General features: G+C 52.1%; 5 protein-coding genes across 11 annotated transcripts; 3 read left to right on the forward strand and 2 right to left on the reverse strand.

Annotated features, from left to right (window-relative positions):
* Nucleotides 1-335: 335 nt before the first annotated feature.
* On the reverse strand, nucleotides 336-3,938 carry MAFF (MAF bZIP transcription factor F). 3 transcript variants are annotated; one of them, XM_064702417.1, is made up of 3 exons: nucleotides 3,546-3,938; nucleotides 2,385-2,438; nucleotides 336-2,297 (listed from the first exon to the last, which is right to left on the reverse strand). In XM_064702417.1, the coding sequence occupies exons 2-3, from the start codon at nucleotides 2,418-2,420 to the stop codon at nucleotides 1,884-1,886; spliced, it is 450 nt and encodes a 149-aa protein (XP_064558487.1). In that variant the 5' UTR covers nucleotides 2,421-2,438; nucleotides 3,546-3,938; the 3' UTR covers nucleotides 336-1,883. The 3 variants fall into 3 exon arrangements, with proteins under 3 accessions (XP_064558487.1, XP_064558488.1, XP_064558486.1); XM_064702418.1 differs by having other exon boundaries at nucleotides 2,385-2,490; XM_064702416.1 differs by having other exon boundaries at nucleotides 2,385-2,441; nucleotides 3,546-3,937.
* A 154-nt stretch (nucleotides 3,939-4,092) lies between these two features.
* PLA2G6 (phospholipase A2 group VI) lies at nucleotides 4,093-19,382 on the forward strand. Of its 2 annotated transcripts, XM_064702419.1 has the most exons (16): nucleotides 4,093-4,492; nucleotides 4,998-5,213; nucleotides 6,424-6,604; nucleotides 7,754-7,941; nucleotides 9,135-9,231; nucleotides 10,189-10,371; nucleotides 10,559-10,667; nucleotides 11,257-11,409; nucleotides 12,912-13,002; nucleotides 13,752-13,915; nucleotides 14,409-14,559; nucleotides 14,735-14,871; nucleotides 15,458-15,612; nucleotides 16,359-16,526; nucleotides 17,592-17,665; nucleotides 18,156-19,382. In XM_064702419.1, the coding sequence occupies exons 1-16, from the start codon at nucleotides 4,284-4,286 to the stop codon at nucleotides 18,295-18,297; spliced, it is 2,418 nt and encodes an 805-aa protein (XP_064558489.1). In that variant the 5' UTR covers nucleotides 4,093-4,283; the 3' UTR covers nucleotides 18,298-19,382. The 2 variants fall into 2 exon arrangements, with proteins under 2 accessions (XP_064558489.1, XP_064558490.1); XM_064702420.1 differs by lacking the exon at nucleotides 11,257-11,409.
* Nucleotides 19,383-19,750: 368 nt separating this feature from the next.
* Nucleotides 19,751-31,762, forward strand: BAIAP2L2 (BAR/IMD domain containing adaptor protein 2 like 2). 2 transcript variants are annotated; one of them, XM_064732095.1, is made up of 15 exons: nucleotides 19,751-19,772; nucleotides 20,350-20,498; nucleotides 21,443-21,518; nucleotides 21,794-21,880; nucleotides 22,950-23,011; nucleotides 23,319-23,390; nucleotides 23,991-24,107; nucleotides 24,486-24,632; nucleotides 25,088-25,240; nucleotides 25,678-25,819; nucleotides 26,594-26,822; nucleotides 27,733-27,804; nucleotides 28,126-28,306; nucleotides 30,142-30,182; nucleotides 31,003-31,762. In XM_064732095.1, exons 2-15 carry the CDS (start codon nucleotides 20,460-20,462, stop codon nucleotides 31,076-31,078), a joined length of 1,494 nt encoding a protein of 497 aa, XP_064588165.1. In that variant the 5' UTR covers nucleotides 19,751-19,772; nucleotides 20,350-20,459; the 3' UTR covers nucleotides 31,079-31,762. The 2 variants fall into 2 exon arrangements, with proteins under 2 accessions (XP_064588165.1, XP_064588156.1); XM_064732086.1 differs by lacking the exon at nucleotides 19,751-19,772 and having other exon boundaries at nucleotides 20,251-20,498.
* A 1,186-nt stretch (nucleotides 31,763-32,948) lies between these two features.
* Nucleotides 32,949-41,623, forward strand: SLC16A8 (solute carrier family 16 member 8). The gene is made up of 5 exons (XM_064732109.1): nucleotides 32,949-33,370; nucleotides 36,520-36,756; nucleotides 37,257-37,400; nucleotides 37,936-38,799; nucleotides 40,890-41,623. The coding sequence occupies exons 2-5, from the start codon at nucleotides 36,528-36,530 to the stop codon at nucleotides 41,285-41,287; spliced, it is 1,635 nt and encodes a 544-aa protein (XP_064588179.1). The 5' UTR covers nucleotides 32,949-33,370; nucleotides 36,520-36,527; the 3' UTR covers nucleotides 41,288-41,623.
* Nucleotides 41,624-43,811: 2,188 nt separating this feature from the next.
* Nucleotides 43,812-53,411, reverse strand: PICK1 (protein interacting with PRKCA 1). 3 transcript variants are annotated; one of them, XM_064702423.1, is made up of 13 exons: nucleotides 53,000-53,138; nucleotides 52,433-52,523; nucleotides 51,748-51,859; nucleotides 51,156-51,284; nucleotides 50,966-51,032; nucleotides 49,610-49,699; nucleotides 49,134-49,187; nucleotides 48,972-49,034; nucleotides 48,507-48,640; nucleotides 47,647-47,739; nucleotides 46,761-46,811; nucleotides 45,382-45,526; nucleotides 43,812-45,128 (listed from the first exon to the last, which is right to left on the reverse strand). In XM_064702423.1, exons 2-13 carry the CDS (start codon nucleotides 52,471-52,473, stop codon nucleotides 44,887-44,889), a joined length of 1,221 nt encoding a protein of 406 aa, XP_064558493.1. In that variant the 5' UTR covers nucleotides 52,474-52,523; nucleotides 53,000-53,138; the 3' UTR covers nucleotides 43,812-44,886. The 3 variants fall into 3 exon arrangements, with proteins under 3 accessions (XP_064558493.1, XP_064558491.1, XP_064558492.1); XM_064702421.1 differs by lacking the exon at nucleotides 53,000-53,138 and adding an exon at nucleotides 53,339-53,411 and having other exon boundaries at nucleotides 43,835-45,128; XM_064702422.1 differs by lacking the exon at nucleotides 53,000-53,138 and adding an exon at nucleotides 53,142-53,279 and having other exon boundaries at nucleotides 43,835-45,128.
* Between the last annotated feature and the right edge of the window lie 11,538 nt (nucleotides 53,412-64,949).

Genomic DNA, 64,949 nt, shown 5'->3' on the forward strand with positions numbered 1-64,949 from the left:
AGCCTGGAGGGAATTTTTGTAGTGAAAAGCATTATCTTTCCCGGAAAAGCTGATTCAGCACAGCTGCACAGCTCCTGAAAGGAAGTGCTTTGGGGGGTGTGTTAAGCATGCTTTTTTAGCCCTTTTCTCTCAGAGACTATAAATCTAGTTTTGTCCTTAAAAGCCATGAGCTATCCCCCATCCCATCTTTTTTGGACACGTTCTTGAGCATGTCCTGCAGCAAAGCCAGAGGGAGACAGAAAACCTGGTCTCAGACATGGCTCTGCCCCAAGTGCAAGAAGGACCAAACACACTCCCACTGTGGAAAAAAAAAAAAAAGAACTTGCTTTATTTGTAAAGTCTACAAAATACTGAGGAGTCGGGTAGGACACATACTGTAAGTCAGAAAATAAATAAGTTTTTTTTTGCTCTATATAAGTATAAGATAAAATGTGATTTGCATATATAAAATATAAAGTACGGCTCTGTACCAACATCCTGGCTGTGCCGAGAGGCGGAATGGCAAAGAGGACGTGAAAATAACTTATGTTCGTGCAATAAATAAACCCAAGAGGAGTCGGGGTGGGGGATGCCAACCACAGTGCCCCATCCAGGAGTGGCAGGCACCTCTCTACAGGGAAGAACCGAGGCTGCAGCCGAGGGCGGCTGGCGTGGCAATACCCAGGCAGGGGCAGAACGAGGGGCGGGGGAATCATCCCCAGTAGGCAGCAGATCCCGGGATGCACCTGCCTCCTGCTCCCTCCCCTGTGCTGCCTGCATTTAGAGAACCCAGCTCTTCTCCAGCCTTGCAGCCTGCTCAAGAGCCGGTTGTCCCACACCGGTGTCCAAGCTGGAGGAAAACCAAAGGGAGGAGCCTACCTGCCCGCCAGGCAGCTCCAAGGAGTAGGGATGCTCTCTGCCCCTACTTCCCACCTCCTGCACCTCTACCCCTCTCTCTGCCTCCACATCTCTGACTCAGGGCCGGGAGCACTTTTCCATGAGCCTTGTAGGCAGTGGGGCACCCGGGAGGGCTTGGTGGAGCCATACAAGCTGGCCTGTGCTGAGCAAAACAGTGTTTATCTCTGCTCCAGCTGCCTCTGCTTCCTTCCTGCCGGTGCTGCTGCATTTCAGATGGCCGGCCAGGCCGAGTGTCCCCCCGTCAGCAGGAAGAGGCGTGAAGGATGTGCATGATAAAGATAAAACAGCACCACTCCTTCTCCCCTTTGTGGACAACAGCCTGGGCTGACCCACTCACATCTCCCAGCTCCCCCCTGCCCAATCACTGTCACCCCTCGGTCCCCCAGCACCACAAGCTGCCACAGCACTTTCCCATTCCATTCACCCTTACCAGGCATTAACACACAGCCCCTTTATCTCCCCCTCTGACCTGCTAACCTTCCCTTGCCATCTGCATCCCCAGAGATTTCAGACATGCTGGCACCTCTCCCCCTGCTCCAGCTGCGGCCCAGGTTGTCTGCCCAATGCTGATACCCTTCTATCATACCTTCTTCCCCTACACTGCAAGACCTCTCTCTCCTCTTTTCCCTCTCTAGCACATGCTCCTGGGACTGCCTGGCCCACATTTAACTCTCCCATGCCCTCACAAAAAAGAGGCACCTGGCATTTTCCTACCAGCTTGGAGCTGTGGGATGCTTGCCCACTGTGTGGGTTCACTCTGTCCTGTCTGCACACCCAAGAGGGGAGGGGGCTATGGGGGCAACCAGTGAGGTCCTGTCCTCCATCCAAGCACCCACATAGCAGCAGCCCTCCCTACCTGGGGGAGCTGGAGGTCAAGGGATGGGAGAAAGAGGATTTTGGGCACAGGCTGGGGAAGGGCTGGGAGGCAATTCATAGGTTAGGTACCCCGGGGAGGACTGTGTCCAGCCGGGGGACGGAGGCCAGCACTAGGAGTAGGCGGCCTGGTTGGTGCCGGACTTGACGATGGTGATGACGCTGGCCGTGGCCACCTTGGCGGGGGGCCCGTGAGTGGCCACGGTGCGGGCAAAGCCCTGCAGGGCCTCGTACTTGCCACGCAGGGTGTCGAGCTCCAGGCGCATGGCAGCGTTCTCCCGGGCCAGCTTGTCCACCTCCCACTCCAGCTCCATCTTCTGCTTCTGCAGCTCTTCCTTCTGGCAGACGCGCTTCACACGGCAGCTGGCAGCATAACCCCGGTTCTTCAGCGTCCGACGACGTTGCTTCAGCCTCGCCACCTCCTCCTTGGAGAGGCCCCGCAGGTGGTGGTTGAGTTCCCGCACTGAGAGCCCCATCAGCTCCTCATCCGACAGCAGCGGAGTGTTCTCCCCCAGCTCCCGCTTCACCTGCCGGACAGAGGGATGGTTGGGTTGCCTGAGACCCCCAAAACCAGCCCCCCTGACTCCCACACCTCTGTTCCCACTGGTGCTCACCTTCAAAGCCTTGCTGGAGAGCCCGTCTGCAGCCATCCTTTCCTCACTCCGGCCCTACTGAGCAGCCAGGAGAAAAGCCGGTTACTGCCAGCCCCGTGTTCCTCACCTCGGAAGAGAGAACACCGGCCCTGCTGGTCCCGTGCCCGCTGCCCACATCCCCCCCACCCCGGGCCGTATGACTCACCCACTCCTTTTAAAAAGTACATTGTAATAATATTTATAGCAATGATGACTGCAAGCAATAATAATGATAATGGGGCAAGGATGGACCTCCCACCCTCCTTCATCCCATCACGAGAGGGTTGGGATGCTGCTCTGCCCAGGGGACCCAAAATGCCCCAGCCGCCCGCTGGGAAGCCAAGCCTTCCCCGCGGGGAGGGAACACAAGCGAGATCCGCCCGAGGCTGAAAGGAAAGTAAAAGCAGCAGCCCCACCGAGTGACACCGTGGCGAAGTCACCCAGCCGGGACCCGCGGGGAGGGGCCGCCCCACCGCCCGGCCAGAGCCCCGCGGGTGCCGCCGCGAGGGTCCGGTGTCCCCAGCTGCGGGGGCGGCCGAAGGGTCGCGGTCACGAAGCGCAGGCGGGTGAAGTGGCCGCCCCGTGATTCAGCAGCGCAGGGGTGAAAGTCACGGAAGCGGTGCCTGCCCCTCGCCCATGGCCGGGCCCTCCCCGCCCCGGGGTCGGAGAGTGAGGAGGGGTCCGGGATTCCGGACCGCAGCCCAGCAGCCTCTCCCCACCTCGGGGAACCCCAGTCTCGGTAGGGGAGCCCTCGGAGGTTCGAGGGGAGCCGGGACGGGGCCGAGAGTCCTGCGAGGGGAATGAGGGGCTGGAGGGGGGCGGCGGGAAAGGTGGAGCCGGGCCGGCTGGAAGCTGATGCAATCCGGGCCGGGGATCCGCCGCCGGAGCCGAAGGAGCGGCGGTGGATCCCTCCAGGGCGGTGGCCGGGAATTGGAAAGGAAGAACCGACGGCCCCGAGCGCGGCGGGCCGGCCGGCCCCCCCGTCCCGTTCCCCCCAGCCCTAGTCCCGGTCCCGATCCCCGCCTTCGGCGGCGGCAGAGAGGCCTCCAGCCGGTGCCGGACCCCGCCGCCTCCTTCTCCCCGCCGCTCCGCGAGGGGCGAAGGCAAGCCGGGAGCGGAGGGGCCGCTCCGGCCGGCGCTCACCTGGCGGCTGCGCTGCTCCCGCGGGGCCGCTGCCGGGTCGGGGCGTCGGGCGGCGCCGCCAACCTCGCTCTCCGCGATTACTCACCCGCGGATTCTTTTCATTCATAAAAACACAGTCATGCGGTGACGTCACCCTCACCACACCCCCTCACCGCCGCTGCCGCGCGGGGCGGCCGCTGCCCTTAAAGCGCCCCGCCGTGCCAGCGTACGACGCGCGGTGCCAGCACGCACCGCCAGCCGCGCTGTCAACACGGCCGCGCTCCAAAAGCGCTGGCTTGTACTCGAGCTCAGCGGTGGCGCAGGACCGATGACCGGCCGTGCCGGGAGCAGAACGCCCCACAGAAATGGGCCGCTACCGCTTGAAGAAGGGCGGCCCCACCTCTGTCGCCCCGCCCCTCACAAAGATGGCGCCTTCCGCCCTCCTCCGGCGGTAGGCGGCGGGCGCTGCCTTAATCCCGCCCCCATGGCCCCGCCCCGGAAGCGACGCCGCTGATTGGCCCGTCCTGGGGGGCGGTGCCGGCGATTGGCGGGCGGCGGGGGGCGCGCGGCGGGCGGCGCGCGGGGGGCGCTGGGGGCCCGTCGTGCTTTGCCCGGCGCCATCCCCGGATCCAGCCCGATCCCGTTCCCGCCCCCGCTGTCACCCGGCCGCGCTCCGGCCACGCCGTGCGTGCAAGGGCAGAGCCGGCGGAGCCAGTGGCCGCCTTTCCCTCGGGAGAAGCCGCCTGAGGCTCCGGGAAGATGCAGTTTTTTGGGCGGCTGCTGGACACCTTCAGCAGCGTCTCGCAGATCTTCTCCAACCCGTACCGCGTGAGGGAGGTGCCGGCCGCCGAGTACGCCGGTCACACGTGCCTGCGGGAGGAGGGCAGGCTGGCCCTCTACAAGAACAGCCTCTCTCGCTCCTGGGACTGCTTGCTGGTGAATCCGCAGAGCCCGCAGGTCGCGTTCCGGTGAGTGACAGACCTTTAGCCGTCCCTGCTGACGTGGGAAAACAAAGACCCCACGCTGCCGATGTCGGGGCTGCTTCGAGGCCGTGGGGTGTTATGTTGAAGCAGCAGGTGGGCTGGGAGGGGTGGAAGACAGTGCGTGTGCTGGTGGAGGATTTGCCGCAAAACAGCTCGTGGAATCAAGACGAGGTCCAAACATTGCGACTGCAGGCAGCCGTGGTATGGTTCAGGGCATCCATGTGTCCCTATGCATTTCTGCTGCTCGTTCCTGTTGGTGTTCAGCAACCACAGGATACTTCTGAGCAAAACCTAACATTGTTCAGGAACAGGGATGCTCTCTTCCCGTGAAGTAGTCTCCCTGCTTCCCTTGGAACAAGGATGACACTAGTTGGAGAAGAAGAGGAAAGTTCCCAGCACTGACATTTGGAAAAGAGCTGTTTCCCTCGGATACAGGGGATTGGGGTTATTCCTTTAAGCAGGATGAACCCCATGCTCGCCTTTTCTCCAGGCTCTTCCAGCTGGACAACGAAGCAGACGCCCTGGTGTACTTTGAGCAATATGCCCGGCAGCTGCGCCCTTTCTACGAGAGCTCGTGCCAGCCCTTGTCCCTGGAGGAGCTGCAGCTGCTCAGCGACTGCGTCCGCAGCTACCCCGGCTGGTCCCCGGCACACATCGCCGTGGAGTTCGGCCGCCGCGAGACCTTCCGGCACAACCACATCCTGAGGCAAGGAGCACGCTGTCTGCGGAGGGTCCCTGCTCAGAAGGAGCTTGGGAGGGCAGGCAGGGCTCTATTGGAGTGTCCTTTCTTTGCTGGGGAAGCTGGCTGGTGGGCTTCAGCCTGCTGCTGTAGGGCCTGGTGTTTGAAATAAAGGATTGAGGTGTCCTGCTAGAGACACGGGTTAGGTTATTGCAGTCCTCGTGGAGCAGATTTTTGGAGGAGGTTTTTGCTCACTTTGTAAGCACTGAGAGCGGAGGTATGGTAGGACTGTCTGGAAAGAGATTTTGGACACAAGGACTTGTTTTTTCATGGGGAAGTTCTGCTGTGATTTAACCCCAGCCAGCAGGTGAGCCCCATGCAGCCACTCATCATTCTCCCACAAGAGGAAGTGGGGAGAGAATTGAAAGGGCAAAAGGTAGAAAACCTGGGTTGAGATAAAGAAAGGGAAAGCAAAAGGCATGTACACAAGTAAAGTAAAACAAGGAATTGAATCACTGCTTCCTATGGGCAGGCAGGTGTTCGGCCACCTCCAGGGCTCCATCACATATTGTGGTGACTTGGGAAAACAAACACCATCACTCAAAATGTCCCCTATCCTTCTCCCTATGCTTTATATACTAAACATGGTGTCATATGGGCTGGAAAATCCCTTTGGTCACCCGTCCCAGCTGTGTTTCCTCCAGCCTCCCCTGCACCTCCAGTTTCCTTGCCAGTCGATCAGTATGAAAAGCAGAAAAGGCCTTGGCTCTGTGTAAACCCTGCTTAGCCATAACAAAAACATCTCTATATTCTCAGCTTTGTGTTCAGCATAAATCCAAAACAAAGTTCCACACCAGCCTCTGTGAAGAAAGTTAACTCTACCCAAGCCAAAACCAGTTTACTGAGGATAGGGCAGACTTTTGAGGAGTTAGGGGGCTGGAAGGCAAATAGCAGCACCATTGCCAGGTTGCTGGGTGCAACCTGTCTCCTGCCCTCCTTTGGGCAGAGGGAGCTGATCCCATATGGAGGGCAGGACAAGAAGCAGGATATCAAGGAGAGAGTCCAGGGCGGGGCTGCTTGCTGTCCCTTCCCTGTGCTTCTTCCCTGGCAAGAGGCTGGGCTTTCCTGAGCCTCATGGTCACACCAGATGGGACAGATGGAGGGCACCTCTGTGTCAGCCCCTGGAGCAGCTGCCTGGCCTCCTCTTCCCCGTGCCATTCCGAGCCCTCTCTTGCAGCTGCGTGAACAGCACGGACGGCGAGGACGGCTGCACCCCGCTGCACCTGGCGTGCCGCAAGGGGGACGTGGAGTGCCTGCTGGAGCTGCTGGAGTGCCACGCACGCGTGGACATCACCGACAGGAACGGGGAGACCGTTTTCCACTACGCCGTGCGAGGAAACAACCCCCAGATCATTGAGGTGGGAGCGACTTCTGGTCTGGGAGAAAGCGGGACTAGAATGGGTCTTCTCTGTGCTGTGCTAGAGATGGGAAAACAGCTACACACAGGGGAGGAGAAAGTCAGCTCCCTCGGTTGAGTTATTGCTTGAGCCTGATTTCAGCCTCTAGCATCCCCTCGTTACTGGTGCTGTTTCCCATATTCAGAGTGCAGATTCCACCCAGCACTCAAACAAGGATGTTAAGCAAGTTTTCTCAGAAAGTAATCCTTTGCTGCTATTTGCATCAGGCCTTCATCCTGCTGTTCCTCAGGCCTGTGGCTGTCTGTTCCCTCTCTCCTGTGAGCAGGTGTTTGGTTTTGGGCAGAGTGCTCCTGTAGGGAAGTGTGTGCTGAGGCTGCCATGGGGGATCGTGTGCTGCCCACAGAGTGAATGACAGTTTGGAGCTGTCCTGAGCTACAGGACCTGCTGTTTGAACTGAGTGGCCTTGCATGGGGGACAGTGATCAGAGCCTCGAGGCAGAGACAGTCTGAAGTTGTAGGTGATCTTGATTGCTGAGAAATGCTGGGCAGAGTGACCAGGTTTGTAAGGTGTGGGTGGCCTTGCACATGGTTCCTGAGGTCTGTCAGCTCCCCAGACTTGGTGTGAGCCTGAGACTGACTCTTCCCCAGTGCTGCAACCCTCACATTTGCCCAATACCTGTTGTGACAGCTCTCTGTCTGCCCACCCGTCCATGTTGGAGTTTCCTAATGCACGATGAGGTAGGATGAGGATCAGGGCTTGCCATGCTGTGGAGTGGGCAGTTAGGAACCTTGTATTAAAAAGATATAATCTTTATTTTTTTGGTGGCATCACCTTGGCTTGTTGTCTGATCTGTCTCGTGTTTGCATGTTTTCTGTATTGATTCCTTGCTAAATTAAAGAAACTGAATTCCCATTTTTCATGTGTGCACCAGGCTTGCAGGGTTTCCCCAGTGTGGCAATGAGGTACTTTTCTGCAACAAAGCAGTCAGCACGTAACAGATCTGCAGTTTACAGGGAGCAAGGATGGAGAGGACAGGCTGGAGCATTGTGAGGGGTCCCATGCTCCAGAGTCAGTCCTCAGAGCGCAAGAAGAGACAGTGCTCTTCCATGTTGTCTGTCTACTTATTTATTTACTGTCTCCTCCTGCCAGCTCCTGGGCAGACCCCTAACTACTGGCTTGGACCACCTGAACCACGAGGGGCTGACAGCTCTGCACGTGGCGTGCCAGCTGGGCAAGGAGGACATGGTTCGCTCCCTGCTGAAGTGCCGTGCCAGCTGCAGCGTCGTGGGCACGCTGGGCTACCCCATCCACACAGCTCTGAAGTTCTCCCACAAGGGGTATGTAGGGTCCCCTCCAGCCTGGGGCTTGTGTGCTTGCTCAGCACTGGCCAGGGCTGTGCTCAGTAGAGCCAGGGCTGTGCTCAGTAGGACAGGTCTCGTGTGTAGTCACTGGCAAAAAAAAAGGGAAGTGCTGGTGTGGGAAAGAAAGAAATGCTTTCAGAATAAAACTTCTTTGTCCTGGAATTAGTACCTTGTTCAGTATCAGACATCAGGAGGAAGACAGATTTAAAAAGATATGTTTGTGAAATGCTTTTTTTCAGAATGAGCTGTAGGAAGATGATTGGCTGATGCTTAGATAGTATTAATTGCTGTACCTCTGTCTTTGAGTGCTCTGATCCTAATAAGCTTTCATTTCAAAGCTTAGTTTTTCCTATCTCCTGTAGACCAGAGGTACTCTTGACTCTTAATAACACACTCTGGAAGGGAGTCAAAAAAAGCACAATACTTACTCCCTGTTTTCTTCGGAGAAATTCAATTCCATTTGTATATGCTTTATAACACTTAATGTTCAAAGAGTGTCCAGGCTCTACAAACAGGGCTTTCAAGACAACACTACCTGCTGATTGCTGATTTTTAAGCATTTTGAAAAGTACTTCCCAACATTAGACCTCCATTTACAAGCCCAGAATGGGGATAGGTCCCTGAGGTTGCACTGGGGCTCTATCTCTTGTACAGGGTTTTTTGGTGGTAGTGGAGAAGATAACCAAATTTCATTAGCACACCTATCCTATTTTCTAGGCACCAGATATTGATCTCTTCACAACAGGTGTGATTTTTCACTCATAGGGAAGTACACAGAATCTTAATTTCAGCAAGTATTTAACTATTAGAGTTCTATCCCCATGTTTCCATGGAAAGAGAGCAGAAGAATTTTGCTCTCAGTTTGGAGAGTTTCCAGAAATTACATATTCCTGAATTAGAGAAGCACCCAGATGTTGCTCCACAACTTGTAATTGGAGAGATTCTCCTGCTCCCAACACCACTTGGCTTGTGTGCTTCCTGCTGTGCCCGCACTTTCTGTGAAGGGCAAAACAAAAGTGCAGCTGAGGAGCTCGCAGGTGTTGCAGAGATGCTGCTGCTGCTGCAGGGTTTCCTGGTTTTCCTCTGGGCAGAAGGCAGGCGGTGATGTGAGTGGAGGTCTTGAGTCAAGACAGCAGCCACCCATCCTGTCATCTCACTGTGTTTCCCAGGTGTGTCCAGGCCATTCTGGAGGCAGATGCCAGCCAGGTTTGCTCCAAGGACCCGCGCTATGATGCCACTCCACTGCACTGGGCAAAGAAGGCAGAGGTAAATAGAGCCAATCCATGGGAGGGCCTGTGCTGCTACCCAGCACCCAGTTAATTCCTTCTGTGGCTGACTTGTCTGAGTGCATGTGCAGAGCCCTGGGAGTGTCAGAGCCCAGCCAGCAGCCCAGTGTTTGATTCTCTTTGCACTGTGCCAGTTGGTGCTGTTTGCCACAGGGAATAGAGCAGCAGAGCCTTGCAGTGAAATAAATTGGTGGGCTTATTCCTAGTATTTCATCCATGGCTGTGAAGCTGCCAGCTTGTCCCCTTTCCCTTTTGGTGAAGAAATTGCAGCACTGTCCCTGAAGCATAGTTGCCCCTGGAGGGAGCTCTCTTCTCATTAGCTGCCGGTTTCCTGGGAGCAAACAGATTGCTGCCTCCGAAACTGCAGGGGAAGTGTGAGGTAGGCACAGAGTGGTGGTGAGTGGAGGAAAGTCCATCTCCTGCCAGAGCTGGGCAGGTTGGTGATATGCCATGCTGGGGCACCTGAATGATGCTTGTTGCTGGCAGAGGGCATTGCTATAGGAGGGCTTTTTTCCCTCCTGCAATAACCCATTCCTCTCAGAAATGTCCCTTGGAGTTTCAGAGCAGACTTGAATGTGCTTGGCGTATAAAGAGAAGCTCAGAAGGCAGAATTTTTATTTCAGTCTGCAAGGATCCTGGCCTGAGTAGGAGCTGTTTTTTTTTCCATTGATCTCAGCCATTCATTATGGTTGTGTATCAGTCCCAAAGGATGCAGAAGCTCCAGCCAGATTGTGCAGCCACCATCTAGTTCTGTGGTAAAAGACAGAGAAACGCCAGCGCTTGGAACAATTCAGCTGGCATCTGCCAGCCCGCTGTGTCCAGGCTAAGGCTCCCTCCTGTTGCCCTGCTTTGTTTGCCCCGAGGCCTGGATGGTCGGAGTGCCCGGGCGGTTGTGCTCACGGCTGCTTTCTCTGTCCCTGCCGCGGTCGGGGCGCAGCTGGCGCGGCTGCTGCTGGAGCACGGCGCCGAGGTGAACGCCAGCAGCGGCACAGCCGACATGGCGCTGCACATCGCCGTGCAGAGGGGCCGCCTGGACTGCGCCATGGTGCTGCTGACACACGGCGCCCACACCAACGCCCGCGGCCGCGACGGAAACACGCCGCTGCACCTGGCCATGAAGGTGAGCTCCTGCAGGGCTGCTGGGGAGGAGAGACGGTTCTCTGGAAGGGTTGAGACAGCGACAGAGTCTTTGAAATTCTGGCTATTCGTGTGGGGTTCCCTTGTGGGTGCTTTGGCTAATGAAAAGGGAAGGGAAGGAATGAGAAATCATCTAGCGGCTCTGGACTGAGCTTTCCCTTGTCCCCTAGCATGACCACCTGGATATGATCAAAGCGATCATTGTCTTTGGAGGAGATGTTGAGATCCCCAATGATTTTGGAGAGACACCAGGACTGTTGGCAGCCAGGAGCAGCAAAGGTGAGGGAGCACGTCAGCAGCCTTACAGGGTGAGCCCAGCATCCTGTCTCCCCTTGGTGGCCAAAACAGTCTCTTGGGGAGAGCTGAAAATGTGCCATGCATGGTCAATGCTTCTCCAACATGCTTTCCCAGCTTCTAGTTGCTCACATAGTAGGTACCTGCTTTGCTAGCAGTACAGGCTTTGTATTAATAGCCCTTGATGAATTTCTCTTCTGTGGCACAGGGATGCAAGAAGAAAAGCTGGCATGCACTCCCCCCTTTCGGGCCACCATGTCAGGCACTGCAGGCTCACAACGGGATAGCACTGCTGAGCTGCCCAGGCACAGGCAGACATGGGCAGGTCTTCAGGGCCAAAAAGTGTGTGGCACACACCCTTGAAGCTGCACAGCAGTGGATACTCCTGCTGTGCACAAGTCCTGCTGCCTGGCCTTTAGGGAGAGATACCTGGGATGTTTTTGCCCTTCCCCAGGTCATCCCAGAGGCTTTGTGAGGGTCAGGCCCGCTGTGAATTTGGCAGAGCACGTTCCCCCGTGGTGTGCACATGCACTGATTCTGTTTCTGATCTGTAACTCCCCCTTGGTCACCGAAGGTGCGAACCGGAAAGTGCTCTTAGACCTGCTGCAAACTGTAGGCACCGAACGCTGCCACCCACCACCCAACCCTGACTCCCCAGGCCTGGCACCATCTGCTGCCTCCTTCCTGGAAGGCCAACCTTCCCCACGGAGCAACCTCAACAGCTTAGGTAAAGCCTTCCCTGGCCCTCCCTCGCTTCTCTCCCTTCTTGCTTCACAGTGCTGTCTCAGACCTCTTCTTCAATGGGCCGTGCTCTGGGAACTGTCAAAGCTCTCACTGCCTGCTGACTCTGTGGTGACTGTCCTCATTCACCTGTTCCGGGATCCCATCTCTTTTCTCGTCTTTTCCTCTCTGTGTATTCTGAACTCTTGTACTCAAAACATTTGTTTTATAGACCTGACACAATGTAGCTCTTTAAAAAGAAAGACTGATTCCCTCACATGTCTGGAAGAGGGGGCACTTAGCCTGAAGGTACTTTGTCCCCTGGGTCATGTGTAGAAGGGAAAGTGCTGGTCTGCCTTGAGGACCTCCCAGTGTTGTGCTGGACACAAGGAGATTTAGAAGTGTCACTTACTGAGATCCTGGAGACCAGCACCTGGGAGAGGGAAAGGGTGAAGCCTGAGGACAAGCAACCTTGATCATGGGGTTTGTTATGCATAGGAAAAGCCTAGTGTGGGACATTTGATTGAATCGAACCTTGTGGTCTATGCTGCCCAGAATAAGCACATAGGTCTATTCTAAGCGATGGGCTTTGTGCCTTCGGGGAGCTCCAAAGCTCAGGAGGAGGCAGCAAGAGGGGTTGTGGACTAGGCAGCAGGAGAGTTGACTTGGAGGGTCATGAGAAGAGCATGAAAGTGGCTGACATCTGCTTGTGGACCACTTCCCATCTCAGGTTGGAGGTTTTCTTTGCAAAGGCTCTCCTATGGGGCCAGAGAACAATCCTGGAATGTGTCTGTGTCACTACAAATCTCAGTGGCTGTTGACACCAGGACTTTCTTCTCACCACAGCCCAGTGAAAGCAACCCTTACCCAGTTCCAGCTCTGATACAGTGACAGAGCAAAACCCTTTTTTATTGTGGGCTCTGCCCTTGAAGAACCTCCTCACCACAATTCATTGTTGTCCACAGTCTCCTTCTGGCCTGGGTGCTGGCAGGAGTTTGTAACTTCTCTTCCCCCTTCTTTCTTCTTCTGGTTTCACAGGCTGGCTTCTCACCTAGCTTGGATTGGTGCCCCACACCCAGGGTGGCCTGGGTGAATGTCAGCTGAGGGGTAATGACAAGTCACCCTGTCCCCACAGCTCTCCTGCCTAGGTTACTTTGAGGAGTAGATTTAGGTTTTATCCTAACAGCTTGCAGTAAACTGCGTAGTGGGCATGCTGCTGGGCTCTGCCTTCGCTCATCCACTGTGCACATCATCTGCTTCTCCAAATCCTGTCTTTTCCAGTGCATCTACAGCTGCCTGCTCCAAAGGGTGGTGTTGCTGTCCTTTGGTGTGGAGTTAAATTTGGGGGTACCTGTTGGCTGTGGGTAAGATGGCTTGCGTCTCCTGCAGGGACCTTTATTCGATGGGGAAGGGAGTTGGATATTCTCTTTTTGTTTGTGGTGGAAATCAGTTACCACATTGGTGATCTCTAATTTATTTTTTCCCATTTGCATGTTCATGGCCCTCTAGGGTACAAGGACCTTCTGTATGTTTCCACAACGCTTGGACAGCTGTTGAAGGCACCAGATGTTGTGGACATGCCCTGTGAGGCTAGAAGAGAGTAAGTGAGGAGCAGCTTCTGTCTAGGCTCCTGTGCAACTTGAAGGTGAAATCTGTGTGTGAATTCTCCCTTCCCACACCTATGGGGATGGCATCCTCAGAGCTGACATTATTTCATGTCTATCAACATTGCAGTTTTTCCAGCATCTTTTGAGAAATCTCTTGTTTCCATAAATAACCCCTGCCTGTCCTGCCTGGAGTTGCAGTGGAGCCTGAGCTCAGGAGGTGAAACCCTGCTTTGTCCCTTCCCTGTGCTGCTGGGCACCCAGCACTGCTTTGGCTTTGTGTTTTCCCCATCTCTGCACACTGCCCTGATGTTCACTCAGCTCCTCTGCACTGTCTCGGCAGTGCCTGCGCCTCACCTTGTGTGGAGTGGAAAAGGAGTTGGCACTGAAGTGCTGCTGGCAGGATTTAGGTCTGAGTGCTTTTTTTATTTAGGGCTCAATACCCATTACTGTGTAGTAAGGAACTTGGGTGTGGTTTTGGCTGGTCACTCTCTTTCTGGTGTAGAGGTTCGAGGTGACTATGCAGGAGCAAAGGATGTTGCACCAGCTCTGACAAGGCTTATTGGACGGGTCTTATTTGCACCTGAGAAGGCGCTGCTGGATTTATTTATTCACCAGTTACACTGTCTGCAGCAATCTACTTGCTGGCATAGCTTCCTGTCCCCAGGGCCATGTTCCCACAGAGTGTTCTGTGATTCATAATCTGTCCCACAGCTCCCAGTCATGTGTGTGTGTCTCTCTGCAGTCAGGACCGGCTCCTGTGCTTGGATGGAGGGGGCATCCGTGGCCTTGTGCTCATCCAGCTTCTCCTGGCTATTGAAAAGGCTGCAGGCCGTCCCATTTGTGAGATCTTTGACTGGATTGCAGGGACCAGCACTGGAGGGATCTTAGCCTTGGCTATTGTACATGGTGAGGACATAATGGATCCCTTCTCATTCTGGTCTGAGTGTTCCTCCTGGGGGAGAGATGTGTGGTGGGAGCTGCCTCTCTGAGTCCTGCCAAAGGAGAGAAGGGATGTTTCTTAATGGAGGAAAGCCTCGACCTGGCTTTGCACTTGCTTCTCATGTCAGCTGGCTTTGAGCACTTTCTGGATTTTGGGGAGTGCATGGTGGCAGAGTTCAATGTTCTGTATTTCCTGTGCTCTTCACAGAGGCCTTAGGGCAAGGTGTTTGATACATTCTGGTAACAGGAAGCTGCTCCAAGCTTGCTCTTCCTCTCTAATCCTTCCCAGTCATGCTGCTGAGAACCAAGGAGATGACAGGCAGCTTGGGAAGGGAATTGGATTGGCAGTGACGCCTCCCAACTCCCACTTGTCCTGGGGAAGCCTTGCTCTGATGTGCTGTTTGTTCTGCCTGCCTTTCCTCCCACTGCCTGCTCCTGCCAACACTGTTGCCCATCTCAGGGAAGTCCATGGACTACATGCGCTGCCTGTACTTCCGCATGAAGGACATGGTGTTCCGGGGCTCTCGGCCCTACGAGTCCGAGCCCCTGGATGAGTTCTTGAAGAAGGAATTTGGGGAGAACACCAAAATGACAGATGTCCGAAAACCCAAGTAAGTCCTGCCGCAGGCTGTGCTGGTTGATGCTGTCTCACACGTGCTCTAGACCTGTGTCAGCAGAGATGCTCAGCCTTAGAGCAGATCTGGAGGAGTGTGATGTGCAGACTATTGAAACCATAAGTATTTTTTTTTCCATTTTACTCTCATTCTCTCATGTCTGCTTCTCCAGGGTTATGGTGACAGGGACATTGTGTGACCGACAGCCAGCTGAGCTCCACCTTTTCCGGAATTACCCTGTACCAGAGACAAAACGCTCCACTGAGTACAAGACAAATGCATCTTTCCAGCCACTCACTCAGCCAGAAGGTAAATGATGGTACACACAAATCCAACTGGTTAGTTTCATCCCTCAGATTTCATGCTCTTCCTCCCTGAAAATCAGCAATGGCTCATCCCTGGTCTTGCCTTGTAACTAGGTCCTAGTGATGGTTCCCATTTTTTCTCTCTCCTCCTCCCTTGGATTCTCCTGAACCTCACTAGCCAGGCCCTGTTCCAGTAGATGAGAGAAGGGGTCTGCTAGAGGAGTCCTGAATCTTTCCCTGGGCTCCTACAGAAAAACATGGAAAAGCCATGTAACTGAAGCATGCAGCCCCCTCCAGCTTGCTGCCTGGTCTGGCACACATACCTGATTCACTATCAAAATAGCAGCAAGAAAATGGATAGAGAGTGAATTTTACCCAGGATATGTAGGAAGTGGTGAGAACATCTTTTAAAGTCCCTCGGAGTCATTCTGTGCATCCAAGCACCATGCTGTTGGTAGAAAGAGGCACAACCATGTAGGGCAGGGTTTCCTGGGATTGCAAGCCATCCTGATTTGTGTTGGTGGAGCTGGGGAGCTTTTGGTGCACAGCAGAGTTGCTGCAGGAGGCCTTTTGCTCTCTGTCCCTCACAGAGCAGCTCGTGTGGCGCGCTGCTCGCTGCAGCGGTGCAGCTCCCACTTATTTCCGGCCCATTGGCCGTTTCCTGGATGGAGGGCTGCTGGCCAACAACCCCACCCTTGATGCCATGGCAGAGATCCACGAGTACAACAAGACGCTGATCAAAAAGGTGAGGGAAATCCTAGCCTTGACTGATAACTGGAGGGTTTTGGCCCCACTGAGCCTCTCTTGAAGAAGAAGCGGGTGTGAGAGTGGATGCATCTTAGTGGATAAACAAGTTAGCAGTGCAGCACCCTAAAAGGGAGTGTACGGAGGGGGATATGTGCTGGGAATAGTGTCTGGGAGGTGAGATACCTCTCCTAACAAGGGTGTGAGATGGGGAGACAGTCTCATCAGCCTCTCCTTGCTTCTTTGAACCAGAATGATTGAGTTGATGGTTGTATGTGGCCCTTGACATGGCTCTGCAGGGCCTTTTTCTGCCCAAAAATAAATGGAGAAGACAAGGGTATAGTACTCTGCAAGGGTGAAGAGTCAATGTCTTGTGTGGTGTGGCAAGTTCTTCAAAAAGTTGAATAACCAGTGGCAGCTATTGCTCCCTATAGCTGAAAGGGGAGATGTGTTGCCAGAGTGACTGAAGAGTTGGACTGCTTCATGGTCATCTGGTCCTAGGACTTATCTGCAGGGTGGTCCCATGGGTTTGGGTGTGGTCAGGGGGGAAGGGACAGAGCAGTGCAACTGCTGAAGTCCTGTGGGTTACAGCTGTTTAGCAGGCCATACATTGGGGGAGGATGGGGGAAGAAAAGGCAGCTGAGCCTTTTGCCTTAGCATTCAGAGCTTCCCCCAGGAAGCTGCTGTGGAAGAGATGCTTCACTTTCATTGTTGGTCATTGCAAAGAGCTCTTTTGTTTGTCCTCAGGGTCAGAAGCAGGAAGTGAGGAAATTGGGGTTGGTGGTGTCCCTGGGAACAGGGAAGCCTCCGCAGGTCGCAGTGAGCTCTGTGGACGTTTTCCGCCCCTCAAACCCTTGGCAACTGGCGAAGACCGTCTTTGGGGCCAGGGAGCTTGGCAAGATGGTGGTGGATTGTGTGAGTACTGGGAGGAGGGGATGGCAACAGACCCCTGGGGCTGCTTGCAGGGAGGGAAAAAAGGTTTCCAGTTTGCAGCTTCCCCCTTTGAGAAGTAAATTCTGCTCTGACTGTGGATGTAGTGGGTAACTTAGAAATTGCAGGAGCACTGCAGGCCTGAAGGCCCATCTGATTCTTTGAGGTTCTGAGTGTCCCAAAGGGACACTCATCCCCAAGGGATATTCTTGCAGCTGAAAGGAGCTAAGGACAGGATGGTGGTCAGTGACTCTTAGGAACATTTGCAGGTGTGAGTTTGTGAAACTCGGTATCTTTCCAGGAAGAATTATCATCTGAGCAACGTGGGGGAAAAAATTAATCATCCCTCAGAAAACAGCAATTCATTTTTCTTTAGAAAAGCTTTGTTTTTCCCTCTGAGGAAATTAGTAAATAGTAAAGAGAGTCATTAATTAAAAACAATAGTTGAGAGCTGTGGTTAGGAGTGTGTAGTTGGCATATGCACTTGTGTGCTTTAGGAAGATGGTCATTACATGTTGTTCATGAAAACACTCTAAATGGATGAAAGCCAGAAAGATCAGAACTAAAGTTCTGACTGTGATTTTAATGTTGTTGCTTTATCTCCTTTTTAGCTTCCTGAAGTGAGAAAATACCCAAAGGCCTTTTGCTCTCCTGTTGTTTATCTCAGGGTTCCCAGGGGAGCTGTCCCAGGATAGCCCAGTAGGCCTGAAGTAATCACAGGCTGTGCTGTACAGGGCTTGGACAGAATGGATACAGATGAAATCCCAAGGAGGCTGTCATTCTGGGAGTTTCCATGAGGCAATCCACTCTGTGCTGTGATGTATGAAGGGTCTGTAGGGTGCAATTCTTGTGTCCCAAGGATCAGGAGTGCTGCCCTTATGATAAAAGTAAAGAAAAAGAAGAGCCACCCAGCTCTTGGTGGCGAGCAGTGCCATCCAGGATGCCCTTGCTCTCGGTTTTTATTTTCCCTCTGGGGCTTGGTGCCAGGGCAGCCTGTGGTGGGCAGGGAAGGGCAGGCAGGCTGTGAGTGAGTGCCTGTTTCTCCTGCAGTGCACTGACGCAGACGGCCCAGCTGTGGATCGTGCCAGGGCCTGGTGTGAGATGACGGATGTCCCCTATTTCCGGTAGGAGCTTCCTTTCCTCTCTCTTGCACAGCCCTATTTTTATCCTCTCACTTCAGACCTGGCTGTGCCGCGCGTCATCCCAGATGGCATCCCCTCCAGAGGCATTCCTGCCCAGACCTGCCCCTGCACACGCCTCAGTGACAAGGGGGAGCCTGCCTGGCCCTCCAGAGGAGCTCAGGCACCCAGCATGCCAGGTCTGGCCTGCTTGAGGGAGCTTTGGGAGGTGTTGTCTTGCACGGCCCTTTGGGATGTGCATCCTGCCCCGTTCCACCCTGCACAGCCCGTCTTAGACTTGTCCCTGGTGTGCTGCAGCTGCTTCACTGTGCCTCAGCCTTGAGTGTGCCTGGCCTTGAAGGAGGGGGAAGGTCTGTGCTCTGCAAGCCTGACAGACCAAGGGCCTGGTGGTGGGAGCCGCCTGGTGGGAGTGTCCTGCTGGTGCCTGGTCAGCTCTGGGTCTGTGCCCAGCTGCTGATGCTGTCTGTGCCCGCAGGCTCAGCCCTCAGCTGCACACGGAGGTGATGCTGGACGAGGTGAACGACACTGTGCTGGTGAACGCCCTGTGGGACACCCAGCTCTACATCTACGAGCAACGGGAGCAGTTCGAGCAGCTGGTGCAGCATCTCTGCCTGTGACTGACCTGGAGCTCCCACTCTGCGTTCTGAAGGCAAGGAGCAGCAAGGAGACACTGGCATTGCTCAGATTTGCCCTTGAGCCAAGGTGTCGAGGTGATGGACAGACTTGTGGTAATTGAGAGGAATTAATATTGAATAGACACCAGTGCACATACACATGTATTCCCAACACAGAATGTATGATAGCTGTGAAATGCTGACAGTTATCTTTGTGCTGTAACCCCATCTCTGCTGCTGTGCTTGGTTCTGCTGCCCTGCTCTCTGACCCAGGACCCAGAGCCCTCACCTACTTGTCTTGAGCTGTAGCAGCTGGAATGTCTCCTGTCTGTGCAGTACCTCCACTGACAAAGCACCGTGCACCTTCCTACGTCACAGAATGGGCCTAGGCCTGATAAAGTTTCAGGGATTGCTTGGCCCACTGGGCCCGAGGTATTTCAGAGTGTATAGTTTGGGGAAAAGGGATTGTTTTTCTCCCAACACACCCAGTTTAAAGGGGAGCAGAAATGCTGCAACTTTTTGCAGTGGATACAATGCAGAAAGCTGCAACTGGCCTTGGAGAAGTCTTTCCTGAGATGGTTGTCTTCTGCAACAGCTTCTCCTGTTCCTTCTGAGATGGGCTGGCAACACTGCCTGGAGAGGGAGCAGCCTCCCCCACCCAGGACTTTATTGTGCCACTGATTTGCTGTTACACTTTGCTCAGGGGCTGAGATGTGAAAGCCTGTCTTTACAGCAAGCTCAGAGGAAGGGACAGGAGCCTTGGCTTTGTAGAAAGATCATTTCTCTTTATTCTTAACATGAAACTGAAATGCTCTGAGATCATTTCCCACCAAAGAAGCCAACCCTGGGACAATTTGGATTTACTTTTTTATTACGACTGGAAATTCTACTGTGATTGCTACACCAGTCGTTGTTCCTGCAGTAATTTTTGCATATTTATAAATAATTTATGTATCTGTTTGGAGGTGTTTTGAGGAGTAACCTGAAAAACTGAATTTTTAGTGGTGTTCTTTTGAGTGAATGGACTGCTGCTGCCTGTTTCTGTGAGACACTAACATGTCCTAAAATAAAGAGGGATTTGCATTTGTTTCCAATGTTGTGCAGTCCATGGTGGTCTTGTCTTTCTCTCCATTGTAGGAGTTCTCAGAGGGGTTCTAGGCCTGCAGACTCTGAATTTCTTACAGGTAGAAAATCAGAGAAGGAGCTCTTGAGACACAGGATTTATACCCTTTGTATGGGCTGAAGAGTTGAATGAGCTGTCCCTGCAGCATGTGGGTGCTATGAGTGGCTGACTACCCCACAGCAGTTGCAACCGGAGTGGAGAGGCTTTGGACCAGCTGCAGTATGAGGATCCTCTTGGAGCTGTCCAGGCTTAAAAAAATAGAACTACTGTTCTATTGGTTTTGCTTGATCCATCTCTTCCCATGCACGTGCCCAGAAGAAATCACGATGGCAGTGCTGGTCCCAGCTCACCAGAGGTGAAACGTGGGGAAGGGTTCAGACAGAAGCCTGTTCCTGCTGTTGAGAGTTTCCCTGAGAGTGGGAGTGGGAGGGAGGCTAAGAGCCAGAGGGCTGAAGCCTGGGGTGGGGGAATATGGGCAGGGGAGAGCTGAAATTTGTGTAGAGTTTTCCTTGGGTTCCCCCCTGCCTGCTGCTCTTTGCTGCCTGTGATCACCAGCTGACAAGGCTCTCCTGACCTGCGAGGAGCCTGTGTGAGGGGGACCTGAGCACGCCTCACTCAGTTTCCCTGCACAGCGAGCCCCGTCGGAGCCGTGGCAGGGCTGGGACAGCGAGCCATACGGCAGTGGCTCGGGCAGGTGGCTGGCACTGCAGGTGTCAGGACAGGCAGGGCTGGGCACCAGGCTGGCAATCAATAATGCAGAGAGGCGGTCACATGTCCTTGCTGGCTGTCGCAGGATTCCTCTCTCCCCCCGAGAGTCTGGTTACTTCCAGAGATCAAGTTCCAGCCTCTCGGCTGGTGAATTATTAAACTCCATCAGTGCTCCCTTTGTACCACATCTCTGTCTTCCTGCTGTCCTTCCTTGCTGGTGACAGGCTCCTTCCATCCAGCTGGCTGTGCAGGAGCAGAGTCCTTCAGACCAGAAAAGCACCTTGTTCCTCCTTTGCTCCTTGCTTCTCTGTGGGAGAGCGAATAGGCTCCAGAGATGGATCTGTCCTACAGATCCACCATCTCCATCTATAAGGTGAGTGTTGGCACCAAAGGCAGCTCCTGACTGTATGGGGGATGTGTTGGTGGGAGATGGGTGTTTTCTGCCAAAGGCTCCCTTGGATGGCCAGCTGAGGGCTGAATCCATTCACAGGCTGAACTGCAGCAGCTCCTGTGGACTCTGGGCTGTGTTTGGGACCAGTTTGACTCAACCAGTCCCTGTTGAGGCACCCCTGTTTGGGAGCCGGAGGAGAGGGTGGTGTGGTTCCTAAGGACAGGTTCAGGAAGGAACTGGGCAGGCAGGGTGGTTTGGACATGGAGCATGGAGGGTGGCACACCTTGGTTGCTGGCAGGAAGATCGATGGGCTGGTTTGCCCCTCCCTTGAAAGAGTCTCTGATCTCATAAGTGCTTCCCTGCACACACCAGGGCTGAACCAAGAGAGGAGGGCTGACCGAAGTGAGGAATTGCTTATTCCAGTCGCTGGTCTTCTCTGTAGTCAATGGACACCTTAGATAAATGCAAACAAAAGCAGAGAAGCTGGTTGTCCACCCCTTCTCTTACTAAGCTGCTGAGTCTGGCAGTGCAGCACATCCTGGCCAGGAAAGGGTTGTGTTCATGCCTGGATAAGCAGTGACTGGCCGTGGGGTGAAGGAAAAGGCAGCTCAGACCCCCTTGCAGTTTCTCCCCTGCCTGCAGTGGGTGTGGGCCCTTGGGAGAAAGCCATCCTCATCTAGGCAACCCCTTGGCTGTGCAGAGGGCTGCCTTGCAGCCCCTCTCCTGGCTGCCTTGGGAAGGCTCAGGGCAGCTGAGGTTGCTGGCCAGCCCCGATGCAGGGACTGGCTGTGCTTGGCTGGACCTTGTCTGGTTCCAGTGCTCCAGAGGGGGCTCTCACCAGCCAAACCACAGCCCAGGAGCCTTGTCCTGCTGAGCTCTCTGGGCATGAGGAGCAATGGCATTAACGTGCTTCTGCTTGGCCACAGAGTATCCTGGAGCAGTTCAACCCTGCGCTGGAGAACCTGGTGTACCTGGGCAACAACTACCTGCGTGCCTTCCACGGTGAGTGGGGTCCCACAGGGACTCCAGGCCACAGTGCTGCCTCCAGCCTGGGCACCCCCATCCCCTCATCCAGGACAGGGCTGCTGCTCTGCCACCTCTGGCATGTCCTGAGCTGCTCTTAAGCACTGTTCAGCTCCAGGACCCACTCCTGATGGGGAGAAATGGGGGCCTATAGGAAAAGTACCAGGAGGTGGCAGTTCTGTGTGCTGCTTGCTGGAGCTGGTGGTGGTGGGAAGGCAGGCTGGACCCTTACCACCCCTCTCCTCTCCCCACAGCACTATCCAAAGCAGCTGAAGTGTATTTTAAGGCAATTGAGAAGATTGGGGAGCAGGCACTGCAGAGTTCCACCTCACACATGCTGGGTAAGGCTCTCCTGCACATCATCTTCTCTCCTGTGGTGAGCCACAGTTACCTCTTTTTGACCTTCTCCCTTAGTCGGTCCACTTCCAGGTACTGGGGCAAGAAAGACGGCTCCTCTAAATGGTGTCTCTCTGTACCAGGCTCTGCCAGGTGGTGACAGTCAAATTTATTGTGTGTCCTTGAATATTTCTCACAGTTCCAGCGGTCTTCCCTGTATCTCTCTGAGATAAGTGAGTGAGCTCAGCTCCTGTGATATAGTCCTCCATGTTATGGACCTCTCACAGAAACCAGTCCCTATTGAGGCATCCTGCCCCCAGAGATGAAATTTTCATCACAGAGGAAGCATTTTTCTCCTCCTTGAGGGTGTGAGGGAAAAGCCAGGGAGCATGCACTGACAACAACTGGTGGGGTTTTGTCCTCCTGAGCTTGCAACTGGCTGGAATGGTAGCTTGGGGCTGAGGGACTCACACTCAGCAGTGTAAATCACTCTGCAGCCTGAAAACGTGGTCAGGGAACTGCTCCACTGCTAAATGTTTCAGCAAAAAACTTCCAGCAGATGTGCCCCTTCTGCAGACTCTTCTTGTCATCTGCACCTCCCAGCTGGCTCCTCTGCTCCCTGTCATCAGTCTCTGCCTTTCCTGGTTTCATAAGGCCAGCCCAGGGAAGTGGGTCCATGCACAGCATCGGAGCGGGTCTGGAGCTGCCTTCCACAGGACACCAGAAATGTGCAGTGCAGCTGGGGAGCCTTTGGGGTTAGAGATGGGGCCTGTGGGGGCTGTGGCAGAGCAGAAACCCAGCACCAGAGCCCGTGGCAGAGGCAAGGCTGTCTCTGACACTGGGGCTGCAGCAGAGCACCGGCCCAGCCATCACGAGGGCTGGGGTAACCCTGCATTGGCAGTGCCTGCCAGGGAGGGCTACCAGGGTGCAGAGAGCAGTGCTTGGTGATATCTCTTGGACTTTCACAGCCATGTGAAAGCTCATCAGCCTGAGCTGCATGCTGCTGGTCTGCCTCCTTAGGCACATGAGAAAATGGCCACAGGACTTTTTCACCTTCTGTCTTTTTCCCCCAAGGTGAAATTCTGATGCAGATGTCTGACACACAGAGACTACTGAGCTCTGATTTGGAAGTTGTGGTGAGTGGTTTTCCCAAGGGCTGGTGGAGGTGGAGAATAAAGTGCTTTCCTTCAATACAGCTTATCAGCATTTACCACACTGACCCCATCAGCTGCCCTCACACATGCCTGCAGGCAGGTGCCTGCCTCCCTGCTGCACGTGGCAGAGGAGGGTCACAGGGCTGGCATGCCCAGAGCCTGCCTGCAAGTCACTTGCTCTGCAAGTTTTATGAGCCACCCCTTGAATATTTCAGTGCCCTTTATCACAGTGCATGCAATATCCCATATGGTGAAGGGATAAGGGTGATGGCTCCCTCCCCTCTTTCAGGCTCAGACCTTCCATGTGGACCTGCTGCAGCACATGGAGAAGAACAGCAAAATGGATGTGCAGTTTATCAGTGTAAGTGTGAACCCCTGTCTCCTCCTCAGCTCTCCTTGTTTATCTCTCCCCTTCACCCAAGGGTTTTTGCTTCAACACTTGAGGTGGTTCCGTAATTCTTCTCAGCAGGGGATAGGGGGTCTTGCTTTCTCCCACCATGGAATAAACTCCCCTTGTTCAGCTGATGATGGAGAGCTAAAAGAGGCCAGGTGGCTGTTCTTTGTGCAGTTGGTTTTCCCAAATGCTTCAGTGGGGCTGCGAGACTCAGCATTCCAGAAGCAGAGTTCCCAGCTTCCCCAAATCCCAGGCTCTGCTGGTCTGTGGCTCCTGTGCTGCTGTAGCCCAGCTGGCCGTGCTGGTGGGTGGTGTCACAGAGGAAGACAGAGGCCTTGGGACCCAGGGCTGGGCAAATGGGTGGCAATCCTTGCTCCTGAGATCTGGAGGTTCATCAGCACTCTTGAGCCATTAAAAACTAAAAGAAAGGCATTTTGTAACAGGTCCAGGTGAAGCCTGATTGCAGGTGGGCTCAGAAGCCCAACCACCCATCAGAGCAGGACCCTTGCTGCCTCTCAGTGTGGCTGGGTCTCTGGCTCCTCGCTGAGCCTGTTTTCTCCCTGGCAGGAGAGCCAGAAGCAGTATGAGCTGGAGTACCAGCGAAGAGCCACCAACCTGGACAAGTGCATGGCAGAGCTGTGGAGAATGGAGAGGGCTCGTGACAAAAATGCCCGGGAGATGAAGGTGAGCAGTGATTGCAGGAGGGGAGTTGGTGATAAGAACTGGAGGATTTCTCGGGAACCAGGGCTGATTTCTCAGCAGCCTTAGCCAAGGGGTTGCCCCGATGTTCAAAAGGCAGCAGGCTTATCTGGAAAGTAGGAGACTCCTGTTCTACAGGGTGCTACTGACCTGTGGTCAGTCCTGCCAAGCCCTTTCCTCATTTAGGAAGCCTCAGGAAGGAAGGACTTAATCCCCAGCGCTCTGCTCTAGCTCCTCTCTGCTGCTGCAGCAATGCAAGAGGACTGGGAAGCTGATAGACATCATGACCCCTTCACACCCTTCCCCTGAGTCCACTCTGTTGGATTTTCACTGATCCCTTTCTCCCTTCTTTCCCGGTGACAGGAGAACGTGATGCGGCTGCGCTCGGAGATGCAGGCGTTCGTCTCTGAGAGCCAGAGGGAGGCGGAGCTGGAGGAGAAACGCCGCTACCGTTTCCTGGCTGAAAAGCACCAGCTGCTCTACAACACTCTGCTCCAGTTCTACAGCAGGGTACAGCCCTGCCAGGCTGGGGAGCAGAGCTGGGGGAGCGGACAGCAGGGCTGGAGGGGGAGCGTGCAGGCAGGAGGGAGCCAGGGCTGAGCCATCCCTCAGGTGAAGGACGCACCTGCACACGGACTGGGCAGGAAACTGTTCTGGTTCTTGCTGTGAGGTTCAGGCTGGCTGTACTAGGCTGGGGCTGAGCATGGTGTTGGCATGGGATTAGCTGGGTGTGTGAGTGATGGAGGAGAGAAAGGTGCTGTAGGTGTTTATTAGCAGGGTCTTTGGGGCCGGGAGATCTCTGCTGGAGGGTGCCATCCTGGAAATTCCTGCCTGCAGGGAGCTGCTTGGCCATTCCCACAGGCCTCATTTTGGGAGGAACTGGTCTCTCATGCATGTATAAGCCCTAGGCTTCCTCTGTATCTGGTCTGCCTGCCTATCGTCCCCTCTTGTCTGCTTCTCCCCAGGCTCGGGGCATGATCCAGAGCAAGGCACCGCGGTGGAAGGAGCAGCTGGAAGCCAGCCGTAACCCCTCAAACAGCCACCCCCAGGGGCTGCTCTCAGCCTCCCACGGCCAGGGATACCCACCAGGACGGCTCACGCCCACCCACCTCGAGATGGTGAGGAGCCACGGACAGCTTAACCTTGTTTGGGGAGATACTGGAACAGGTTGCCCAGAGAGGTGGTGGATGCCCCATCTCTGGAAACGTTCAAGCTCAGGCTGAACTGAGCTGTGAGCAACCTGATCTAATTGAAGACATCCTTGCTCATTTCACATGGTTGGACTAGATGGCCTTTAAATGTCTGTTCCAACCCAAAATATTCAATGGCTCTTTGGTGGTGAGGCTGCAGGGCAAGGTCAGTCCTTGGCCAACCATGTTGCCTTTTCCATCTCCAGTGACCTTTCCTGGCCAAGAGGAAGAGGAGCCTGTGTGTGGGCTGCAGTGGAGGAATGTGCTGAGTTTGGCTTTCCAAGAGGGACTGCATATCTCTCAGGGCATCTCCTGCCCAACACAGCCTTCATGGATGTGTGTTCAATCCCCTTTCTTTCCAACAGCCCCAGAGACCTCTTGGGGACTTTGCTTCTTCTATGACTGGGAGCAGATCCAGCATCTTCTCTCCAGACCCTCCAGAAATGAGAATGTCTCCTCAGCCAGAGTCTCCCAGGCGGCCAATGCGGAGGACACCGTCAGCAGCCAGTATGACCCACTTCTGGGAGCAGTGCTGTGGGGACACACAGGGGCTGGACCTCTCTGGGGATAGGGTTGGGTTTGGGAAGGGACCACCACTCTACCAGAGCACCAGACCTCAGCCATGTTCCTGGGCATGGTGAGAGGACAGCACCTATGGGAGCTGTAGAGGGCAAGGCTGAAGTAGAAAGTGAGCTCAGCCTTCAGGGCAGAGTCCATCCAGGGCAAGGCCAGGCTGTGTGAGGTGGGGAACCTATGAATGTACAATTTTCAAGGCTCCTCGAACTACAAGAACTGGTTCTTGCTAGAATTCCCATTTTAGTAAACCACCTTCTCTCATACTACCAGATTAAATATTAGCTTGCCCTATGAAACCCAGCCGCTTAACCCGTGACACACCTGCTTTTCCTTCCTGAGAAATTTTAGCCTAAAGTTTGTAAAAGAAGTAAAAAAAGGACAGGGAGAGAGAGAGAAATTACCCAAATAATCAGTAGCTCTAGCAGGTCAGGAAGAGGATTGTCAGGCAGGGAGGGCATCAGCCAGGGCATGCAGTGCTTATGCTCTGGGCATTTGGCCCAAGAGGACACAGTGCAAAACAAATGGGTTTGGCTTGAGTGGATTGTCTCCTGCAGGATGCTCACCCTGCGTTTCCCGTGCTGTGAAAGGCCATCTGCTCCTCCCCTAGAGCAATTCCTTGACTGGGAAAGCAGTGGTCCCTTTGAGGAGCAGGGTCCTGCAGGAGGGGGCCAGCCTCCAGCCAGACCCTTGGGTGCATCCCCGCAGGTTTGCTGCCCGCGGGCCGCACGTCCCGTTCGGGCTCCTTTGGCGAAGCCAGCGCCGGCAGCGAGGGCAGGAAGAGGAGTGGTGGCACCACGAGGGTCCAGGCCATCGTGCCCCACACGACGGGCGCCAACCGGACCCTGCTGCCGTTCGAGCCCGGGGATGTCATCGCAGTGCTGAGGCCGGAGGCACAGAATGGCTGGCTGTACGGCAAGCTGGAGGGCTCATCCACGTACGTGACGCTGCTGCTGTAAAGTGGACGGACACAGGCTTGTTGAGTCTGGAGCTGGAAGGGTTAAGCCCAAAATGACCACCCCCCTCGCCTCCTGGTGTGGCCTGGGAACCGTGTCCCACCCACCATCGCTGTGGGGCAGCGCTGTGTCCTCAGGGATGCGGGCTCTCCGTGCCAAGGAGATGCGCTGTGGCAGGGCTGGCGTGGATGGGCTGCCTGGGGAACCTCCGGGGGCTCTGGGTGGAAGAGCCAGGGATGCAGTGAGCCTTCCTGGCCTGCATGACTGAGTGACTCCTGTCATGGGATCCAGCTCAGGGCCACGAACTGCTGGAGTTACCTGAGAGGCCCGGCATTTCTTAGCTCACGCTGCAACTGCTGCCACAGCCTCCAGCACAGGCAGGGCACGGAAACTGCTGCACCCAGCACTTACTGAATTACTGGCAGTGGCTCTGCCAGCCAATATCTGTGTGTAAAGCCTGCCCCGTTCCATAGAGGATGTGGTCTGCAGGAATGCTCACAGATGTGAGATGAACAAAAGCAGTGCCTTTCTTTGGGCAGCTGTTTCTGGAGTGGAGCTGCTGTAAAATCCCTGGATGAGTTTTCCACAGCTTCCTTGTGATTGTGGTTGGTTGGAGTGTCTCTTGCTGGATTGCACCAGCATTGCTCCCAGGTTTTGCACAGCTCCTGAGATAAGTGAGCCCTGCTCCAAGCTCAAGGTCCATCCCACGATAAGCCCTGTGCCCCATCTATAGGTGACAGAAGTGCAGGAGCTCTGTCACACATGGTAGTGGCAAATGTGGCTTGATTGATGTGTGAGATGGGTGCAGATCAAAAGTGTTTGGCAAACAGATCTGAAGAACCACAAACCACGGCTGCCTGGACCTCATTTGGCTCTGTTCCTGTGCCCTAGGTGTGGCTGGTTCCCTGAAGCTTATGTCAAGCCTTTGGAGAATACAAGGGAGATGGAGGAGCCAGACACCAGGTAATAGGATGGCAACTGGCCAGGCAGAGCTCCTGGTACACCACAAATCCAGTGGGGTAATTGTTCAAAGCGTGCCCCATGGAGAGCTGCAGGGCTCCCATGCTGCAGGACCTGCCAAGAGCCTCGTTGTGCCCTGGGACCTCGCAGGCTCCTCTAGGCAGCTCCCACAACCTGTGCAATCTCATCTCCAAGGTTCTTGCAGCTGGGCCAGTCCAAGACACCTGCATTTCCTCCAGAGACATCCCATGTTGTGCCAGCACCTGTGCTGCTCCCTGATCCCTGCTCTCTGGCTCCCACCTCACTGTCCTCTGCTTTGCTCAGGTCCTTCCCGCTGCGGAGCAGTCACAGCATGGATGACATCCTGGACCGTCCCAGCACTCCATCCTCCAGCAGTTACTGGCCTGCTGCTGCCCAGCCCAGCGTGCCCACCCCACCTCCCCTGTCAGTGAGTGCCAGCAGCCACCAGAGCGGGGTGGTCACCCCAGTCACTTCTGGCTCCAAGGTGAGTGCAGCAGCAGCAGCGACGCTGTGGTGGGTGTGTGTGAAGGGGGCCCCATCTGGCTTTCATCCTCCAAGGCACACCTGTTCTGCTTTGGCCTGTAGAGACAGAAAATCACCTTTCTGATGTTGGTGAAGGGACCTGCTGCTTTCCTGAGTCTTGCTAGCACCAGTCTTTCTCACCCAGTCTGTTCACATGCCACCCTGTCTGATGACCCCTGCCAGTCTTTCTGTTGTGTGCAGACCCTCAGTGCCTGGCTTTGCTCCCCCAAGGGACTGCTTTTCTGCCCCTGCCCTTCTCATCTCTCTCTCTTTTTGCTCACCAGGGACCCTTCAGTTCAGTCCTTTTCTCCATGACCTCCCAGCCTGATTTCTGGTGGCTCCAGGGCAGCACTTCTTTCTGCTAATAGTAGGACCATGGAGTGATCAGGCTGGTCTGGGAGTGGGTGACCAGCTAACAGAGATGCCATCCTTCTTCTCCCTTCAGAGAATAGAGAGGAGTTTCATAGAGTTCCCCTTTTAAATTCAGACGAGGGTTGGCTTAAACTCACAGCTGGGGAAGGGAAAAGCTGGGAGCAGAGGCTGAGGGCACAGTACAGCTATATTTAGGAGCCTTAGAACAAGTTGTGTCCAACTCATGGTTTATGGATGGCATACTGAGAAGGAAGTCCTTCATTTACCATTGCTTCCAGCAGTAGGGAATTGTCTGGGAGACCCAAGTTAAAGGTGAGGACCTGGGAGAGGAAAGAACAGTGCTGCCCATGGGGCATGACTTGCTCAGTCTCACTGGAAAACCTTTTCCACAGTAACTGGTTCCAGGCCAGCACAAGGTTGCAAGCAATTGAATGTCTCAAAGAACTGAAAACTGCAACATTTAATTACTCTTTTTTCCCCTTTATGTCCTGCTCTGTGGTTTCAGGTAGCCTCAGGGTGCACAACACTGGGGAACAGCTTCTGCAGCCTTCCTGTCCCTCTGGGTCACTGGGTTTTCATCCTGCCCCCAGGCTAGGGTGTAGGGATAGACCTGGGACTGAGTCATGAAAAGTGTGCAGCATTTGGAACAGCATGGCAGAGTGTGGAACCTCTCTATAAAGCAGGGAAAGACTAATTTGGAAAGACTTAGCTTTGCTTTAAATGTATGCCCAAGACATCTCCCAGCTGAGCCACAAACAAGTGGGTGTGACTTCCCAACTGGATGTCAGACAGCCACGTGTGGCTTTCTTGTCTGCCACCAGAGTTTTTTGGAAGGTCAGATGTCACTGATCCTTCACTATCCACTGGGCAAGAATAAGGGCCACAGGGCCTAGGTCCAACTTTGCCCATCAGGTTTGTCCACTTTTCAGTAATATGTGATGCAGGGTAGGTAGGTACAGCTCTGGAGTTCCCCGTGGATGCAGGGAGCACATCAGGGCATGGACCACAGACTTTTTGCCAGGGTGTGTGGGCAACATGAGGGGGCATCTCTGGCTGTGCTGGAGGGTGAAATGTAGCTCAGACTGTCACTGTTTGCTGTGCTCTTCAGATATGACATTTTGGGGATCTGAGTCATCTCCTTTCTTCCCCAAAGCAAAGGAAGATGTCCAAGGGGAGTAAGGAACCTGTGGTGTAGGGACAACCCCCCACAACAATATTCAGGGTGTTATCTATAGTGGGGAATTTGTGGACTTTTGCAAAGCTTGACTGAATAAGGAGTCAGAGCCCTGTTAAGAGGACTTGGGCTCCTAACTCACCTAAGTGTTTTGTGAAATCTTCCTCCATGTGTGCAGTGTGTCCTGCCCCACTCTTCTCTCCACATTGCCTACTCCAGATTTCTCACTGCTGCTTTTCTTTTCACTGCAGAAATCAGGAGTGTTTGACCAGCCCCCTGAACTCTTCCCACGGTGAGTAACATGTGGAACTTCACTCTGGAATAATCTGACAGAGGGGAGTATTATTACAATGCTATTATTATTTAATCTTTTGGATTATCAAATGTGGGAGCCACAAGGAAGTGTCTAGGGAAAAGCGATGCACAGCCTACCTTCCAAGACAGGCAGAGGTGGTTCATTCTGCCCTCTGCTGATTGGGAAGGTTCTATCCTGACTCAGATAAAATGAGGTAGGAGCTGAGCACCCTGAGCACGTGTCCAGACCCACATGCTCCTTCCCGTCCATCCTGGAAGGGTCACAATAGCAGCTCACAGCCTGAGTGTGGAGCTACACGACTGCGCATCTCTGCCTGCTTCTAAGGGCTGAGGCAGAAAAGGACGTGGCTTTGAGTTCTGATGAGTCAGGTCTGTGGGGGTGAGACTTGCCATAAATCCCTGTTTTTCTTCCTCCTGGAGCTGGGTTGGTGTCCCCATGTTTCTGGTGTGGTGCCGTGGCCTTTTTCCACTCCCCACTCCTTGGCTGGAGGGTCGGTGTACACTCTATGAGTGTAGAGTGCTGTCATGAGGGACAGCCATGTGCCAGTGTCCCTTCCTCATCCCTTGGAAGAAGGAGGGTGAGGAGCCCTCGGGAGATCCCAAGGGGAACCACATGGGAATGTGCAGCAGGGTGTGTTAAGGATGGAGAAAACACACTCAGGAATTGACTTTACCAGCTCTCCTCCTTGGCATGGAGGCGACTGCCACAGGACTAAGTGGCCCTTCCTTGGTCACAGACATCCCTGCATGGCATTTGCAGCCTTTCTGATGGTTGCCTGTTTCCTTTCCCATTCCAGAGGTACCAACCCCTTTGCCACAGTCAAGCTGCGCCCCACAGTGACCAACGACCGCTCGGCCCCCATCATCCGGTGAACGAGGGCTGTGGGCAGTGAAGGACTCCAGCAGAGAGGGAGGAGGAGAAGTGACGGTGCTGTGACCTCCAGCTGGGCAGCAGTCTAGTGCTACCACTCCAGGAATGAACTCTCTTTTCCCCTCCCATACCTCTGGGACCATGGCACCCATCTCACCTGGGTGCCTGGTGTGCTTTAGCCAGGAGCAGATCTCTGCTGCCCTTTCTGGATTGATCCCTGCTTCCCTCCCCTTGTGCTGTTACTGTACTTGAGTGGGAGGGAGCAGTCTGCTGTTACTGGTGCTGGTGGCCTGGGAGAGGGGACGGTGCTGGAGCTGGAGGTAGGGCTGGCTAAGGCTGTCTGCAGCCAGGGCAGTGCTCTTGGGATGTTGAAGGTGAATCATTGCTACCCCTGCTGTGGGCAGAGAAGAACTGTCACCAAACAGTTCCTTTGCCACCAGAAGAATGAACTCCAAAAGAGAAGGCTACAAGAAGGCTTCCAGTGGTCCAGCTGACAGGGTCTGGTCTTGGCCTCTTTGACAACTGTGCCCATTTGCAGCAGCACCCGCCTCTTCTCACCCCAGGTGCAGCCCCTCACCTTGCTGGGCAGTGCTGGGGCAAGGCAGGGGCAGGTGACAGTGTCCAGCACCACTGCCCTGTTGCTTCAGGTACTGACTGTCCTGTGGGAAATAGATGGGTTTTTTAAAATAAAATGGAGAATGCATCTTCTGTGTCCATTTCAGTGGCTGGGGCACCACCTCAGTCACAGGATGCAGGAGGAGGAGGACAGACACTCCCCCACCAGCACTGGGGCCATGGTGGCTGCCCACGCTCGTGGTGTCAGACACTGCAGTGCTGTGAGTCCACATGGAGCAGCCACCAGCCCAGGGGTCTGGGGTGGATGTGGAGGGCACCAGGAGGGCTGCACTGCCCGTTGCTGGCTGCCCCCCTGAGTGCCCCTGTCCGTCCTGTTGCCGTCTCCTCACCCACTGCTGGAATGTGTGCTCTGGGCACCCCAGGGCTGCTCAGGGCAGGGGAAAAACATTTCCCTAGGGCTTGTGGGGGCCTCGCCAATCTGGGAATACCTGGTGTGTGCTGGGGGAGCCCTCACGGGAGCGGCAGCGTGAGCGAGGGATGGAGCCCCAGCGATGGCTTAGCTGATTAGCCTTATTAATAGACATTAAACCCTGGCTGGGAGTGTGGCCAGGCCCCCGCCGCCCCCCTGCTGCTGAGGGGCTCCAGGGCTTTACAGCCCAGGCCTTGTCCTCCCCAACAGCCCACCTGGGCTGAGCCCCAGCCCCCTCCCTGGAAGTAAAAGGGTAAAAGGGGTTCCCCCACAAGCAGCCAGAGACTGGCTGGTCCCAGTGCCTGCCAGCCCTCTCTTGTGGGCCAGCCCCTGGGGAGGCTGGCTTTGAAAGGGCTCTTCAGCTGCCCGGGTGGGCAGGATCTGGCAGTTGGAGCCATGGCTGGCAGCGATTCCTTGGCTGCTCCACCTTGTCTCACTTCTCTGCTGGGCACATGCCCTGCAAAACCCCACCACTGCTTCTCCATCGTGGCTGGCAGCTGAGGAAGCCTCAAAGGCTTCAAAAGCAGCTGCTCTACCTGTTTGGTACCTTACTGAAGCATGGGCACATGGTCTCCTCCTCCACTGCCTCCCACCCCAGCACCCCTCACCCTCACCCCGCTTCTTCCTCTCTTGGTCCCTCTGACTGAATCCATCCCTGCCAGCCTGCCCTGCCCTGCTGGGGAAAACGCAGGGAGCCCCTGGGCAGCGGGATTACCAGGGGATTCGGGCTGTGGCAGGCAGCCACCTCGTCCCCATTGGCTGGAAAAGCCTCTTAAAAGTGGAGAAGTGCTTTCTGCCCGCTCAGCACCTGCTAGTCTCTGCCGACCTGGAGCCATAAGCAGCTCCTGACCCACATCCACACTGGGGGTGCCGTGGGACACTGCTGGCACCCACAGGAGGCAGGGGAGTGCCCCACACAGGGTGTGCCCCCAGATCTGCCACAGACAGCTCTGCTGGGCACCACTGGAACTGGAGGGAAGCAGGCTGAGAGGGGGATTAGCTGTCTTGTGAGGACGTAGCTGCTCCAAAGGAAGGAGCAGAGCACAAGAGACTGCTCGACAGGTGCTAGATTCCTGCAGGCATTGTCCTGTGCCCACCATGGAGAAAAGATCCAGCAGGACCTTCTAACCAGGCACCCTCACCCAGAGCCGGGAAGTGCCAGCCAGTGGGAGAAGGAAGCGCTGCTGAGGGATCTGCTCAACCCTCGGGGGCTCAGCTTGTGCTCGGAGGCCATCGCTGCGTTGCACAGGTCAGTGCTGTGGAGGGATGCTGGCACCCTCGCCCCAGCAGCCAAGAGGAACAACCCACCCCAGGCCTGCATTCATTTAATTCTCTAAAAAATGCTTTCCTGAGGGTTGTCTGTGGGTTGGAGAGGCTGGTGGCGTGAACTGTGGGCCTTGCACTCAATAAATAGACTCCCCACCCCATCTGTACTGCATGGAGGCATTAAAAGCATTTATGTGGACCCTCCTGGGTGCAGCTTGTCTAGCACAGTGGGGATTTTCTGGGCATTATCCAGCACTGTCTGCACTGTGCTCTGTGTGTGTCCAGGGACTGGCAGCCACAGCTGAACCTGCTGTGGTTTTCACCCTTCCAGCGTGGGCTTGTGCCTCCTGGTCAGTGCAAGTCTTCTTGCAGCCACCTGCTGCAAGTTCTGCTCTGGCCCACATTCCTGTGATGCAAGGGAAAGGGCAGGTGCCCATACTGATGAGCTTTTAGGTGCATGTGAACTCACAAACTGTGTTTTTACCCGTGGATAAAGCTCCTTAACTGGGGACAAAATGATAGTGAGCAAAGGCAGGAGCAGGTATGTGGTGTGGCTGCTGTGAGCAGAGAAGCATGTGTGTCATGGTGTTAGGAACGAGGCAGCTCTGGGCTGCCAGGCTCACAGCTGGGATAAACCTCCAGCAGAGCTGTTACAAGGTGTGCCATGACATATTGGCCTCGGAGGCATCGCCACAGGTGAGCTCCTCTGGTGCACCCCGTCATTTGCAGCCACACCTAGCTGCAGGCAGGAAAAAGTGCTTTCATGCTTTGCTGTACAGCTCTGTAGCATGGAGCAAGTGGCTCCTCAGAGGTGCCCTCCAGCTCCAGACTCAAACAAGTACTCACAGACTTTTGTCTAATGTGCTCTTCAAAATCAGATGCCATGGGCTCATCATTGACAGGCAGTGCTACAAAATCTCTGAAGAGCGCGTCACAGACAGACAAATATTTTCTTGCTAGGATGCTGGCAGGGAGCAGCAGGGTTGAGGGAAAGATGGATTGGAATGGTTTGACTGATTCATTTAATTTGCAGAGCAGGATGAGCTCAAGAAAAGCAAGGCTGGAGAAAAAACTCTCAGGCTTGGTTTTGTGGCAGCTCTTACTTGAAGTAGCTGCGTGCAGCAGAGGGTGCAGTGGTGGAGCACCAGCTCTGATTGAGAAATCAGCGTGCTTTGGCAGCTGGTCACCTTTTGTGCAGCTGGATCCAGCTTGTCAGTCAGCTGGAGCTAGGACAGGAGCAGTGGCCAAAATGGCAGAAACGGAGCGAAGCATTCAGTCTGGCTGTCAGGGTGCCAGTGATCCAGAAAACACCAGTGAGGGCGAGATGGGGAGGTGTGGGTAGCTGGAGATAGTTATGGGTAGCTGGTATCATTATTCTTCTTGTTCTTGTAGGGATTCCTTGCCTTAAAAATATCTTCATAGCCCCCTGTTTTCAGTTCATGTGTCTGTTCCTTGCCATAGTCCCTGAGACCCGGGCTGGGAGGGAGAGATTAGAGTAGCCTGTGCTGGCCCCAGTGGATCAGCCCAAGAGCTGCTAGGAAACAGCCATCCAGACTGAGCCCCAGTCCATGCTCAAGCCAGATTCAGCTCCCTTTATTGTGGCTCACAGCATCCTGAAAATTTGGGGAACTCTGCTGCAGGGACCCACGGTGGAGGCAGGCACCTGAGTGCTGCACTCTGTTTTTCCCCTGGAGAGGGGAAGGAGGGCTGGGGGTGGCTGTGGAGTAAGACCACTCTTGCCAAGTAAGGGCCCTCTGTGCCGTCCACACTTTTGTCTAAAGGATTTGCACTTCAGCATCCAGAGCAACAGCAACTATGGGAATCAGCTCAACTCACCCCCTTTGCATGGAGGACACCAAGAACAGGCCCTTCCTTGAGAAACGCACCCAGATCCAAAGCTCCCAGGTTCTAGCTATGTGTGTCACATCCACAGGACAGTCCCTGTCCCCTCAGCACTCTCCAGTCCATTTGTGACTCCTGGCATTTCCCACAACCGCTGGTGCCAAGAGATGAGGACGCTGCTGCTACCTTGCAGCCCTTCAGCCACGAGAGCTGGGCAGGAGAGAGGACCCTTGCCAGGAGTGTGCTGCCACCAGACAGTGATAGGAGACAAACCAGACCCAAAAAAGCCTAGCTCTGGTGTGCAGAATGCCTGTCTAACCTACTTGGGAGCATCTGTAGTTTAAGTCTAGTGATGGCTTTGCATGCAGGTGTGGAAATAATCCTGGCTGACAAAGAAACTGTGGCCAATGGTGCTGGAAGGGGCAGAACCTGGTACCTAAGGGAGAAAGGAAAAACATACCCACAGCAGTCAGCTGGAGCAAAATTCCTGGGCAGCTTAAGAGCCCTGAGAGCAACTCACAAGACATCCCCTTTAATTCCCTCCTTCTCCCCACTTAGGCTTTGTTCCGGCCCTTCCGTGTACTACAGAGCCCTAATCTCTCTGGCATGCAAATAACCACCAGGTTTTTGTGCTCTCCCCCTTCACCTATTTCGGAAATCTGGCCCCTGAGGGCGGGGAGGGGAGGGAGAAGGAGAGTGCCATGCACTGGGGCCTCCCAGAGGGAAGAACTGAGGGCTTAGTGGATCTCCTTGCCTCACTGCTGGAGGTTTCTGTGCCAGGGCAGGTCCTGGGGGACTCCCCACTGGAGCAGACCAGCATGGGAGAAGCTCAAAGGCAGATTTTAGTAAGCAAAACGGGTTCACATTGCTGGTCTTTGCCTCTCCCCATCTGTAGGCAAGGCTGGATATGAAGCAAGGGGGGTGCTGCAGATCCTGATGATGCATCAGGTGCAGCATTCCAGGCTCAGGTGGGAACTGCAACAATGCTTGGCTGTGTTTGGCCAGGGTTATGGAGCTCTGGGCTGCCCCAGCCTCAGGGGAGCTTCCCACCTCTGCCCAGCTGAGGCATGACCTCACACCCCAAAGCAATCTCACCTCACCTGGCAGGATCACGGTGCAAAGAGCAGATGTGGCCCCCAATGAGCCTCTCAGAGCCTGGAGATGGTGGCCATGGAGAGAAACCTTGCAGTAAATATTTGTTCCTCTGCTCTGTTCTGTTCTGCTCTCTTGCAGCACCAGCAGACTTTCTCTGTTTCCCTACTTGCTCCCAGCCTGCCTTTCCATTCCTAGGTTAGAAGATGGGGAGACCTGACCCAGAAGAAGGGCAGCTGCCGGCTCCTGTGAAGCCCCCGGATGGTGGCTGGGGCTGGATCGTGCTCCTTGGCTGCTTTGTGATCACCGGCTTCTCCTATGCCTTCCCCAAAGCCGTCAGTGTCTACTTCAAGGAGCTCATGAAAGATTTCCACGTGGGCTACAGTGACACGGCCTGGATCTCTTCCATCATGCTGGCCATGCTCTATGGGACAGGTGATGCTTGGACACACTTCCCCCTCCTCAGCTCACACCTCTCCCACTCTGCCATGGGCCCAGACCATGTCCCATGGACTCTCTCATGCTCACTGGCCTGGTCATGAACCACCATGCAGAATACAATTGTCCTACCACTTCTCTTCTGGAAGTGTGCTGCATCTCATATCTCTGTTTCCTCTGCCCCAGGAGACCTCAGGGGTCACCCCACGTACAGTGGGGTTGATACAGGGTTTGCTCCCACTGCTGAAGCACTGTTCCTGTCACACCAAGCACCAGGGAATAGGGCTCCAAAGGCAGGGCAGAACACACAACCAGCCTCCACACAACCAGCCCCTCTCCCTTGGCCAGGCCCAACAGACGTGTACCTAAGCAGCCAAGGAGTGAGCTCCATCATTGCAGCTTCATCCTCCCTGAGAGCCCTGCTTGGGCTGCCTGCCCCTTCCCAGCTGTCCTGTCCCCTCCTGGTCACCTGCTCTGTCTCCTCTCCTTCCTCCTAGGACCAGTGTGCAGCATCATGGTGAACCAGTTTGGCTGCCGGCCCGTGATGCTCATTGGTGGACTGCTGGCTTCTGCTGGCATGATCCTGGCATCTTTTACCACCAACATCATTGAGCTTTATCTGACAGCTGGCGTGCTGACAGGTGAGAGCCCTGGGATTTGGGGGGAAACACAGGCTTACCTGGGGAGAGCCAAAACCACGTCGTATTTTCCTCTAGCACTGCCATGTCTAGTATCAGGTCTCCCCAGCCTATTTGCACGCAATATAGGAAGCACCTAGTCCTGAATGTTGCACCTGTGAGAGATGCATCTGCTGGATCTAAACAGCAGGGGCCTGTGGTTGAGAGACAGAAGAAACCTAGGTGGTGCTCAGTGATCATGGTGACTGTGATAGGCAGCATCAGTACAGAGTGGCAGGGGAAAGAGGCAGAATTCCTGTGTAAGGCTCAGGTCCTGCCTAAGTGTGAGCACAATTACCTGATTCAAACCCGCTTCAGGTGGACAGGCTGGTTTAGCCCATCCCCTGCAGGGGCAATCCACCAACACGAAGGCACAGAGGGTTGTGAGGAATACATTCATCCCATCATAGGACTTCAGGACTAGGATAGTCTGAGGAGAGTTTTCAGCTTGTAAAACACATCTCATGTTCTTGCACTCCTGGCTCTCACTTCCATGTAGGTCTGGGTATGGCACTGAACTTCCAGCCCTCACTGATCATGCTGGGCACCTACTTTGACAAGCGCCGGCCTCTGGCCAATGGACTGGCTGCTGCTGGGAGCCCTGTCTTCCTCTCCTCCCTCTCTCCTCTGGGGCAAGTCCTCCTGGAGAAGTTTGGCTGGCGAGGAGGGTTCCTTATCATGGGGGGCCTTCTGCTTAACTGCTGCACTTGTGGGGCAGTCATGAGACCCCTGGATATGGGCATGAAGAAGAAGATGGGGAAAGCTCAGGACAAATATGAAGCCAAGGAGATGCTGCCCATAGGAGGGAAGTCAGAGGAGGGAATCAGCACCACAGATGGAACCAAGAAAGGCAAGAAAGTCAAGAAGAAGCCCAAGAAAGGAAAGAAGCTTCTGGATTTTAGTATCTTCTCCAACCGAGGGTTTATCATTTACACCATTTCAAAGTTCATCCTGGTCCTGGGTCTCTTCGTGCCCCCCATACTGCTGGTCAACTATGCCAAGGACACAGGCGTCCCGGACACCGAGGCCGCGTTCTTGCTCTCCATCATCGGCTTCATAGACATCTTTGCCCGCCCAGCCTGTGGCATGGTGGCAGGGCTGAAGTGGGTCCGCCCTCACGTGGCCTATCTGTTCAGCTTCTCCATGCTCTTCAACGGCTTGACAGACATCTGCAGCGCCAGGGCCAGCAACTACACGGGGCTGGTCATCTTCTGCGTCTTCTTTGGCATCTCCTACGGCATGGTGGGGGCACTGCAGTTCGAGGTGCTGATGGCCATCGTCGGCTCCCAGAAGTTCTCCAGCGCCATCGGGCTGGTCCTGCTCATCGAGGCTTTCGCCGTGCTCATTGGCCCACCCTCTGCAGGTAGGTGTCTTGCTGCAGGTGCCTCTTTTGGCCAACACTGCTCCACTGAACTGCAGGTACCGGGCACGGACACTGCACTTGAAGAAAGACCCTATTTCTCAACTTTAAATTTGCTCTAGAAGCTGAGAGCTGATCTCAGCCTTCACTACAAATGTTGCATAGAACCGTGTTAAGGATAGGGTCAGGCACATGCTGCAGACAAACCTTTTCGAGTCTTCATTAAGACAAAGCAAGTGTATCTCAAATGCTCCTTGGTGTCCCTGGCCTTTTGATTGGCACTGTGAATAGTGATCTCAATTTGTTTGGATCCCAATTCCAAGGCACAGGTGTTTTGCTGTCAGTCAATTCAAAACAGTTTGCACAGTCCCCCGAGGCATTTGTTGGTAATTTTTCTAAGAGGATTAAGACACTCACAGCTTTTCAGCCAGTCTAGTCTAGGTCACAGCCCCTGGTAAGGTCCAGGCCCCACAAACAGCCCATAAAAACAGGCTGGTGAATGGAGGTTGGTGTAGATTAATGTTAAGTGACTGATCACATGTGAGAAAGCCAAATCATGCCCAAGGCTCATTTCCAAACAAAGTGCAGTTTCCTGATTCACAAGGAAGAGTCAGGGACAAGACTATGGAAAATCCCCAGGCAGGAACCACTCTGTTGTTTCTTGCACTCCCTTCCTTCAGCTGTAACACATAGGCTAAAGCCCGTCATTGAAGACCTTTGTGTGAATGGTCTTCTCCTCCGCACAAACCACAGTTATGAGTAAAACCTGCCCTCAGCAATTCCAGCCAGTTCTCAAGTAAAATTTGGCAGCCAAGAGAGGACCCTCTTAAATGCTAACAATAATTCCTGTCTCACTGTATAAGTTGTGGGGCAGTCAGCAGTCCCAAGCCAGGGAGGGTCAAGAAATATGTGTCTTGGAGGCAGCTGCAGAGAGATCATTGGGGAAGAGGGGGATTTAACAGCACCTTGCCCCAAGGAGCAAGGCCCACCAGTGAGGTGCCAACAAGGGAATCCCTCAGCCCTCCTGCCTCAGCTCAGCTGTGCCTTGGTGCTGTGTGACCATACATACAGTGGCACACGTACAGTGCAGGGTCACTGAAGAACCGTGCTGGGGGCAGCCAGGTCGTGCTGGGGGCTGCAGGACCCCCCTGGCACAGGAAGCCCGAGCACTCTGACAATCCTGATGGCTCGGACTCGGGGAGAACAGTGCTCAGCTGGGAGAAGGGGGGTGAACAAAGTGGCTTTGTTTGGTGTAATCCTCCTGAGCTGCTTCCCGCTCCGTGGGGCCGAGGGGGTTTGGCACAGGATAAGCTGCACTCACACACACACACACGCACGCGCGCTGGAGCTCCTCGCTCGCCATCCGGCTTGGCTGAACAGGGCCACATTCACCTGCCCAGGAATGCACCACGTGCCTCCCATGACTGCTCCGGGAGGCACCTCGGTGTGTCTTGGGGCTGGTTTCTGTAGCACAGCAGCGACTGGGGTCACATGTGCATTCGGGAGAAGAGCGCGGTTCCACGGCTGCATCCTGATGGCAGCAAGGCAGCTGTTTGTGCTCCCCAAGGACTGGGACCTCTTCCTCCATTGCCAGCCCCAGTGGGTACAGAAAATATATTGAGAATATCTCTGGCACAGAAATCATCATGTGTGGGCCAACCAGAGGGATTTCTCTGCCAAAGAGAAATTTGTTCTTCCCTTCAGAATGTTTTCCTGACATAATAGCTTAAGAAATAGCAATGCCTCTCAAACTTTCTTTTCTGAGATTGGCCAATCCAAATCATGAGAGGCTTTTCCCACTTTGGCAAGTAGAAGATGGCCCACCATGAAAGTGTCACAATTATTTAAGCGTGTCCAAACAAGGGAAAACACCAACCATGCACTGTTACGGTACTTTCCCTGGAAGTACAATGCAGCTCTTTCCCAGGGTGATTTTTAGGTATTCAGGTTTCTTGCTGTTCCCTTGAGGAATGGGTCCTCAGACAAACGCAGGCGTTGCCCACCTGCACTGGGCTGTCCATGAAGGAGTGCGTAGGCTGAATTTAACCATCTCATGTCTTCTCCAATTATCTCATGTCTTCTCCAACCATCAGGCCGCCTGGTCGATGCTCTCAAGAACTATGAGGTGATCTTCTACCTGGCGGGCTCAGAGGTCGTGCTCTCCGCCCTCTTCCTGGGTGTGGCCAGCTACTGCTGCCTGAACCGAGGGAAGAAGGAGCCTCCCCCCGAGAACAACCCCACTGCGGGAGCGGGAGCGGGGAGCGACACCGAGGAAGCGGAGTCCGACGTGCAGGAAGCCGAGGAGCACAGCAGCGACAACCACCAGCCGGCCCACAGCACCGACAACGCCGTGGTGGTGGCCAGCGAGGAGGCCAACCATGTGGCAGAGGAGCAGCGAGGGGAGGGAGGCGGCTGTCCCGCAGGGGACGGGGAGGTGCTGGCACGGGACGGCTGCAACGCTGACCAGATGGTGGAGAGGGACAGTTTCTAGCCCGGGCAGAGAACAGGGATGTATAAAACTGGCCTTGGGTGCAAGCACCTCAGCATGGGAGGGTAGGTGGGATGCGGGGAGCAGAAAGCTGGGACAAAGGCAGATGTAAGAAATAAGAGGGAGAGGTATAAGAATAGCTGGTCCCTATGTACATATGTCCACAACCTACCCAGTGATACGTCTGCTTGCATCCTGCACCCATGCTGGTACAACACAGGCTCAGAGCAGCCCAAACACCAAAAAGAAAAAAATAATAATCTTCTTTCCTCACTTTCAAACCAGCCCTGGAGAAAGTCTTCTGAAGAGGCTGCCAAGGACTCTCCTTTTCCTTCTGCATTGTCACAACACAGAACACAAACAATTAGAGACTCTTTGTAATCAGATCTGCTATGCTGTGTTCTGGTGTCAGTGTTTCCTTCACCCCACTTCCCTGTCTGGATAGTGCCAGTCTCACTGGCAGCACGTTTGGGAGGAGCAGGGGCACCAGCACGGGGGTAGACACCAGGCTCTGTGCAACACCTCCCTTGGGCACTGCCGAACCAGGAGACCACCAGCTCCGAGCACCTCTGCCTGGCGCATCTTTTGTGGACGGTAAAGCTGGGGCAGTGACACCTGATGCTGCTTCCCCAGGTAGGGAAGCGCTGCCTTAGAGGCTGCTGCTGAGGTACAAGAAGAAGACACCTAAGAAAAGCTAATGCCATTAGGTGTGCAGCCACAGCACAGAGCCTCGCTGACAGGAATAGCACCAAGCCAGCTTTATCTAGGCTCAAGTGAGCCCCGTTGACGTGTGAAGGGAACAACTTGGCCCCTGTGGGGGCGGGGGTTTCAAGGCAGGTAAATAACTATGTCCCAAGCGATTATCCACTGAGCAGGAATGGCACCAGACTTGCCTGTGTTTTCCTCTTAAATAGAGAAAACCTCCTTACATAAAGGAATCAAAGGTAAGGCAGAAGGACAAGCCCCAGTCCCCGAGTGCCGCTAACGAGGGTGTTGGAGCACGTGGTGAAGCAGGCATGACCCCCTCACCCCCTGCTGCAGTGGTGGATTTCTAGATTCAGAGAGGACAACCTTCCCTGGCATGCTTAAAGCACTTCTAATCTGCTTTAGGACTGGATCTTTTATAAACACCCCTGGCCAAAGCTCTTTCTTCCGGTTTCCTGAACTGCTTCACCTCAGAGACCCTGGGGGAACCTGTGACTATAACAGGGGATCAAAAACTAAGCAGAGGGCTACAGGGAAGGCAGCTTGTTGGGCCACCAAAAGTTATGTTTCATTCCAGACCAGACTGACTACAAATTAATGGGTAGTTGGCAGGATCCATAAAGCCATTTAAACACAGCAGGGGAGTGGGGACATGAAGGAAAGGGTTTCATTCTAGCTGCTCCCAAACAAAAAACAGCAGCAAATGATGAGCAAAATAAAGCTGTTGAAGAACATCAGTTTAAGAAAAGAGAAGAACTGGAGATTGGAGGGGAGAAGGTAAACCCCATGAGGCTGTACTCTGTCCCACCATAGCTAACACCACTGTTAGATCTCATATTGAGCTATTCACAGTGGTGACTTTGGGCTTTTTCCTACTCAAACTCACTTAGAAATATCCCAAAGACTAAACCCCATACCAAACCCCAGTTGCAAAGCTCTGGGAGAATGAGAGCAGCAGCAAGGGTGCTGGGGCCCTGCAGGCATTCACCCAGTGCTCTCAAAGCTTGTTTTCCCTTTCCAACAAGGAAAGGTCGCTGTTTCTACTCCACCAAGCTGCTCTGCAGTTCTTTCCCCAGTAACCCCAGGCTGGGTTTCCCTTATTCACTAGTATGCCCTCCAAGGAGCTCACAGCTTCCCAGAGGTCCAAGGTCCACAGCATGAAAACAACTCCCTTGTCAGCCAGGCCAGTCACTAGAACAAGGTCCCCTCTGTTTCCTTGTCACAAGCCAACATTTCCCACTAAGCCTCCCGCTCTTAAATTATTTTCACAAAAGCAAATAAAAGCCCTCAGGGTACAAGGTTTCACTACAGACAGTGCTGCAAGATTCCCAGACCTCTTCCTAAAAAACCCAGCTATGCTGCTTTACACTTGGTTTCAATGGCTTTTAGGCAGACTCTGCTGAAGCATTTTCAGTTCCCCCTCAACTGCTTCGTGTTTTGGCCCAACAAACAACTCTGAAAGAGGATCAGGGACTTAAGCATCAGCTGAAGCTTGTGATGCAACAGCTGAGCTGTGCGGAGAAGCTGGCCGGGAGAGGGACAGGGATGCCACCTTGGTGGGACTAAGGCACCTGGTGGCCTTTAAGAGGCTGGTGCTCCCCTGGGAAGATGAAATGCAGAGCAGCTGGTGCACCTGGAGGACTGGCCTTGCTACAGCATTTATAACTCTCTTCCTCTGGAAATCTGCACTGCACTGACCACCACAGGTTGCTATAGTGATTATGCACCAGTACAAGACAAAAATGGCTAGTACATGATACCCATCTTCCCAAGATTACCTTAAGATTAAAACCAATGGAAGATAAGCAAAAAAACCTTTCATAGAAAGGCATGAAGGACATGAAATTAAATGTCACATATTTCTTTATTACAGACAATAGTCACTACACCAGTCTGTTTAAGTTCTCCAGAGCAGCTTGACCATGGATGGCTTTTTTCCAGCCACCCACAGAGATGAAGAAGCTCCAAAAACAATCAAAGAGAAACACAAATCTAAAAAAAAGAAAAATCTTGATCATAAATTAATGCACTTAAATAACTTCTCCCATGACCACTAGAATGTAATAACAGAGAAGTGAAAACCCCTGGCCCAAGAACACCACCACTCCTGGCAGTTGCGCTGCCCATTAACAGATGAAGTGCCATCTGCATCTGGGATTGGCCCACAGGGATGGAGGGAGAGGAAGAGAAAAAGAAGAAGGAAAGAAGCACTCTCACTTACCTCAGCTTTCCTTTTCCCCCTTCCCTTCTGCTAGGGAATGGGAGGATAGCTACTGCTGCTGGCTGGCCCAGAGGCAGCACAAAATAGTTGTGCAGAGAGGAGAGCATGCTAGTCATTCTTTATACTAAAAAAAAACCCCAAAGCCTCTTCCTCTCTCCACAAGGGCTTGCGTTCCCTTTCTATTTTAAAGATAGGGTATTTCCATCACAGTCCTAAGGTGGATCCTCAGAAGGAGCTTGAAGACAGCAAGCAGTGACGCCAACACTTCCCCACAGCACAAGGGGAGGATGGAAGGGGGCTGCCCTCACCATTTTTAATCCCCTCCAAACCCTTAACCAGCTTCCATGTGCCAGAGAGGAGTGGTGCTGCCCCCGTGCTCAGCAGAGTCCTGCCTGCACAGGGGCACATGGTGGTGTAGGAGTGGCTTTTTCTCCCCATGCTGCAGTACCCAGGTTGGGTACCAGAAGTCTCCAGGGGCAAAAAGAATTATCCACGCAAACAAGCAAAGGAAAAGAGACGAAAGCAGAGGTTGGTCCCAATCCAACCAGCTACCCCACCCAGAGCAGAGAAGGAATCCCAGGCTGGACACACAGAGAAATGGTGGAGGATGAATGGCCACGTGAAATACATGTTTTCATAAGTCTGCAGAGTCCTCCCTCTGGTCATGCCGACACACTCAGGCATCATCAATGAGCTTCTCTCCATTTGCGTCCTCCCTCCCGCTACCCTCTCTCTCGCTTTCTCCTTCCTCTTCCGCCCCATCTGTGTACGTGTCCTTCTGCCCATAGCTGAGAGTGGTGCGGGCGAGGTCCACCTCGATGGGAAAGACATCGGCGTCCCGGAGCACGGCGTAGCAGTCGTCGTAGTACTTGGACATGGTGGAGACAAAACGCTGGAGCTGGAACACGATGTCCTGCACTGCAGTGGAGACATGTTGGGGGAAAAAAGTGTAAAAGTTTCCTTTCCAAACACTGTGAAGGCTGTGATCAAGCTTCCCTTACCAGTGTTAGATACCATTGCCTACACATTTTGCCCCTCAGAGCTGATGTCTCGGGTACAGCCACAAAGGAGCTCTTCAGCAAAGAACTGAGCTGCCTTCTGAGCCGAAACAGAGGAGGAACAGAGAGGCCAAAGTCAAGTCATGTCTGCTGAACTCAGCAGTGGCACTCACCGTGCTTCTGGTCCAGAAGCTCTATTTTCTCCAGCACGTCCTTCCTCATCTTGGCAAAGCGCGTGCGAGCCTCCTGACGGCAGCGCAGGATGAGGCGATACTCGTAGTTCCCAGTGCTGACCCGGTAGAGAGGCTCACCCAGAGCCTGCCAAAAACACAGCGCCATGTGAGGGACTTGCACAGCAGTGCTTGCACTCAGTCTGCCTACCAGAGTGCACTCACAATGGCCTTGGGTTATCATGGACCTCTCAGGCACAAGGGAACTGCAGTCAGGAAGCAGGAGGAACACTGAGCCGTGTCAAAAACTGGCAGTCAGTGCGGCCACTTTGAAGGCCGAGCACACCAACCATGGTAAAGCATCACTACTAAGCAAATACAAAAGGACAGGCACCTTTCAGCCCAGCATGGAGAGGTGACATGGCTTCTTACCTGGACTAGCAAGACAGGCATTAAGAACAAGTTTATATCAAGCACACAAAAATTCTGCCCTCCTCTGTAAGGTTTTCCCTGTATGGATTGCATAATGAACTACATATCTACAAAGGGAACCCTCTGGTATCTACAACCATCCAGACAAAACACTGGAAACCAACAGGGAGGGACCTATACATCATCCTGCAAAAGTCTGGAAAGGGGTTAGCTCTGTCAGCAATGAAGCATCCTTCCCTTGCACCTGTGAACACAACATACAGAAAAATCTGTGCTACAGATTACGGCTCTCTAACACCCACTGCACATGCCAAACCGAAAGGTGCCGCTCTGCTGGGCAAGACTGGCATTCTTTCCTTCCCATTTAGAAGGAAACGTATAACGAAAGATTGTGTTAGGAGTTTCATTCCTGCCTGGCACTTGGGAACTAGGCATTCCAAGAAATCAAATGCCTGCTCTGAGGTTGATACCAAGGATAAAAAAAGATGTTGCTCTTATGCAGGGAAATTGGAATTTATGGGATACCTTTAGCTATTTTAAACAGAGCTGTTAAGGATTGAAGTCCTAAAACTCTAAACTATAAACCCCCTATTGTTAACAGATATCCTTTAATCAATTTCCTTCACTTATAAATGCAGCTTCACATGCATTTTGCTACAGAGAAGCTAAATCTCCATTTCTAAGAAACAAGTCTTAATGATAAGCTGTGCACTACACACAAATGGAATCTGTGAAGATAACACCTTAATCCTCCTTACATAACCTAATAGTACTTAAACACTGAAAAAGGCAACCACGGAGCAAACAAGCTGCAGTGCTCCCCAGGTAGCATTTAAGCATCCCCTATTTCTAATACATTAAGAATAAATGTATGTAATTCCTTAGGATGCATTCACTTGTTTGGGTGCTGACAGGCACAGGAGTGCTTTTGCAATTGTACTGATACTCACAATGCAGCTGTACTCTTCATCATCCATCTCTTTGACTTTCAGGCAGTAAGACTTTGCAGAATTAAATATTAAAAAAAAAGCAAAACAAGAGGGAACTATTAAAAATTAGAAACAACTTTATCATCGCCCATACCCATGAGGTTGCACCATTCCAAGCCTTTCTTCAGTGGACAGACTCTGAAGAAAGCACAGTGGGAAAAAATCCTGTGTTCATCTACTCTTTGGGAAAAGCCAGTACAAGAAAAGTATGAGATGGGAATAAATAGGAAGGAAAACAAAAATATTAATTGCAGGGAGGATTGATGTAGGAAGAGATTCTACCATATTCCCTTGCCTTAGGGCAGCAGCTCCAAGTACTACTCTCAGCAGGCAAAAGGAAATAGATTCGTCCAATTAGAGAACAGGTGAACTGAGCAATCTTACCCTTTTTGGGTAGAAAACGAAGGCTGAATGGAATGAAGGAAGGAAAAAAAGGCAAGGTCTAAATTAGAGCAAATATGACTTGACAGTTGTTTACTTTGGCTAAAGAAAGAGTGTCCAAAATTACCTGAAAAATATGTAAGGGGGAGCTCTTTAGAGGAGTTCAAGAGTCTAAGTTGCAGAGAAACTCTTTAGAAATAAATCAGGAAATAATTCTGATCATGTAGAAAATAAGTCATATGGGTACTGTAAGATCTTTCTTACCAGTGAGAAGTGTTAAGTTAAAAGCAGGTATCTGAATCTGAATAATCTGTCAGTAAACAAAGAACTAGAAAAAACAGGGCATTCTCTCATGGATTATGGAAGGATGGATATGTGATCATATAGGCTAGATGTAACTTTCAGGATGATTCTAGGAAACTTAATTTCAACCAACACTTAGAGAGAAAAAAAAAAAGCAGCTCACCAAATATTCAAACTTGACATCCAGGTATTTTTTGATAGTCAGCCTTGTGTCAGGAATGGCTTTATTCAGATAGGTATTCAAGTCAGTGAGCATCTGCAACAGAAACACCCTCTTGCTGAATTAGGACTAAAAAACGTGACTAGAATTCAAGTGCAACCTTTTCCCCAGCACAGGCCATGAGGCTGCCTCTAAACTCTTCTTTGAACTCCAGCACATTTGAAAGAAAATGTTTTATCATGGCTCAGAATGGTTAGAGCCTCCTCTACTGTCACTGGCAAGTGGTTCCAGTGCTACAAATGCTTGCCTAACTTACAGCATGGATTCATCTGCTTTTGACTCATTTTATTTTCAGCTGGTTCTGGAAACAGCTCTTCTTGATTCAAAGTTTTATGGCTCAGCATCATCTATCCAACACAGCACTGAAAGTGGTGCCCAAATCAACACTTAAATTCTCTCTTTGCTAAACTAAGTGCAGAGATCCCCTGGAGACTCTCACTCCTATATAATGACTGAAATTCTTACATTGTTCCTGGGCTGCTTGTCTGAACTCTTTTAGTGACACAATGCAGTTATGGGTACCAATATCAGGTACTACACTGGTCAGTGAGACAACTCCTTCATTCCCAAAAGAGGAGAGGAATATACCCATATGCAGAAATCACAGGGACAAGGTTGATATATTCATTATGTTACCTCTCAGGTTCTTTTCATTATGAAGAGAATTCCCTGAAGGAAAGCAGACAAGGATCCTTCTTCCCTTAATGAATGAACTTTTAAGACCACACCTTTAAAGACAAGCTTCTGCCTTTCTAGATTCCCCTCTCCTCCAAACCCTTTACTCCTATAGTTGAATTCTTTACCGGCTTAATTGTTTTCAGAAGGTGAATCCCAAACTTCTCAATGTTGCGATGGGCATCAGCAAATTTCACAAAGGCTTCGCTCGCAGCTGGTTGTGGTTCCCGTACACCAATGACAGAGAAAACATCTCCAAAGGCTGCATGGGCAGAATAAACACAGACAGATGAACAAAGAGATGAACCCTGAGAAAAATCTTGTCTCCAGTATTAGAAGTCTCTCCCATAACCTTACAATTAGCTGGGGGATGATGCTACATGTGGGAAATAGTAAAGGTAAGCTACATATTCCCTAAAGACCAGAGCTTGGCAGGGCATTTCCCCAATGTCTCATGTAAAGGACGGGGCCTGTGTTAGCACTATGACCGGTAATACAGGAGAGCAGCCCTTCACAGCTCATTTCTGCAACCCTTGTTTTTTTTCGAGTGCTCCCTTTTTTTTTTTTGTGCTCCCTTTGCTAAGATTCTTTACCTCTGTGTGTCTGAGATAGCTCAAAGAAAGCCCTGAGAAGACTCTTGGTGTGCTCTGTCAAGCCTGTGAAGGAAGCCAGAAAAAACATTTAAGTTACTTCACTGAAACACAATGAAAGTATCCTTCTCTCCCATCTGCTGTCTGATGGAATACCAAGTTTACCTTTGTATAACTCTGCAGTCCTCTCCAGCTCCTCTAATCTCTTCACTAGTCCATCTAAATAGAAACAAGAATCAGAATAAAGAATTATAACAGTCACATTCAAGACATGTTTAAGACCTGATCAGTTGGAAAAATACCAGTTTCATATATTTGGTTCAAATTTCCCTCACCCCTTATTGTCTGTCCTGTGATACAACATGGGAAGCTTTTAAAATGACTGCAAACTTAGTTTATAGTGTGGGGTCATCATCTATTGGCATTCACTAAGATGGTCCCTGCTTTAAATGAGTCTGACCTGAGATAACACTTAAGTGGCCACAGCGACAGGCTGTATCACTCAGGAAGGACAGAAACAGTCACAACAGCAAAGCAGAGCAGAAGAAAAGAATGTGGACCATGGAAGCAACAATAAAAAGCAGGCAAACACAGGACAGTAAGCATTCCATTAGGAAAATGTCCTCCTGGACAATACCTACCATTGCAAAGTATGGCTCGGCTCAGCCCCAGGGCATCTGCTGTCCCCGAGCTCATGTTCTCCACCAGCCGGTGCTTCACCTTCTTCAATACTGAAGGCCAAAACAAAGTGACAAACCAGCATCAGGGTCACTTCCACAGGCAGGAAAAGCTCACCAGCACATTCCACTGGTTTTCCATGCACTGGATAAACTGCACTTAACTCAGTATTGAGGCAGCAGGAAGAAAGAATGTTGCAGAAACAGAGCACTCTAGTCCAGCCATGCCTAACACGTTTTCTAACTTGCCTATCTGCCCTGCTCTCACATCCTAAACACTTCAATCAATAGAGCTCCAGCAATTATTTTGGAAGATTGTCCCAATAAATCACTCTGCTATAAGCAAAGCACTTATCTTGATATTTGGAACTAAACTTTGCTTATGCTATCTGCTGTATGACTTCAGCCGAAGTAATGGGGCTGAAAGACAATCAGGACTTAACGCTCAGTGCTGTCTCTTTCCTTACGTTTACCTTTTGAATGCTAATTAATTTTGCCACCTCTTTAAGGAATTTCTGCCTTTGGTCGTCATACCCTACAAATTAGTAGAGATATCTACGCCCTCCTTGGAACCATATGACTCCATCACCTTTATTTACAGGCAGACTTGCCTGCAGATCCCAAGAACTCAGCTGAAGCCACAGTGTTCTGAAAAATACCATATTCTCATCACACTTCTGTTTTCCCACAAATCCATCTCACTATTCACAATTTTCCAGAATTCCTGTCAATTTATTAGCACCATAATCACCAGGAAAATAAATGAGAGCAAAGAGAATGGATACATTTTGCTGAAAGTGAGAAAGGCAGACCATATAAAGGAGACAGCTGTGTAGGCTTAGTTCTAAACCAGACACTTTGTTTCAGCAATAAAGGCTCTCCTGTCTCTCATAAAATTTATGTTTGTACAAAACTCAGTGTAGACAGGTATTTCATCACTGTTCTCCATGGTTAGAAATCCCCACCAATGCCTTTCAATTGACACATTCCTGTGTACATCTCAAAATAGGTCAGCCTAACTTACACACATTAAAAATAGATTAATTAGATTATTATGCAGCTGAGATTCATCATCCATGCTAAACACAGCACAGAAAAACAAGCCTCCCACAACAACAATTAAACCTTGATTTAACTTTCAAGCCTATTTCAAAATGTCAGGGAAGGATTTTTTTTAAACCTGTAATTCTCTTTGACAGCATCCTTTTGAAAACAACTGAGTTAAGAGCAAGAAAGGAAACAGATTTGGTTTTAGCTGGAACCAATCTTTCACCCTTCTGCATCATTTTAACACTCTAGGGAGAAAGAAACCAGTCTTACCAATATCCAAAGACTTGCCCTGCTTTGGGTCAGCCTGAAGCTTGTTGTAGTGTATTGTCACTTCTCCCTGCAGAGAGAGCAAACCCCAAACTGCTGTGCTGGAAGCAGGCAGCAGCAGCTCCCTTTACCCAAGGACAACAAGCTGCCAAGTACAACCCAGAAGCTCCAGTGGCCCCCTCCTACCTCTCACCTTTACCATCTGTATCATCTTGGCCACCTCCACTTTGGTCTTGCCTTTGACGGATTTCCCGTTGACGCCGGTGATTTCATCCCCGGCTGCCACGGTGCCGTCCAAGGCTGCTGGAGTGTTATCGAACACCTGGGGCAGAGACAGGCCCTGCACTCAGGAGAGGGGCAGGGCAGGGCTGAACAGCACACCCCAAACACCTGCACTCCTCCCTCTCAATCCGCTGCTGCTCTGTCCATGGCGAAGCTGCAGTTTTCCCCCTTCCCAAACCAAGAGGTGGGCTGACCATCTTGCTCCCTCAGGAAGTTCTTGCCCCTAGGATGTGCCTCCTCAAGCACAGGATTTCCTGGTGCTGGGAGTGTCACACTGTGAATTCTAACATGCTCTCCAAGGAGAAGGATAATTCCAGCAGTCTTAATTTAATTCTTCCACACCTACTAGGTACTAGAGTAAGGAAATCTTTTCACTGGAAAGTGAGATGTCATCTCCCACTCTGAAAAAAATAAACAGCATAGGGCTGTCTTTCCACACTTCCCATCTCTCAGGTCACCTCTGTTTTAAAAAGATGGCTTATTTTTCCTCCCCAGGCGCCCACCTGGACGATGTAGAGACAGGGGCAGTACTGTGCTCCTCCTCCAATGCTGATCCCAATCAGGTTCTGAGAGTCCTTCTTCAGGGTCACTGTTCCAGGTACAGTGGGGATGCCCCTACAAAGAGAAAGAAAGAACTGAACATAGGCAGAGCTGCCTGCATATGAAACAACTCTGGCATTTGAGTCAGTACAAATGGAAAACATCATGGGCACTGCACATCCAAATTCATTCCCCCACCTCTGACACAGGGTCTATCAGCATGGGCCAGCAGGGAGCCTTCTGTGCCATCTTTCTCTTGGGGTTGCATGCAAGGATTAGAGGTGCAAGAGACAATCTCATCCATGGCTAGGCACTGAAGAAACGCTATCATGCTTTAGTGTTTCACCTGGACTTAGTGCTGGGCTGAGAGGACAACTTGCACAGCATAAACGTGATGCAAATCAAGTGCTCTATGTTAAATGCAGGGCAGTCACTGCAGAGCAACACAAATATTCTTCTTTGCTTGCCAGCACAGAGATGCCTCATCCCCACTCTCCAGAGGGAGCAAGAAATCAGCACTGGACAGGAAGGCTGATGCTCAGCACACAGTGTCACACACAGGTAAATTTATCAACTCTCATTAGGCCTTGGTTGCAAAGCCTACTTCTATTGTAAGAAACACCAGGAAAAGACAAGTGAAATACTCACAGCTTATCTTCCTCAATATCATAGTCCAAATCTGCAAACATTGTTTTGGTTCAGTGGAGTCTGTTTGTCTGAAGCTGCTTATTCCAAACTCCTGGGAAGAAAGAACAGAATGAACCAAATAAAAGAATGATTGCAATAGAAAAAAACAGAGAACCAGCCAGTCACCCTTATCAATCTCCTTTTTCTTTTTTGGGATGCCACATTGTGGTCTCTGCTCTTATATCAAAAGATGAAAAATTAGTCAAGTGTCCCTGGTTCTCTGCTCTGCACGCGAGAGGATGGATCCCTCGAATTTGATGCTGCATGCTCCAAACCCAACACTGACACACGTGCAGCGCTTCCAAAGCACAGAACAAAACGTGGTCCCTTCCCGCAGCTGCTTCTTCCCACGCTCGACCTTGCACCGCGACTGCTAAAATACTCAGCTTTATCCCTGACATCCATCACACATCTCCGTGCTCCCGACTTCACAGCAATTCACATCACTTTCTGACATTCACCGCCTGTCTCGGCAGGCCGTGCTCAAGCTTCCCACCGAAAGCCTCAATTATTTCCCCATGCAAAAACCTCGTTTCCATTTAATTTCGGACAGCAATTAGCTGGCACGTTTGGGTTCCGCCCACCCTTCGGCAGCACCCAAGGCACGGCGACGCCGTGAGGGTGTGCGCCTCCACCACACCCGACCCTGAGGGACCCGCGCTTCACCCACAGGGCAGCGGGGCCGGGCAGGGGCAGCGGTCAGGGGCTGCGGGCAGTGCCGGGCAGGGGCTGCGGGCAGGGCAGGGGCAGCGGGCAGGGGGCGAGCACAGCCCCCGCCCCAGACCTTGCCCCGGCCCCGGCCCCAGCCCGGCGGGAACGTCCGGGGGCAGCCGCGGGGGGGCGTCCCTCAGGGGCCCCCAGGCTCACCGGAAGCGGCCGCGCGGCACCGTCAGCCCCCGCCGGCCACGTCACCGCCGGCGCCGCCCGGAAGCGCCCGCCCGAGCGCCGCCCCCCGCGCGCCCGCCGCGTTGCCATGGGGACCGGGGGAGCGGGGCCTGGCTCGGCTCGGAAATGGCGACTTAGGGGTGCCCTGATCGCTCTCTGCAACCCCTGAAAGGAGGCCGTAGCCACGTGGGGGTCGGCCTCTTGTCCCAGGCAACAAGAGCACATAGTCACAAGCTGCACCAAGGGAGGTTTAGGTGGGATACCAGGAGGAATTTCTTCACGGAAAGGGTGGTAATGGGAATGGGCTGCCCAGGGAACTGGTGGAGTCACCGTCCCTGGAGGTGTTTAAGGAAAGGCTGGATGCGGCACTCAGTGCCATGGTGTGGTTGACATGGTGTAGTTCAGTCACAGGTTGGACTCCATGATCTCAGAGGTCTTCCCCAACCTAGTATATTCGGTGATTCTGTGAAATCTCTCGGCACAGTCACGATCAGCAGTGACCTGAGGAAGCATGGGACGCCGGCGGATGTGGGAGCCAGTCAGCACAGCTGTGTGCAGAGCCACTGCCCCGCCATGTGTGCCGCAGGATCGCCACGCTTCCACGCGTTCTTCTCCTCTGCCCTGTGTGTGGGGGCAGTGGTTGCCTGTTCAAATGGTTTTCTGCCTCCATCATGACAGCACCACCACTGGGAGAATGCTTTGATTTCCCAGAGAAATGTGGTTGTCTTGTCGCATTATGTGTCATCTTTTCCAGCTGCTCCTGGCTTCTGAGCAATTACCAGGCTTCCAAACCCGAATTACTGACACAGATCAAAAAAACCCAACCCCAACATTGTGCTCTTTGAACTGAAAACTCCTCCGTGACTAGAACGAGGGCTGGCCATGGCGATGACCTCTGCTGCTGGCTGAGAGGGTGGTTAGTGGTTGCAGTATGCAGCCCCGTGAGCCTCTTCTGTATACATCAAAACACTGACTGAAGCCACCCACAATGCTGGACTACAAGGGGCAAGAGTGTGCTGTTAAAAATCTTTTCACAGTCCTGAGTCTAAGATGTGATTTATTTATGAGGGAAAGCTGAATGAGAAATGCAGTCCTTCAGGTGGGAGCTCTCTGAAGAAAAGAGACTGACATCCTGATCCTGGCCACTGACAGGAGATTCACATCAGTGGAATTGATGGGCCAGACCCTGATCTCTGCACGAAGAGCTTGCTGGGGCTCGGCAGCGTGACAGCACCTGGCTGTGGCTGCAGGTGATACAGAGAAAATGGACCCAGACTCTTCTGAGCGTTTTTGCACAGCTAAAGACAAGAGGAAGGGGTTGCAAGTTGCAGGATGGAATTACAGTGCAACAAAAGGAATAAAAATCACTGTGAGGGTGGGTAAGCACTGTTACATCAGCCCAGAGAAGTGGTGGAATATCCATCCCTTGAGACAGTGACAGTTTATCTGGACACATTCTGCGATGCTGCGTTCCTGAGAGAGACCCTGCAACGCAAGCAAAGAGGTCACCCCGCAGAGCCCTCCTGAGCCCCAAAGCTGAGAGCTGGTTAATTAAATGTCACAGGGGCAGAACTCGAGCCCGCTATCCGTCCCACGCCCCGGCAGGACTGCTCCGTGCGTCCCCGGGGGGCTGTGCGGGGTCGGGCCGTGTATCCCTCGCTGTCCCCGCGCTGTCACCCGGGGCCTGGCAGGGTCGGGCCGTGTGCCCCTCGCTGTACCCGCGCTGTTCCCGGGGGCTGTGCAGGGTCGGGCCGTGTGTCCCTCGCTCTCCCCGCGCTGTCACCCGGGGCCTGGCAGGGTCGCCCCCGGCCGGGCTCCATTCCTAAGGGCGGAGCGCCGCCGTGTGGTCAGTGCCCGGAACTGCTACTGCAGGAGGGGCCTGGTTCAGGGTTTGCGAGGCTGGGATATTTCTCCTGTTTTACTGCAAAGGGGAAAAAAGAGGTTTTTCACACACACAGGAGAACACCTGCATAACGTGACTCATTTGCCTGCGCCCAACGGGATTGCTTAGAGCCTTGTGCATTGGCTGGGTGTCGGTCTGGCTAAAAGAAGTTGCAGGACCTCATTTCTGCTGCTGCTGCCCACTTCTGCTACTAGAGCTGCAAGGGAGATGAACAAGCAGTGAATGTTTCATTTGCTGGCAGTTCCTGCCATTCAAAAGAAAGACAATAAGCAGACCTCGCCCGAGGTGAGAAACTGGACCTGCTGACACTGACAAGGCGAAAGCCTGTAGGTCTGATGAGCCTTGTTTTGTGCTGCTCCAGTGAAGTGTGTGCGTCATGCATGTCCTTCAGTACGCCCCTGAAGCATCAGTCTTTGTACACGTGTGCTGGCTGACCCTGCCTTTTGTGCACAGCTGCCCCAAAGTGTCCAAGATCGATTGGATTCTCTCTATGTGAGATAGAGTATGAATCTGCATGTGCCCTAAAGCCACATCTGTCTCAGTAGTGGAAATCCATTGCCTGATTGCCTCTTCCCAAGGGGAGAAGTAATTAATTGCTGATGAAAATGGTTACCTAAAATAAAAAAAAGTAAGGTTAGCCAGCATTTTAAAAAATCCCAGGAAGCTGTTCCTTTTCAAGAATAGGTCTGATTAATTTTATCAAAAGTTTGAAATGCAGGTTTCTCTTGAAAATTGGGCACACTGCTTACAGTCTACCAGTACGGCTTTAATCAAGAGGGCTTAGTTTGCACATACAGAGATTTTTCTATCCACAATTACACAACCCATGAAAAGTTTGACTCTGAGAGTAAAAACTCCCTTCTGCTTGTCTTTCACCACGTGTAATAAGGAGTCTGCTAGCAGATCACACGTTGCATGACTGGTTAGCTTCTTGGCACTCAGATGTATTTCTGTGTACTGGGGCTGTGCTGAATCTCATGTTTCTGGCTGCTCTTCTGCTACTGTTTTCAGTGTCAACATGACTAACTCTGCACTAACATCCTCCTTGATTGCTGTCCCTTGAGCTGTGTTGTCTGTTTTGGGGGGAACTTTCAGTGAGTAAGTGTGGGCATTGTATTCCCTGCCCATCACTGCACAGCCTGCCTGCCCTATCCCTACCCCACTTCTGCTGGGTGCTGCCAACACTTGCAGCAGCCTCTGTAGGGGCAGGTGGGACTGTTGGGGTGCAATAGGGGACTGCTTTCTCTGGGTGTTTTCATTGCCCTTCCTCTGAAATTTCCTGCATTTAGGATTCTCCAAGGTTTATCCAGAGGGAAGCTGAGGGAAATGGACAATGCTCTGTGGCAGATGCATTTTATTTCCACGTGCACCGAACATGTTTCAGTGCCCCTGGACTTCATCCCCACAGATTTCTTCTCCCAGACAAGGAGATTGGTCTCAGGGGCTCGGGGGCTGTTACCTCTATGAAAGCATTACTCACAAAATCAGTACTTGCAACCTGAAAACTCTTAAAGGGAACCTAAAGCTAATGGGTTTTCTGAGACCCTGCAGGTGGAAAGCGTGAGCTCTGGCTTGGCTGATCAGTTTTTATTTGCAGGGCAACTTTTCACCTTTCCAGTCCAGGGGCATGACCACACTCTGTTGCACATTCCAGAGGCACTACTGCTCTGGCAAGGTGCTGTCAAAGCTTGTGGTCCTTGGGATGAGCCCGTGGGATGTTGAGCTCCACGGTGGAATAGCAACAGGGCATAGGGGGAACCACATCTCATGAGCAGTGTCAGAGTGAGGGGTGGGAAACAGGCAGAGAGTTGCCCTCATTATGCATGGGTCTAACATGGCCAATTACCCCATCCTCTCCTCACCTCTGCAATGTGAAAGACTGTTGTTGAGAGTGGTCATAACTCATGGTGAACACCCTGCCTCCCCCTTACTCCTTTCACACCCACTGCTCTCCATTTTCCTTCCAGAAAAAAAATGTGTCTTTGATGAAATGAAATGGCTCAGTCAAAGAACCCCTCAAATGGTTGGGGACCCCTGCAGTTGGCCACCCTTGCCCACTTCCCAGCTCTATTTCTGGCCGAGTTTGGAGTTTAAGTGGGCTGACCTTGTGCCCTGACTGCCCTGGGGGTCAGTGATGAAAGCGGATGGAGGCTTCACAGTCAGGTCTCTTGTGTGTGACTCTTTTGTTCCCAGGACAAGGGTGTGCAGTGCCTGGGACAGTGCTTAATTGTTTGGGGGCACTGCTTTACCCGTCATGCCCTTCCCCGGGTGGCCCCAGCCCTCTTGCTCATGCGTGGGAGGGAAGCAGCTTCCCCAGTCAGGGTAAGGAGGAGGAAGCAGAGCCTGGATTGCTCTGGATCATTTCTGGCTGTTTATCAATCTGTGCCATAAAATTTGCAGAGTGCCAGAAAGCAGAAAGAGAAATAAAGTAAAAAACAAAGGATTTCCTGGCATTTTGTGACTCTTGTGTCACTGGATGTATCCTCCATTGTCCTTCTGTGCAGACAAGAGCAACATCACCTTGTCCCAGCCAGCTCCTGTGTCCATCCACTGTGTTCCATGGGATTCACCCCATTACTGAGATTTTCCTCTGCCCTTCTACAGGTACTTAATGAGGAAAGTCCTTTGTCAGGCCTGAGACATTAGGCTTAGTCCAAGTGGAGGCAAAGGGCTCACAGCAGGGAGGCCAGAAACTCTGTGTTGATCTTGTGGGTGTGCAAGCCTAGGGCTGGACATATTGAGACTTCTGGAAAGCTTTTTATTTACAAGATCTGAGCTGGGGCACCACACCTGACACTGTCCTGAAGACATGCAGAGGAGTGGTAGGTTTTATGTAGGTGTGCTTGAGCAGGGGAAGGATGCTGGACAACCTGTGGGCCTGATGATAAAGAATTGAAGGATTACAAAGCCTTGCCTGGTGGAGGTGGGTCAGCAGAGCTCAGCACAATCATGTAGGAAGCCTTGTACCACTCAATACCTCTTTGGCTGCCCCCTCAGCATCTTCTTTTCACAACGAGTCCTTCCTCTGTGCTTCACATCTTCATTAGAGCTGGAGGCTGGGGCAGGAGCCTCCAGAGCAGGCCCTCCCCTCTGCCATTTCGGGGAGTGACTGTGCAGAGGAAATGGATAAAAGGAGCCCAGGGTCAGGGTTTAATTACCCCATTGCGTGCAGAGACGAGTGATGGACAGAGACTGTCAGTGGGTCACTGATTAGCTGCCACAGAGCAGACAGAGGAGGGGGGAATGTGATGAGCCCCTGGGACAGGCCAGTGCTGGGGAGAGCTGTGAGACATGGACATGGCAGCTTGTTGTGAAAGACACCATTTCTTTTAGTTGTTTCCCCGGTCTTTTATCCCACTATTTGTCCCAGCTCCACCAGGAGTCCTGTGGGCTAAAAGTCTGCTGTGCCATGGCTGCTTTGCTGGTTAGGGACAAGATGCTGCTGGGGTGGCAGGTCCCCTGGGGGGATGGAGAAGAGGGGATGTCTCCTGCTGGCAGTGGCAATCTCTTGTCTCCCTGTGGCAAGGAAGGATGGAGGGAGGGGAGAAGGGAAGGACTAATGGAAGCACATGAGGGAAGGAAGGGAAGAAGGCTGAATGAAATGGCTGCTTGCAGGTGAGGTGTAATACACAGATAATGCTCCTCTGTGCAGGAGTGAAGTTTTCCTTCAGTGAGATCAGCCCAACGAAAGTGCAAACCAGGCTGCCTTCTTTGGACATGGCTGAATGCCTCAGGTAATAAATCTGTCTGGCATCTGTTGGGTCTGGGACTGAGAGAGACCAGTTTTATTCTCTTGGCAGATTTGGTGACCTGGTTCTGTGTAGCAATATGCAGAAGAAGCAAGTTTCAGCAAATCTTATTTCTTCTGCTCCTAATCCCATAGGTAATTCTGCCTCCTGTCCTTCTCATCCTCATATCAAGCCCTTGTTCTTCATCCCACCATACTGTCTATGAGCCCAGCCTCCCTTTTCCCACATTTAGATAACTCAAGTTGACTCATATCCCTGACCCTGCCCTCAAGTTCTGCCATACAGTGTCACACCTCACACACAGTCTTCTTCCACCAGTCCTGTTGCCCTTGGTCTCAAGGCTCCTCTTTCTTCTCCGTTTCTCTACAACCCCTATCACATACTCTCTTTTGGAGTCTGACCTTCAGTATCTACTTCCACACACAGTTGTCCCCCAAGGTTCTGCTTCCCGTGTTCACTCTCCCTAGCACTACTACCCTTTCCTCTCCCATTCTTGCTTTGCCTCACTCATCCTTTATCCCTCTTTCCTTTCCCCTTCACCCTGATCTCCCAGGGCTGTTTGCATGAATCGTTTCTGGAATCATGAGATCACTGTTTTTTTCTGTCCCTGTCAGTGGGAACATCACATTAAGGAGCGTGGATAAGTGACCGGGAGCCATTGGGGTGACTCTGGCACCCCCGCTCCCCACTGTCCCTACCCCCCTCTTCTTCTGTATCAAAGGAAGCTTTGTTGTCCAAAAGCAGAAAGAGAAAAGCAGATAAAAAGGCGGAACATGTGATCTCATTTGCTTTATTTAGACATCCAGCTATCTATCCCTCCTCTCTTTTCTTGATTAATCCAAAATTATCTAAGAAAGAATCCATAATCCATCCTTGGGCTTCTCATTTGTGAAAGAGATGGTGGTAGATTCTTTTTCTCCAAAGGGACTCCAACAGTTCACCTCTTGGTCTCTACAAGGTGCAAAGATGACCCTGATGGGGCTCTCTAGACAGTGTAATGCCTTTGATTAGAGACCTTGTATCAGGAGTGGGGCATCCCACCATGTGGAGGAGAATTGAAGCAGGGAGAAGCAAAGCTTTTTCCTTAAACTTTCACCATTGTTTAATGGACAATTCCAGGACTATCCAGCAATACATTGCTTCATCAGGGGCACTGCTTGGTGGTGGGGAGGTTTAAATTTGCAGCATTAGACGCACAGCATTGGAATTAATGAGTTTCTGGATCTTCCAGGGACTTGGTTTTTGACAAGGGCAAAATTCTTCATCTCAGGGTGCTTTGGTTATCTTTAGTGATGGAGATGATCAGTGTCCTGGCGAGCACTCTCTGTGATAGAGGATTCATTTAGATGCTATCAAGCCAGGAGGCAGGAGAAAGGATTATTATATATTCCTTTGTTGTTACATATTGTGTGAGTTTGAGGCTTTCCAGTGAAAGCTGCCCTGCTGCATGCTGCTTTGGAACAGTATGGTTGACTAAGCAAAAATCCTTATTGTGGGCAGAGCTGTATGAATATAAAGAGTTGGTCAGTGCATCGTTTTCATGATGTTTTAACCAGCTTGGTTAAAATCCACCAGACAAGAAGTCCTTCTAATATGGGAATATAATGGCCCTTTCATCTGTAGTCCATTCCCCTTCTCTACAGGAGTAAAAATGCTCAGCATAATGCCTTGCATCCACAGATTTGTATGTGTGTGTGAGGGATGTGGCTATGGCTGAAATTTAATGATTGCTTCAAGGACCTTCCAAAATAGTGAAGGCACTAAATGGGAGAAGAGTACAGAAAGCTTGGCAGAGGGACACAGGCAGCATATGCCATGTTCATCTAACACATGACATGGACTGAGAGTGACTCAGGACAAAGAGTGGTCAGAGCAGTGAAGAGGGTCAGTAGAGAAGAAGCAGAAAGGCAGAAAGGTTTGCATCAGGTGAAAATGAAGAATTTTATTTTGTTGCAGAACACTGTATCAGTGAAGTATATATCCAAATGCTATGAAAGGAGGGGAGGTGGGAATTTGGCTATGGAATTGTTTCTGTTGCAGAAAGGTCATTGTAGAAGTTGCAGTGACTTTGGCATCATGTGATCTTTTACATATCTGTGTGCGTGTAAGGTGACTCAGTGAAGCAGTATGTGCAAGGAGACTGTAGCTGGAAGCATGCCTGTGGGAATGCCTGAAGTATAATTTCAATGGGGTGTGGGAAGACATGATGTTCATGGGGATTTGCCACAACTTTTCTGTGGTGGGAGATCATGCACAAGAAGATTTACAGCAACAGTGCAGGGAAACTATGTGACACTACAACCCATCCGACAGAGAGTGTCAGCTCCAGCTTACAATCAACTGAATCGGTAAATGTGGAGGCAAGAAAGAGAATTTTTTTGTGCCTCCCATGTGTTTTTTAATAAATGCCGAGTTCCCATAAAAATTTAGACCCATTGTAGCTGCCCCTCGACTCCTGCCAGTTCTGGGCCCCCATCATTTGATTTTCCTGAAACAGGCACCATGAGTCAATTTGCAAGATATTTCCATTAGCATGTTGGGCTGATTCAACTTATATCCTGCCCCCGTTGTGTCTGACTCATTCTTCCCCATCTCTAAGAGAAGCCCAGTGGAAGCAGAGGGGCCTTTACATAGATGCTCAAGGTCTCTATCAGATAATAGGTGAAGAAATATTTGCCATGACCAAGCTATGGTCATTTTTTGCCATTCCTTAGTCACTTGGCAGCCAATGGAGGGAAGAGGCGAGAGCAGGGTGGGGGAGAGTAAATGAGACAGAGAGACAGAACAAAAGATTCTTTTGTGGTACAGAGAGAGAGAAAAGGGAAAGCATCACCAAATGCCCAGAAGCCATGTTTGTAACAAGAGACCTATTCTCTCAGCTACTTGGAAAACAACTTGGAGTAAAAGGCCCTGGTTGAATTAACCCTTCATGTAGGCGATTTACTGAATGTGAAGGAAAGAGGCATAGCCACGGGAGATATGATCTGTGGAGAGATAGCAGTCTTGGCTCTTGGGCAATTTAAAACAATTGGATGTCCAGGAAGAGGAGCTAGGGATGATGTTGGGGGCTTTGACCATACTGACATTTTAAAATGTCAGATATCCTTTCTTCATTGGAACTTTGGTTTTGGAAGAGATCACCAGAGGGTTTTTTGCAACATATGAGGTGATGACTTTCCAGTTGATGTTTTTCCTAGGGATGCTATGGAGTAAGGAAAACACCCTAAAATATATGGCTTACTGCACCATAATCTTGTCCCATCACAGCCTCTGTGAATTCAGGTTCTGTTGCTGGCCTTCAAAAACTCTCTCCTCACACATTGCGTCTCTCTTGCTCATGTCTAGGTCCTCTCTTTGACTGAGAAGAACAATTTTACTGGAGTTAGGGGTTCTTTGTACAAACTAATTGAAAGTATGCCAAATCATCGATTTCCAAAGAAACAACCATCTTTAATTCATTGTCATCATTCTCTCCCTTAGCCTCGTCCACATTATTTATAAGGAATTTTCCTCTTTAATTGAGTGGATATTTGGGTGAAAGAAGACTCTGGGATGAAGGTACCAGAAAAAGCTTCACTCAAGGAAAAAGGATCTGCACCTATTTGAAGATAAACGTAGAATATCAGCATATGCTGTGTTAGTTTGACTGCAAGCTTCCTTCTGGGTGCTCTAAAGGAGTGAGATAGATCTCAAAGCAAACTTTTTTCCCTCATAAAAGTGCAGGAGGGACAGCACCCTGCCTCCGGAACCTCCTAACACAGTGCCAGGCAAAGGGGTGTAAAGAGCAGTGGAAAGACATTTCTCCTCTCTGCTTCATCATCTCACCAGCTCAGGACCCCGATGGTGCACATGGGGAGGATGCAGTGGGTGCCCCTGGAGCCCCTGGTCAGGTGGGCTGCCAAGAGGATATGAGATGCAAACAGCCATAAAATTGTGCTTTCGTAAATAAGCCATCACATGGGACTTGTGCATGTCTGTTGGAGCAGCAGTTTGGAAACCAGGAAAATCATGTGGTAACAGAAGTCTGCAGGCTCCCAGCCCTCCCCCACTCCCTAATCTTCTTGCTCCCTTTCCTTCTCTCTCTCTGTTTTACTGAGATAGCAACCTCACAAGCTGGAGTTAGATTTTGCTACCACTAACCTCACCCAGGGCTTTGGGGTAGACGTGCTGGCACTTGGTGGTGGCATTCAACCTACCTGTGCTGTGTGATGCCCCCTGCAAGCCCACCAGGGAAATTTGCAAATTCAGTCTCCTAAAGGGATTGAAGGACATTTACCCAGAGGGGATGTTAAATATGATTAAAGTCATTGCTCAATGGGATTTTCCCTATTGCAGGAGAGTCTGGCAGAAATTGTCTTTTTCTTGGCAGTATGGTTTTAATACCTGGTGGGCACTTACTGGAGTTACTTGTAAGGTCAGAAGAGAGAGTTCTGGAGTTTTTTAACTAAAAAACTTGAAGTTCTCCACTGCTGCCTCATACAACTAACTCATTCACAATGGCACGGCAAAGTGGGAGTTTCAGAATATTGAGACATCAGCTGAGCTAAGAGCAGGTGGTGTTCTGTGAACAAAAAAGGCCACTACATCGTCAATGAATGCAGGTCCTTGAGCCTTGGCTCCACTCATGGCCTCCTACTGTAACTGAGGTCTTAGGTGCATATGCCAACCAACCTTGCTGAGTGCAAAGAACTCAGAGCCAGGAAGGAACTGAGGGATTTATTGCGCTGTGCCAGGTGAGGCTCAACCTGTCCCATTGTCCTAGCACTTGGGTGCTGTTGTTGATTACACTTTTTTCTACCATATATTCCTCTAGCAATCATTTCCTCTAAGCTGCCTTTTCCTAGCTTAGAAGCTCAGGATCTGAATCCAGAGTTCATAAGACCTTTAACTTTTCTTGCATTATGCATTCCTCCCTGTGCACCTCCTCTCCTCTCCTCTCCTCTCCTCTCCTCTCCTCTCCTCTCCTCTCCTCTCCTCTCTCTCCTCTCCTCTCCTCTCCTCTCCTCTCCTCTCCTCTCCTCTCCTCTCCTCTCTCCTCTCCTCTCCTCTCCTCTCCTCTCCTCTCCTCTCCTCTCCTCCTCCTCTCCTCTCCTCTCCTCTCCTCTCCTCTCCTCTCCTCTCCTCTCCTCTCCTCTCCTCTCCTCTCCTCTCCTCTCCTCTCCTCTCCTCTCCTCTCCTCTCCTCTCCTCTCCTCTCCTCCTCTCCTCTCCTCTCCTCTCCTCTCCTCTCCTCTCCTCTCCTCTCCTCTCCTCTCCTCTCCTCCCTGTTAGCTGCCTTAGGGTGTGTTGAATCTGGATCTGCAAATAGGACTGGTTTGGACTGAGTTAATATTTACAGCATATGGGAGTGGGATTGATGGAAAGAGTTTGCCTTGACACAGTGCTGCTGAACTGGTGTGAGTAATTTCACTATGCCTGGTTTAAAAGCCCTGTTTCTCTTATACCAGAGCTTTCCTGCCACTTGGCAAGCTGTTTGCTGGACCAGCTTTCCATGGACAGGAAAAAGATTATTCAACAAGTGCTGAAATGGGCTTCCCAAAAAGCTGACAAAAATCTTTAGTTCCTCAGTGTCCAGCTGCTCCAGGCTATCTCCTTCTCCGTAACCTGTAAGGGATTCATAGCAGAACATCTGCATCTTCTTCCGAATTTGATCCACAAGGCCAAATCTGTTAATTACAAGCCCTAAAAAGGAAAATCATGCTGTCTGAGAAATTCCCTAGCCAGGAATAATAGAATCATGAAATCATAGAATGTTGTGGTCAGGAAGAGACATTAAAGATCATCTAGTTCCACCTCCCCTGCCATGGGCAGGGATGACACCCACTAGACCATGTTGCTCAAAGTCCACTTAACCTGACCATAAACAGTTCCAGGGATGGGCAGGGATGGCAAACAGTGTTTGAACTGAGAAAACAGGCCCTGAAAACCATTCACAGGATTTA

Source organism: Zonotrichia leucophrys, chromosome 1A, assembly GCF_028769735.1.
Source record: "Zonotrichia leucophrys gambelii isolate GWCS_2022_RI chromosome 1A, RI_Zleu_2.0, whole genome shotgun sequence".
NCBI lineage: Eukaryota > Metazoa > Chordata > Aves > Passeriformes > Passerellidae > Zonotrichia > Zonotrichia leucophrys.

Excerpts from the sequence above, each read along its gene's own strand:
- BAIAP2L2 (XM_064732095.1), top strand. The coding sequence starts at position 20,460 with ATGGATCTGTCCTACAGATCCACCATCTCCATCTATAAG. Across the intron at positions 24,108-24,485 it reads AAAATGCCCGGGAGATGAAG|GAGAACGTGATGCGGCTGCG; the intron begins GTGAGCAGTGAT and ends TCCCGGTGACAG. Across the intron at positions 25,820-26,593 it reads GAGGACACCGTCAGCAGCCA|GTTTGCTGCCCGCGGGCCGC; the intron begins GTATGACCCACT and ends GCATCCCCGCAG.
- PICK1 (XM_064702423.1), bottom strand. The coding sequence starts at position 52,473 with ATGTTTGCAGATTTGGACTATGATATTGAGGAAGATAAGCT. Across the intron at positions 51,033-51,155 it reads AGATGATACAGATGGTAAAG|GGAGAAGTGACAATACACTA; the intron begins GTGAGAGGTAGG and ends CTCTCTCTGCAG. Across the intron at positions 48,641-48,971 it reads GCTATCTCAGACACACAGAG|CCTTTGGAGATGTTTTCTCT; the intron begins GTAAAGAATCTT and ends CTGCCCATGCAG.
- SLC16A8 (XM_064732109.1), top strand. The coding sequence starts at position 36,528 with ATGGGGAGACCTGACCCAGAAGAAGGGCAGCTGCCGGCTCCTGTGAAG. Across the intron at positions 37,401-37,935 it reads GACAGCTGGCGTGCTGACAG|GTCTGGGTATGGCACTGAAC; the intron begins GTGAGAGCCCTG and ends ACTTCCATGTAG. Across the intron at positions 38,800-40,889 it reads CATTGGCCCACCCTCTGCAG|GCCGCCTGGTCGATGCTCTC; the intron begins GTAGGTGTCTTG and ends TCCAACCATCAG.
- MAFF (XM_064702417.1), bottom strand. The coding sequence starts at position 2,420 with ATGGCTGCAGACGGGCTCTCCAGCAAGGCTTTGAAG. Across the intron at positions 2,298-2,384 it reads TCTCCAGCAAGGCTTTGAAG|GTGAAGCGGGAGCTGGGGGA; the intron begins GTGAGCACCAGT and ends TCTGTCCGGCAG.
- PLA2G6 (XM_064702419.1), top strand. The coding sequence starts at position 4,284 with ATGCAGTTTTTTGGGCGGCTGCTGGACACCTTCAGCAGCGTCTCGCAG. Across the intron at positions 6,605-7,753 it reads ACAACCCCCAGATCATTGAG|CTCCTGGGCAGACCCCTAAC; the intron begins GTGGGAGCGACT and ends TCCTCCTGCCAG. Across the intron at positions 13,916-14,408 it reads AGCCTTGGCTATTGTACATG|GGAAGTCCATGGACTACATG; the intron begins GTGAGGACATAA and ends TGCCCATCTCAG.